Here is a 71881-nt window from a genome sequence, read left to right on the forward strand (position 1 = left end):
CGTTCGACACTTCACGTGGCCTCAAGGTGCACATGGCCTGGAACAAGCATCGTGGTGACGTCACCGCCACTTAGTGGCGAATGGCGGTTGTTGTTGTTGTTGTGTATGTGCGTGTGTAAAGTATGTGCGTGTGTATGTGTGTGTATGTGTGTGTAAGTGCGTGTGTGTATATGTGTGTATGTGTGTGTGTGTATGTATGTGTGTGTATGTGTGTGTGTATGTCTGTGTTAGTGCGTGTGTATGTGTGTGTATGTATGTGTGTGTGTCTGTATGTGTAAGTGCGTGTGTGTGTGTATGTGTGTGTACGTGTATGAGTATGTGTGTGTGAGTATGTGTTTGTGTGTGTATGTGTGTGTGTATGTGTGTATATATGTGTGTATGTATGTGTGTATTTGTGTGTGTGTGTATGTGTGTGTGTATGTGTGTGTAAGCGTGTGTAAGTACGTGTGTCTTCATTGTCCAGCAAAAACAACCCCCTACCTCCTCGGTGGTGCTGGACTGTGACGCCGCCCTCTCTCTCCCTCTCACTCCAATTTTTTTACGATCAGTGGAAGCAAGAAGATGCTCGGTGTATTCGGCACTTTGCTTCGTTCATCATTTCGTAATTTTTTTAATAACTTTGCTTTATGTAAATCCCCACCTCTCGATCACTCTCTCGCTCTCTCTCGTTCTGCACGCAGCCCTTCTCGCAGTCCAACGGCCTCCGACAGGTAGCTCATAACTGCATGCAGAGCTCCCCGTCATCTGCCACCGAGCATACGACCTCCTCCATCGCCCACTTTCTCCCCCCTTCCTTTCTCTCTCCACCCCCTCTCTCCGCTCCCTCCGCTCCCCCTCTCTCTACACCCTCTCATCTCTCCCCCTCACTCCCCTCCTCTGGTTGCACTCTCTCCCCCCCCCCCTCTCCCTCCCCTCTATTTCTCCCCCTCTCTCCTTTTTTTCAGATCTTTCAACGTTGATTGCTTCCACAACGTTCTGTGGTTTTACACGAGGAGCCTGGGCCCCAGCAGGACGGCAGCACTTGTCGTAGTTAAAAAAAAGAGCGAGAGAGCGACATAGAGTAGGAAGAGAGGGGGTAGAGAGAGAGGGGGGGGGCAGAGAGGGGGGTAGAGAGAGAGGGGGGGGGGGTAAGGAGAGTAGAGTGAGAAATAATTTGTTAAAGCTTTCATTTATAAAAAAATGTATCTCCTTATCCTTTGGGCATGTGTTGCACACTCGAAATGAAGGACGTGGGCAGGTGCTCCAAATCGAGGGCAAACACATTTATTGTGGTTAATAGCAATCTTGTGAAGAACAGCACCGTCACTCTGGAAAATGCAACAACACGTGTTACACGCAGAAATTCTTCCGAGTCGCCATTAAACATGTGGCTGGTTTACACGTGCGGTTATTCATTAACCCTTTCTCTTAAACCCAATTCTACTACTGATAAACCATCTTTGTCTTTGACAATCACATTTGCACAACACTATTCGAATATTCCTGTAATCCTAAGCTGTATGTCTATCTATACCATTCACTTATATCAGTATCTTACACCCATTATATGTACTGTATGTGTACAGTATACGTACTCTATATCAGCATTGTACAGCTTACTACTTTACATGTGTTCTATTCTCAATAGCATTGCAAGTAGTCATACTTTGGGTACATGGGCATGGTTATAGACTAAACAGTATTAGAGTTAGAGAATTACAATGATAGTAAGTAATTACAGTGCGTCATCCCTTTACAATGCACAGTGCTAAAACGCCTCTAATTGCATATATCACAAACGAACAATTTGTAATAAAGGACTCTCTCTCAGATGTCGATCTCCGTTGTCCTTTATTGGGTTCGTAGAATCTCGATACCACGGCGTCTCGCTCAGGCCCGCGTCCCTCTCAACGACCTCTCCACAGCCCTCGGCTGCTCCGATATGCAGTCTCCCTGCTGCTCTGTAAGGCAGTCTCCCTGCTGCTCCGCCTTGCAGCCCCACCGCTGCTCCGCTCTCTAGCTTCACTGCTGCCCCGTATACAGCTAGCCTCCCACAGCCGCTAGCTCTCTGCGTCTGACACCGATGGCTAACGATGTCGACGTCTCCCACCGCGTGGCGACCGCGCCACTCTCTCCGTCCTGCCCAGCGTGGCCTCCTCCTGTTTCACTCCGTCTCAACCCCCCTTTCCCCTTCCGGATCTCTCCCTAAATCTTCTCTCCCACGTGACCCTAACTCCACCCACTCCCCACGTGACCCAGACTCCGCCCCCCTCAATCCTTGCTCGCATTACAAATTCAAAGCCAAGCTTAACGTCTAGAACAAGTCTAGAAGAAGTCTAGAACATTTATATAACGATCAAAAACAACCTTTGGGTCCTTTACCTGTAAAATGCAACAGCACGTGTTACAAACAACATTCCTTCTGAGTCGCCATTAACCATGAGGCTGGTTTACATGTGCGGTTATTCATTAACCCTGCCAGCCACCTACAAGGCCCAACTCAGGCATCACATGCTGCTGTACACACATGCATTGATGCACTGCACAGCACATCAGGACTTTCACAGAAACACACTTTACTCCCTTGCTGCACAAGGATATAATTAAAAGAGTGATCCATTCCTAATGTGCCACAAATGCAGCGCGCACAATTCGTGCAGCGCACTGGCTGCACATGGCCACGGCCCTTATTCGCACGCCCGTTGTTCCTTCTCTTCTTAGTCATGTCGGCAGCGCAGACGGGGGAGAAAGGAGCGCGCCTCTCTCTCTCTTCCCTCTCTCTCTCTTCCCTCTTTATATCTCCTTCTTTCTCCCCTCTACCCCTCTCCCTCCCTCTCCACCCTCTCTCTGTCCACCCTCTGTATCTCCCTCTCTCGTCCCTCCCCCTCTCTCCACCATCTCTCTATTCTCTCTCTCTCCACCCTATCTTTTTTTACAATCAGAGGAAACAAGAAGATGCTCATTTAGTGTTTTAGTTTTTTTTTATGCTTTCCTTTATTTATTTTTGAGAGGCTTATGGTAAGGCCCCATTTCTTTGTAGAATGCTCCAGGTTCGGCAGAAGTGTCTCAAACTCCTTTTTAGAGTGGGCAGCCATTACCAGATCTGCATACGTGATGTGGTTCACCAACAAGGAGCGATACATATTGACTTAAAGCTTTCGTGACTGCAGGAGTTCATATTCTTTGGGTCTTTCGGTAAAGTCGTGTAGAACAAAAAAATACTAAAAACTTTCGTTTTTTGAAAAAAAAAAAAAATTTGTTCTACGTGCCTTTACCGAAAAACCCAAAGAATATAAAGGAGCAATACCTTTAGCTCCCTCAGGGATTCTTCAGTCTCCCATTGTATCTGGGCCGGTTGCGAGCTATGTGGGAGGGGGTGATGTAGGGGTGATACGCGCTGGCAGTAGGGATCGTGTGGCAGCGCGTGGTGATTGGCTGTTTAGTGGTTACGCGCGCTGACATGGCTAAGGAAAGAGTTAATAAAGTGTGCTACCTGTCAAGTGGTCTCCCGCCGTAATTTACAATATTACAACTGACGTCAGAAGTGAAACAATCTTCCAGCCATAGATACCAGGAAGACTCATCAGACTCACGAGCATGACCGGGAGGAAAACCACGACGACTCGGGCCAGCAGGCATCGGGGGGAGAAGAGGAGGAGATGCCGGCGCCACAGGACCCCTCATGGGCGCCCAACGAGCAGCTGGGGTCCGATCTTGGGCTCCGCGATGCGCACTCCCGCCTGGCAGAGCTGATACTCGCCGCGGAGATCACCACATCTGGAGGAGCGAGAACGTCGACGGACATTGAAAGGGGTCGCGTTGCAGATTCCCGGCAAAACGACTTTGAAAATGCCGCCATTTCTACGGAGCAGGCGTCTGTTGGCGGGAACCGCGAGCAACACGTGGCGGGGGTCCTCCAATCTCTGCCGCTCACGTCATCAGCGTGCGCTACGGGCCGCCATCAGCCACCCGTCATAGGGGCCGCCATTTCGCCTATCGACGGTGCGGCACGGGTCCCTGCGGAAAAGCGGCTTATTGCGCATGTTGATCCCGTCCCGGCGCAGAAAATTCAATTGGGTGAGGACCTTGAATGGGTCGATTCGCTGTGTGCAGGCTCCAGTGATTTGTCGAGGGTGCAATTGGGTGCGCTGCGCGCTCTGCTGATCGAATTCTCCGATGTGTTCAGCCAGCACAAATATGATATTGGGTGCACGGACCTGTTACGCCACCACATTGAAACAGGTGATGCGGCACCAGTCCGGCAGAATCCCTTCCGGCTGAGTCCTGCCGAGAAGGAACACATTCAATCGGCCGTCAATGACATGCTGACGGCCGACATCATTTCGCCCTCATCCAGTCCGTGGGGAGCACCCATCGTTCTGGTTAAGAAGCAAGACGGGTCCTTGCATTTTTGTGTAGATTTCCATCGCCTTAATAAGATCTCTGTGGCTGATGCGTATCCGCTCCCCAGAATGGATGAGTCTCTGGACGCATTATCCGGGGCGCGGTATTTTTCTACACTTGACTTACTGTCGGGGTTCTGGCAGCTGCCACTCGACGATGAGTCTAAACCTAAGACCGCATTCCGGACTCCTGGGGACCTGTTCCAGTTTAATCGCTTGCCCATGGGACTCCATTCCGCTCCCGCGACGTTTCAGCGCTTTATGGAATTGGTTTTGTCGGGTCTGCAATGGGATACTTGCTTGATTTACCTTGACGATGTCATTGCTTTCAGTAGAACTTTCGAGGAACACCTCCAGCGATTAAGGGGGGTGTTCTTGCGGATGCGATCGGCTAAGTTGAAGTTTAAACCGGCTAAATGCCACCTGCTTCGGAAATCCGTAAGGTACTTGGGCCACATTGTCGACTCTTCGGGGATCTCCACCGATCCCGCGAAGACGAACTGTGTCAGTTCAGGGCCGACGCCCACGTCGGTTTCTGAGGTCCGCAGTTTCATTGGATTTGCTTCCTACTACCGCCGATTCGTTGAGCATTTCGCCACCATTGCCAAACCCTTGCACGCTCTGACAGCCAAAGAGGTCAGGTTTTGATGGGGGCCAGAGGAGGAGGCCGCGTTTTGCTCCCTCCGGGACGCCTTGGTGGGTGCCCCGCCCTTATGTTACCCTGACTTTACGAGACCCTTCTTGCTGGATACTGATGCTAGTAACACGGGCATTGGGGGGGTGCTCTCACAGGTCGTTGGGGGAGTCGAACGGGTGGTCGCCTATGGTAGCAGGGTTTTATCGCCAGCGGAACAGCGCTACTGCGTGACCCGTCGCGAGTTGCTGGCTATTGTTTTTTTTGTACAGCAATTTAGACCTTATCTCTAAGGCCGTCATTTTACGGTCCGGACGGACCACGCGGCGCTTCAGTACGCATTAAGGGTCGCCCAACCCTCGGGCCAATTATCACGGTGGTTGGAGGTCCTCCAGGACTATCAATTTACGACCACTTACCATAAGGGGTTGCGCCACACCAACGCGGATGCCCTGTCGCGGTTGTCGCCTCGTCCCGAATGTGCGTGCTTGATGGGGTCGGCGCGCTGTAAACTGCCAGGTGCTGTACCCGAGGGTGAGTTGGTCGCGGCCGCGAATGCGCCGTTGATTGACATTCCCGCTACTCCTGCGGGCGGGGACTCGCTACTCTCACTGTTTCTCGTTGAGTGGGGCCGACTCCAGATGGCTGACAGCTCCCTGCTCGCGTTGCATCGCAGGGCAGGGGGTCCCGAGGAAGGTCAGAAGCGAGCCGGCTCCTGGCTGCTTTAGCAGGGCCTGCTAATGAGATGGGACAATATGTCCCAGCGGCACGCACTGGTCGTGCCTTCCGCTATGCGGGGAAAAGTTGTTCTGGCCACACACGAACGCCTCTTGCATCTGGGAGTAAACAAAACGCTCGCTCTGCTCCAGCGTGACTATTATTGGCCAGGGATGGGGAGCGATGTGGTCAATATACTGAAGGGGTGTGTGGATTGCGCCAAACGGAAACCACCGCTCGTTGCGCCAAATCCACCGCTGCAGTCCATACAGGTCTCGCGCACTAACGAGCTAGTTGCGCTGGATATTTTGGGGCCTTTTCCTGTCACGCCTAGGGGTAACAAGTACCTGTTGGTTGGTGTGGAAGTTGTCCACACGTGTTATTGTGGCCTATGGCGTGGCCACTCGCCAACCAGTCGGCGGCGGCCGTGGCGGACGCCTTTGTCCAGGGCTACGTCTTGGACAAGGGGGCTCCCGAACGCTTGCTGACCGACCAGGGAAGAATTTTTCGAGCAAATTGCTGCAGGAGGTGTGCGACCTTTTGGGTACAAAAAAGGTGCGTACCTCCCCATACCACCCACAGACTGACGGGATGGTGGAGTGACTCCACAGAACTTTAACTTCCATGTTGTGCCAGCAGGTGTGCGAGGCACAGGTTGACTGGGACTTGCAGGTCCCGGGGGTCCTCGCCGCGTACAGAATGGACACCCATGCAGCTACGGGATTTTCCCCATTTTATCTGATGTACGGTCGGGAGGCCGATCCGCCCATGGAGACTCAGCTGGGACTTTCCGTGCCACGGCCTAATTCCAAGTTGGACGACCATATTAAATTTAACATTGCAAAACTGGCCGAGGCACGGGAGGCCGCACGGCTTAATTGAAGGTCTCGCCAAATCGCCAACGAGCGCTTGCGTGCACGGAAGGTGTCCGTGCACGATTGGAAACCGGGCGATAGGGCCTGGCTGCACTGCCCTCATGCACCTTTAGCTACATCGCCTAAATTATTGAGGCCATGGCGGGGACCCGTGGAGGTCGTGCGGGTTGCACGCTCCCAGTGTGTTCAGATAAAATGGGGAAAGCGCCGTTGGTACGCTCACCCCTCCCGGCTGAAACCGTTCTCGCCACCATATGGCCTTCCGTAATGTCGTGAGGACCGAGCATGTGATGTGACCGACGACCCGGGGAGGGAAATGTCTCCGCCTGATCCTCACATATTGTCGCCTGATCCGCTCCCAGGTGTCTCGGAACTGACGGCTGCTGACCACCGGCGACCGGATCCCCGCGGCATGGGCGGTTCTTCCAGGCCCGAACCGTGCCTTCCTGGGCTGCTGGAGCCACCGGACGGTCGACAGCATCCTGTCCCGTACGACGGACCGGCCAGGCGGACTCACGCTAGATCGCGCAACTTTTCCTGACCCAATAAATGAGGTGGAGGTGCGGGACGAGGCGGCCGGATCGTCTCGTCACGGCGTTCCCCGTCCGTTCGACCGCTCTATCGTTCCGTTCAAGGAGCAAGCGGGAGGGGGATCGGTAGTTGATGAGACACTGGACACGTCGGTCTTTTCAAAATAACTTTGATTGTGTTACTCGTCGGTTTGTACATAGTTCGTTGTTGTTACTGGTTAACGTCGTTGTTGTGTTGTGTTGTTATGTTGCGTTGTGGTTATGTTACGGGGCACACTTGGGGAGTGGGGTTTTTTTGGCAGCCGGGCCGGCTGCGAACTATTTGGGAGGGGGTGATGTAGGGGTGATACGCGCTGGCAGTAGGGATCGTGTGGCAGCGCGTGGTGATTGGCTGTGTAGTGGTGATGCGCGCTGACAGTGATGGATCATGTGGCAGCGCGTGGTGATTGGTTATGTGGGGGTGACACGCGCTGGGAAAAGGGATCGTGTGGCAGCGCGTGGTGATTGGTCAACTAGGGTGGGTGCTCACATCGCGGTCCGCATAGGCTCCGTCTCCTCGGGATCGGTGGACTATAAAAGGGGATGCGCGCGGGCGCTCGGGGAGTTGGTAACCAGTGAAGACAGAAGACGGAGGAGGAGAGATAGGGCCCTGAGACCCCTAGTCCTGCTGTCCTTGTAAGGGCCGGGACCCTGTGTGGCTCAGTGGCGGGACCTTGGGACCCGCGGCCGGACGTCCCTGTGAGGGCCGGGTTGCGGGACCCAGTGGTCGTGATCCATACCCAAGCTGGGGTGGGTCTGTAGGTTCCCCTGGAAGCTACGGGGCTGGAGAGCCCGTGTGTGTGTAGCCGGGTTGAACGTGTAGCCTGAGCTGTAGTTGTCCACACGTGTTATTGTGGCTAGGGAAGAGCTGTAGTTGTCCACACGTGTTATTGTGGCTAAGGAAAGAGTTAATAAAGTGTGCTACAAGTCAAGTGGTCTCCCGCCGTAATTTACAATATTACATATCTATACCAGGTGGAAATTCCACCAGTACATCCATGGAAATGATGCTGATGATGGTAGTGTTAATGTTAGTGATAGTAAAAATTATGATAATGGCAGTAGTGGTGACGATGTTGAGTGTTGATGATGGTGGTGATGGGAAGTAGTAGTGAGCGGTTAGCACGCTGCACTACGATCCCGGCAAACCAAGTTCGATTCCTGCTCATGGCCAACAACACTGACCATTATTTGAAGCCGTCCTGGGCCTCCCCTATGTCGACTGAGCCTCAAATGAGTATCTGATGCGATGTGTAAACATCACCACTGGGCAGACAAAAGCGATCCGGCGTGGTGCTTGCCACCCACCGCCTCATGTGCCGTTCTACCCTTCACAGGTGCTACTCGCTAATAGCACTTGCCCCAACAGTCTGTCAAGGCTATATGGGGGATATTTGTATTTGTCTTTGTGGGTAATATTTTGAAGTCATCATCAAGTTTGATGATTTGCATCTCACTCAGTCTTCGTTGACTCAAAGCACTAATTAGTTGAATATTTGTATCACTAATTTTGCGATGAGATACATATTAATTAACAATTAAAACGCAGCTTTTTGTAGCCACGCAGAAGCGGTTTAATGCTAAAATTCGCGACGTCACCCCTGCACTACTTGATAGCGTCTTCTTGGTTCTTTAGGTAAAGTCACGTAGAATGGAAATATTAAAATAATAAAAATAAAACATAATAAAATAATATAATAATATAATAATAATAAAATGTATTTCCATTCTACTTGACTTTACCGAAAGAACCAAGAAGATGAATCCCTGCAGTCACGAAAGCTTTAAATCGAAATTTATACTTGATAGCGATTATTACCTTTATAGATGTTAATTGTACGTTCCAATCTGTTGATCCGATTATGACAAATAAAGCTTCTTATCCGATGACGTCAGACTTCGTGACTTATTTTACATGACCATGCAATGACTTGTCACTCAAACCACTTTTACGCTTCACCACCAAATAGTGAACTCGTGCTATCGGTGTATCGTGCCAACCAAAATGAGAATAGTCCGACTGTGATCCCTGCACCATTGAGTTGAGTAAAGTCACATTTATTTCAATCTGATCTATCAGATACAACCATGCCAGATACAAATGAACAAAGTTCAGATCATACCCAGATGAATCAAGAGTAGATTAGAAAAAGACAACTCAGACTACTCACAGATTAAAGCAGGTACAAACAAAATCAAAGAAAATCAAATCGATATAAAAATGCAAAAGTAGAACCCAATTGGATCCAATTCAGATTGTCCAATTCAAAACTAGAGTTGCCACCTGTCCTGACTTTGCCAGGATCGTCTTCTAGTTGAGGTATCTGCCCACAGAAATCCGTAACTCTTCCCCGGGGAAGATCACCAATTATTCGGGGCGCCGGATTTTCCAAACGCTAGATAATCACATCATGACATAAAAAGCTAATTTATGCACATTATTGCGTAACATACTGATTTTAGTTATTTTGCATGTAAAATTTACTGTATTTACTGTACCTTACCACTCCAATCTCGAAGACTGCATGGGGAGATGTACGTAGTACCATGTTTTTGTTTCAACAACATACATGTGTTTGACGATTGCCGGACTGGTACAGCCTTTGGAGCAGTTTTATCGGTTTCACCGTATTGGCCCCAGACCGCCAGATAATGTTTGAAACTGGATAATCGCGCGCTGGATAATCGATACTGTACTTTCGAGTCAATTGCATACTTATATTGTGCCTTTCAATAAAATATATTTACGTGAATGTCTCACTTCTTCTGGAATTGTGAGATTACCTTCTTTTTCCCTATGATGTCTCAATTTTTTGGTAACTCGGAGAGTGACAACCCTACTTTTTTATTACCTGGAGGTTTTCCTTTACTTAATAATTGTTTAAAATTGGATTCAGCTCTAAATGAAATTGTGGACATAATTATTGTACAGCGTTGTGGGATGCAATCAGCATGAATTACGCTATATATTACGTGAAATTAGAATTATTATATCATAACTTTAACCCAAATCAGTCAATGGATACAGTCAGGAGCAGAGGGAGAGATGCGGGCCTTCAGGGCAGGCTGTCCCTCAGGCGCAGGTCAGTGGCGGCCATTTTCTCTTTGTAGTGCTGCTCAAAGGCCTCCAGCTGAGCAGCAGAGAAGTGATTCCTCCAGTCACCCACCTCCCCTGCACAGACAAAACAAAGACACAGATGCCCCGTATAGCCTTAACAAACTGTGAGGTAAGTGTTGTTAGGCACCTATGAAGACACACGAGGGCATGGGTGGCCAGCACCACGCCCGACCGGCCTTTGTCTTCCTAGTGCCAATGTTTACGCATCGCACTAGGAACTCATTTAAGTCGACCTAGGGGAGGCCCATGGCCAGTTCAGATAATCATCACCGATTTAGGCCGTGAGCCGGAACTTAACTCGTGTCGCCGGGGCACGGTGCTTCATCATGGGGTTGTCTCAATGTCGTCACCATCAAAAAACGCCATTCACCACTAAGTTGGGTCACCGGCGATTGTGTAAGGCTTTGTGCTGGCAGGAGGTCGTGGGACAGACCCATGTGCCATAGGTTGATTGATTGAGGTTATTGGCAGATGCACCACCTGTGCACCCTGTGTTTTAGCTGCCTGGTGTTTCGCTCGTTGTTGTGAGCCTCAGACCTATGCCCTCCGTTGTTGCTAGAAGGCGACTTCCTCCAACTGCCCAGTAGCAGCCTTCACGAGCCTCCTGCTCCACACCTCTGGTATTAAGATCATCCCCATCACTACTACCACCTTCATCATTGTTACCGTGTCTCCCGATTGAGCCTCCAAAAAGGTTGGGATCTTTACCCTTGCGCATGAAGGGCGACACGGAGTGGTCCATGAAGTCGGTGGGCACGGTGCTGTAGTTCGTCATGGGGTTGTCACGCATCACGGGGAAGGAGGTGAGCTTCACCACCTCACGCAGCTGCTGCTCGGACAGTGGCCGCTCCAGGAAGCGAGCGATGCGGGACACCTCACGCATGGGGTCCTCAGCACACACAAGGGGGGAAAGAGGGGTGGGGGAGCTTTATGCTCACGATCAGTGACGAGGCTGTGGGATTTCGATTTAAAGCTTTCGTGACTGCAGGGATTCATCTTCTTGGTTCTTTCGGTAAAGTCACGTAGAAGGGAAATAATAAAATAATACAAATAAACAGTCCCCTCCGATAATAACATAATAAAAAATAAAACATAATAAAATACAATTGTAAAAACATAATAAATTGTATTTTATTATGTTTTTTATTATTTCCCTTCTACGTGACTTTACCGAAAGAACCAAGAAGAGACTGTGGGACTAAATAATTCGGGTCCCCAGGAATTTTATAAAGATACACAGCCTGTCCCAAAGTGTGCGATCGAAACGTCGTGGGTTTTTTGTTTAAAATTTGTATGTTTGTTTTAACTATCTACGTGACTTTACCGAAAGAACCAAGAACATGAATTTCTGCAGTCACGAAAGTTTTAAGCCTACATAAATACAGGAGTAAAAAAGGTCCTTGGAGACGTCCATTTTGTAGAAGTAGAAACTTTATTTCTATCGTAACGTATTTGCAGTTCCGAGTGTAACAACCGCCACACCTGTAATAACTACGACTCTCTGCAGTCCCGATGGTTTGTTCATGACCAGTCAGCGCCGATAGTGTCCACCAAGTTGTTCACGAACAGTCTTCCCCGATGTCGTCCACCTTGGTTATCGATTATTCCCCGAGCAAGTGCTCCGACGCGGGCCTCGCTCCCCCATATATACTTGCTTGCCCCCCCCCCCCTTATCGGACAGTCGCCCCCCCCCCCCCACTCTACTATACCACGCGTGTTCTTTATTGAATAATTACTACCGTGCATTTTGGCCATTTGTCTCTAGTTAGTGAGGGAAAAAAGTATTTGATCCGCTGCTGATTTTGTACGTTTGCCCACTGACAAAGAAATGATCAGTCAATAATTTTAATGGTAGGTTTATTTGAACAGTGAGAGACAGAATTACAACAACAAAATCCAGAAAAACGCATGTCAAAAATGTTATAAATTGATTTGTATTTTAATGAGGGAAATAAGTAATTGACCCCTCTGCAAAACATGACTTAGTACTTAATCTGTCTCTCACTGTTCAAATAAACCTACCATTAAAATTATAGTCTCATCATTTTCTTTGTCAGTGGGCAAACGTACAAAATCAGCAGGGGATCAAATATTTTTTTCCCTCACTGGACTTGCTTGTCCCCGCCCCTATTTGACAGTGCCCCCCCTCCCCCACTCTACTATAACACGTGTGTTCTTACACTATGAAACCTCCTTTACCAGTGGCAAAATATAGTAATAGGTTTTTACCCTTTCAACTGGTACAAAAACTGACACCTTTATACAAGGCATCATGTTTGCAATAACCACAACACAAGCAGTCAAAATGCAAACAAAAAGAAACAACTCTGATGATGATAATCATCAGTGCATATCATTATCATCATCAGAGTTGTTTCTTTTTGTTTGCATTTTGACTGCTTGTGTTGTGGTTATTGCAACCATGATGCCTTGTATAAAGGTGTCAGTTTTTGTACCAGTTGAAAGGGTAAAAACCTATAACAGGTGTGTTCTTTATTGAATAGTGAGTTGAGTGCCTTCTGGCTATCTGTTCCCATTTATATCAAGCCATGCCTTCTAGCACTTTATCTGTACAGTCCCCAACACATGCATCAACGCATGCTTGTGATGTCAACCATGTTCAGCCCACGCCACAATTCCCTCTATCCCAGACCTCTGAATGTGTATGTTTGATAATAATAACAAAAATAATGAGATATGGTGGCATTGGCTAAGATGACCACTTTGCCTTGGTTCTGACTCAGGCCATGTCCACCAAACATCAATATTGTAAATGTCGTAGGTTTACTATCCAACACACCTGTGTGCTGTGCTAGTAACTAGTTGGCACGTTTTGTTTAAGTGACAAACCTTACTAATTAAGTGCCAAACCTTACTAATTGGCTGCTGTTGTGGAGTGACTCATGCAGCCAGCTATGGCTGCAGGGTTTTGGTAGTACATGTTGTGTATGTCATTTATTGTGAAAATTCCATCACAGTTCTTATGATCACTGTTTCATTGCTTTATTTTTGTGATTTCGAAAAGTTTACTGGTTTGGCCATGTTTGTTTGTTGTAGTACGGAGTAAGACTGATGGCCTTAATCTAAGTTGTCTTGTGGTTGTTGTTGTTTGACTTGCATTCTGCTGGGATTTTTGCACACAGCGTTGGTGTACGGTATTTTTTCTGCAATATTTTGCTGTCTTTTCTTGGATTGTCTGTTTGCACTTAGTCACATATTCACTTTAAGATGTTTTCTTGTTCATGTTTAGTTTTTTGTTTGTTGTGGTTGCACCCGATTCAAGAGCCGAATGGCTCACAGGGCTATACCTAATGAATGAACTTGAACTTAATGACACATTTATATCTATGTTATCTAACCCCAAAAAAACTCATGGATTCATATTTTTAAAAGTGGTTTTGATGTCTGAGAGCCGTGCTACTTATGTCCTAGACTGCTCTGCGACCTTACTTCCTTCATGTCCTCGAAGAAGAGGTAGAGAATCCGGTGTCGCTCCCTCACGTTCCACCACCCGGTCACGTGATCATACCACGAGCCCCAGCACACTGTGGGAAGGAGGAGGTGGAGCGACCGTGTTGGCACGTTAAAAAGTCACGTCAGGGGGCAATAAATTGCATCACTCTAGGTCAGGTGGCTGGTAAGGACTCTAAAGTATTTGACTTGTCCAGTAATCCCTTGGTTAACAGTGTGACATCCGTTAACGGTTTCTGCGGTCAACGTTTCGCCCTTCCTAAGGAACCCCAATGGTTTCGGCTTTCAATCCAAAGGATATGCTCACATGTCCTTTGTATTGCACTCTCATACTCACATGCCCTTTGGATTGCACCTTTTCGGTTGCACTCATGCCTTTGGATTGCACCACTCTACGATGTTACATTAACATGCTAATTTCTCACGTTAACATCACTAATCCCGCCCACTTTTTTATGACCCTTGGGCTACACCCATTTTAAACCTTTTAAAACAGTCTGCTTCAGCAGCAGACCATGCTTTCCCACCTGATGACGGACGCTTGTTTATACCTACGTGACTTTACCAAAAGAACCAAAGAGTATGGATTCCTGCAGTCACGAAAGCTTCAAATCAAGAAAGTTACTCCAAGTTTACTCAGAACTGAATCTATCTGAAATGGTCTGGAAAATAGGTAAATTTCTAAATATCAATGTCCTGGTCAGAAAAGCAAAGTTTTTGGGGAATAAAGCCATTTTTGTACTTTTGAGGCATAAGCAATTAGGAAATAACACTTACTATCCAGGAACAATAAAATAAAAAAGTTAAACAGTGTTATCTGAACCAGTCTTGGGCCTCTCCTAGGTCGACTCAGCCACAAATGAGTAACTGGTGTGGTGTGTAAACATTTCCACTAATGAAATATTGGTGGTCGGGCGTGGTCCTGGCGACCCACCCATTCGTGTTCTGTGCCGGGCTTTATAGGTGCTGTTCGCTAACAGCACTTGCCCCAACAGTCTGTTAAGGCTACATTTTGAATCTTTGTACCTACATGTGTATGTGTGCGTGTTCATGGTGCAATTAAGTTGCAGGCCACGTGAAATGAATTCGGTTCCTCACTACCGGTATAGTAGTGGGGGACCAGCAGAGACTGTGGTTGCAATAACCCAGGTGCCTTCACCATTGCCGGTCATGAAACGATGCAGGTATTCCTCCCAGGTGCCGGGCTCCGGATGGTGCTTGTTCATTCGTGCGAAGTGGAAGGAGGATAGGGCGTTGTCCTTGGCATTACGTGCGACGTAGATCGCCTGCGGAGGAGATATCAAATATAGGAGTTGTGGAGAGTGACACAGGGAGACGCTAGACTAAAACTCCAATTTGTGGTGGCGTCGTTTGCGTGTTCCAATGACCCTCATAGCTACTTCGCCTGGAGTCTTGTACTCCTGGTAGTGTCTCGCTTGGCGAACATGTCTGGGGAGGGGGGAGGTTGCAGATAAATAGCTCTCCGAAAAAAAACCCTTTAGAATCGGTGAGAAATATACATATCTTGGGTACCTCACCGGACAAGGTATACATGGACAACCCTCTGGAACCAGGCCTGGCGATGGTGCTTGCCGGCAAGTGTCTGGTCGTGGCTAAGGGCGGAGCCAGCCAAGCCTCAGAGAGAAATTGTGCTGTGACTGTTCCACCTGAAGACGGAAGCTTGTGTTGCCTCTGAAACGTCGTGATTTTTTATTTCTATTATTTCTTATATTATTTGTATTATTTATTATTAATTGTTTACCTATGTGACTTTACCGAAAGACCTAAGAGTACGCCTCAGAGAATATAAGCCGGGTCCCGAGAGGGATCACGGTTGTTGTTGTTGTTCATCCTGGAAGAAACCTTCGCCTACGTTCTACGTTTTCCGTTCAACGAGTCTCCAACACGTGCACCTGGAACCGAGTTGTGGTCACGGTCCGTAGTAGCAAGTTACATTACAATTAGTGTAGTTAGCCTGGTGGTCACCACCATTTTGTGTTTCCATTAAGGGGAAGTTACCCCGTGTGTTGGAGTTAAATAAATGTGTTGCCTCCAAGTATACATCTGCGACTCAGTTGAACTCACTACAGATGTAACAAATACAGGGGCATCTCCCTTAGTGTGGTAGGAAATATCCTGGCAAGGATTATTCAACATCACCTTGCCAGGCACGCTGAGGAGAGGATTGTGGAGCCCCAATGCGGTTTCAGACCAGGGAGGTCCTGCACAGATGCCATATTCTCTGTCCGTCTGCTACAGCAGAGGTGTAGGGAATTCCAACAAGAACTACCTGGTCAAGGCCTATGATACCATCACCAGGACAGGCCTCTGGACCGTTAATGATTGCTTATAATAAATAAGGGTCTTCATAAATGTGGGTAGGCACGAGTGAAGCTACATGGCCAGGAGTCGGAGCCATTCCCTGTTTACCTTAGGGTGCAATAAGGATGTCCTCTGACTCCCACATTATTTAACATCATCTTTGACCACGTAGTTCAAGAATATTTCATGGCTATACCTGATGTTACAATTGGATGTTGATCGATGCCTGCGTGCGGTCTAGGGATGGCTCCCTATTGATGAACTATGTTACGTATGCTGATGATCTGGTGATTGTTGTTCACTCAGAGGAGGAGTTGGAGATACTCCTTTTGAACCTGGAGCATGCAACTAAAAAGTGGAACATTACCATCAGCCCAACCAAAACTAAGCACCTGCCTGGGTATTTTGTGCCATCAAACACTCCACCCCTCAGCACCCCATTGGTGATGGAACAGTTGTGGAGAGAGTGAAGAGTTTCCCATACCTGGAAATGTGTGCTAAAAGCCAGCTCTGGTTTGACAACAGGGTTCTCCCTCTGAATCAGTTGGGCGGCTTTATATTTTAATCGGCTGTGTAATGCTGTGTGGAAGCTACCTGGTCTGTCATTCCACACGAAGCTTCAGGTCTTCTCGGCCACAATCATGCCCTCCCTTCTATATGCATGTGAAACGTGGACCCCTCTAATGGAACATCTGTGCCAGTTAAAACCATTCAGGCTTACAAATCCTTGAACAATCTGGACACATTCCAATCAGTGAGCTCCTCTGGCAGGCAAGGTTGTGTTGGCTCGGTCATGTAGGCCACATGGCATGCTCCCACATGCCCGAGCAGCTTAGATGGGGCTAGACCAGCATGACAAGGGCTGGAGAAGAGATGAACTGCTGCGGTACTGGAGCATGTGGAGCTGAGTAGACTTGCAGAAAACTGGTACCAGCAGTGTCAAGATCCGCCTTTATGGAGCACTGAGGTCAGCAGAGCGACGCTCACAACAACGAGCGGCCCATTGGGCCGGTAAAACGCTGCAAGTTAGTACAGTAGCGGGCACAGGTGGTGCATTTGCCAGTCATCTCAGTCAGTCAACCCATGACACCTACTGGGTCTGTCCCGTGACCTCCGGTCAGCGAGCCTTTGACAAGTCACGTGGTCTCATAGTGCACCAGGTCTGGCACAGTCGCCGTGGTGACGTCACCGTGACTGAGTGGCGTTTGGCAGGTATTGGTGATGATGGTGATGATGATATTGGTGATGATGGTGTTGAAAGTGATGGCGGTGATGATGATGGTGTTGATGATGGTGGTTGTCACATAGTAGGAGGTTGTGGAAAATCCGTTTTCTGGGAGAAAGGGAGGAGAGATGGAACCACTTGCACGGAATAATTAAAAAGTATAAAAATGTGCAGCAAGTTGGGCTATTATATTTGGAACAGGTGGAAGACCAGATTCCATCAAAGTGTTAATCACTATTGAGCGACCCAACCTAGCCCAGCTTCCTATAAATAGGGACCCCCCCTCCAGCCCCTAACACACAATAGTGGTGGAGAGTCAATGCAGGATGAGCCCAGACGCATGCATTTCTGACTCGGGCTCTAGCCAGCAATGGAGAGAGGATCGGTCCAGTAAGAAGCAGCTCGGCAGTACTATGGACTGTGCCGTTAGAGCGCTGATCTGAAAATAAGTGTCTTTTTTATAATGAACCAAAGTCTATATTAGCATTCCCTGCGTGAATTTCAGTGGACGCCCGGTGGGGAGCAGGGACGGGCAAGGACATTCAGCAGAATGGGAGGGGAGAGGAGCGCAAGCAGGTTGCCTCTAGCGCTACCTTTTGGTGGGAAGGAGCGAGCAGGTGCCTGGCTGGCAGAGGTCGCAAACGGGTTTTGATTCCTTACCCGTACCCGTACCCGGCCGCACCAGGGTCGCAAATGGGTACCCGTACCCGGCCGGGTACAGGTAGCCGTATCCTACCCGTACCCTACCCGAAATGAGTGACAAACGGTTACTCACCAGTGACTAACGGCCTACCCGTACCCGTACCCGGCCGCACCAGGGTCGCAAATGGCTACCCGTACCCGTACCTGGCTGGGTACGGCTAGCCGGGTATTGGGTAGGGCACGGGTATCGGGTACCCGGTTGCGACCTCTGCTGGCTGGCTTCCCCTCTGCTATGGCGACGATGTCAGGCCTGTGGTGGCCCACAGACGCGCACCACAGCCCTAACAGGAGTCGGGGTTGTGATAGGATTTTACCCTTTCAACTGGTACAAAAACTGACACCTTTATACAAGGCATCATGTTTGCAATAAACACAAAGCTGTCTCGGGTGTGGACCAATCAACTTCAAGGACAGTGCATATCATTATCATTATCAGAGTTGTTTCTTTTTGTTTGAATTTTGACTGCTTGTGTTGTGGTTATTGCAAACATGATGCCTTGTATAAAGGTGTCAGTTTTTGTACCAGTTGAAAGGATAAAAACCTATCACTATATTTTGCCACTGGTAAAGGAGGTATCATAGTGAGGAGTTGGGGTTGCTTGTGAATGCAGCCCAAAGTGGGTAAATGCCATCTAAGACTTTAAGTGCCTTAAGGGTGTCTGAGTTTGGAAATGCGTAGGCTTAGGTGTGAGTGTCAGGATGAAGGGGTCCTCCTGAAACATGTTGTGAGTGCACCACCCAGGTGAAAACTTGTAGGGTGGCTTGTCTAAAATTAAAGGCAGACCAACCCTATTGTATCGCCTCAGGTGGATGGTCTCGATTTCTCTCGATAGACTCGAACCCACAATATACACGGACGTGACCTGGCTGACCAAAATATTATAGTGATGCCAATTAAGGTGAGACTGCAAAGGCAAGCAAGAGACTAAGTGTGGTGGTGATGGTGGTGGTGATGGTGGTGATGGTGGTTGTGGTGATGGTGGTGGTGATGGTGGTGGTGATGGTGGTGATGGTGGTGTAGGTGATGGTGGTGGTGGTGGTGATGGTGGTGATGGTGGTGGTGGTGATGATGGTGGTGATGGTGGTGATGGTGATGGTGGTGATGGTGGTGGTGATGGTGGTGATGGTGATGGTGGTGGTGGTGGTGGTGATGGTGGTGGTGGTGATGGTTGTGGTGATGGTGGTGGTGATGGTGGTGGTGGTGGTGGTGGTGATGGTGGTGATGGTGGTGGTGGTGATGGTGGTGGTGATGGTGGTGATGGTGGTGGTGATGGTGGTGATGGTGGTGGTGGTGGTGGTGGTGATGGTGGTGATGGTGATGGTGGTGGTGGTGGTGGTGATGGTGGTGGTGGTGATGGTTGTGGTGATGGTGGTGGTGATGGTGGTGGTGGTGGTGGTGATGGTGGTGATGGTGGTGGTGGTGATGGTGGTGATGGTGGTGATGGTGGTGATGGTTATGGTGGTGATGGTGGTGATGGTGGTGATGGTGGTGGTGATGGTGGTGGTAATGGTGATGGTGGTGGTGATGGTGGTGGTGATGGTGGTGGTGGTGGTGGTGATGGTGGTGGTGATGGTGATGGTGGTGGTGATGGTGGTGATGGTGGTGGTGGTGATGGTGGTGGTGATGGTGGTGATGGTGGTGATGGTGGTGATGGTGGGGGTGGTGATGGTGGTGGTGGTGGTGATGGTGATGGTGGTGATGGTGATGGTGGTGGTGGTGATGGTGGTGGTGGTGATGGTGATGGTGGTGATGGTGATGGTGGTGGTGATAGTGATGGTGGTGGTGATGGTGATGGTGGTGGTAATGGTGATGGTGGTGGTGGTGGTGATGGTGGTGATGGTGGTGGTGGTGATGGTGGTGATGGTGGTGATGGTGGTGGTGGTGGTGATGGTGGTGATGGTGGTGATGGTGATGGTGGTCCACCTTGCAATCGTTGTCCCAAAATGAGGAAGGCACCAGCTGGTAGGGCAGGTGAGTCTTAATTGTGCGAGGAGACGGCAAATCATTCAGCACCTCCACTCCTGGAGATACACGTGACCAGGAACATCACAATCACAATCAGAATATTTAAACTAAACTTTTTTTACTTTGCCAGTTCTAAGGATCTTCATTTCAAAGCGACCTGGTCATCATAGCTCAACAAAATGGCGGATTATCATCATCACGTGGAAATTCATAGCAGCAGCCAAATAACTCTAGACGCGTGATTTTCATTCTAAATGTGGAAAGGAAAAACTGGAGGACCCCTAGAAAAAACCTCGCGACTATGGCGAGAGAGAGAAAGAGACACATACTCCAAATATAAAGCAGACGTTTGGCTTGGAGTCGAACCTACGATCTCCTCTATACCAGGCGAGGTAGCTAAAATCTCCTAGCCAATGTGCCGATGAACTTCGCCACGGAATATGTATTCATAGTGGAGGAATCCGATGAGTTTTAAAGCTCTGTTTCAACGAATTGGCTTATATGGGATAATAAAAACTCCATATATAGAGCATGGCATTGTCAGGGTCGGGATCGAACCCACCAGCTCCAGTATACTTGGTGAGGTAGTTAACATCTCCTAACCATCGTGGCGCCCAAGATCATTCCTCATCAATAACGACACATGTACGTGATCTAACCCAAAGGCACCATTATTATGAATCAGTCATTCTAATTTATTTTGGATGCAATCATTTTTTTCAAAAAGAGCTGCATTGCTCAGTGGGGCCTTACCTGGTAAAATAAAAAAAGGAAATAGTTTAGTTTTAGTACGGGTCTCTATGAGTCACTATGAATATGGGCCTCGCAGTATGGGTCTCAGTATGGGACTGTGGGTGTCTGAGTGTTTCTCTATGAGATTGGGTATATGCGGATGAGTCTCTAAGCCTCTGTCATTCTTTGAGTACGTTTTTTTATTTTCTATGAGTATGGGTATCTATGGGTCTCTACAAATATAGGTCTCTATGGGCCAGGTCACATCTGAAATAGAGATGCGTAGCTCAATTCGGGACTTACACCTGGTAAAAGTAAAACATAAATAGTTGAGTTTGGTTCGCTGCTGCCATCACCCTTGCGAGGCGTCATGAAATTCAAGCCCGTCCACTCCATGAAGACGATCCTCTCGTACACGGGGCCGCGTTTGCAGTGTTCCACGTCCACTCCACTCTGAATCAGATCCACGATCTCCTGGGTCCACGTGGTGCCTAAGAGGGGTGGGGGGGGTGGGGGGTGGGCAAAGGGGTGGGGGCAAGATGAAGGTGGTGATGATTATGAATCTGGTAGTTGTGGTGTTGATTATGATGGTAGCTGTGGTGGTAACGGTGGTGGTGATGAAGATGGTGGTCATGATAATTAGGAATGTGGTAGTAGTGGTGATGATGTAGTAGTGATGATGGTACTAGCAGTGATCGTGATGAATGTGTTGATGATGGTGGTGATGATTATTATGAATGTGGTAGTAGTGCTTTTGATGATTGAAGCAGTGTTGGTGATGAAGGTGGTGGTAGTGGTGGTGGTGATGAAAATGCTGGTGATGATGACGATGGTGGTGGTGGTTACGATGATGAATGTGGTAGTCGTGGTGTTCTATGAATAGCTCCCAATTAGTTAACTATGTTCTATATGCTGATGATCTGGAGATTGCAGCTCACTAAGAGGAGGGTTTGGAAGTGCTGCTGTTCGAACTGGAACATGCCACTAAGAAGTAGGACATTACTATCAGCCCCACCGAAACTAAACACCTACCTGGGTATGTTGTGCGATCAAACACTCGACCGCCTCAGCTCCCGTTTGGTGATGGAGCACTTGTGGAAAAAGTGGAGATTTTTCCATTCCAGCTTATGACCAGCTCCAGTTTATATGCAGAGGTCTCAATCTGAATCAGTCAATCGACATATTATCATCGGCTGCGTAAAACTGCATGGAAGTTACCTGGTCTGGCACCCACATGAAGGTTTGGGTCTTCTCGGCTATGGTCATGTGCTCCTTTCTCTATGCTTATGAAACGTAGACCTCCTACTGGGACATCTTTGCTGGTTATAAACATTTAGCATGGCCTGCCTACGATCCATCCTGAGTTTAACCAGGCTGGATTGTCTGAGGAGCTCACAAATCCTTGAAAGATCTGGACACAGTCTCATCGGTGAGCTCCTCCGGCAGGCAAGGCTGCGTTGGCTGGTCATGTATCCCGCATGCCCAGTCATCGCACGCCTAACCAACCTTTTTTCAGCCGGAGATAGGAGGCTAAACGGGCGCGGCACGGGCTAGAGAAAAGATGGAGTGATGTGGTACAGCAGGACGTGGAGCTGAGTGGACTTGCCCGATGACTGGTACCAGCGGTGTCAAGCTACTGGACAGCTAGAGGCAGTCGTCAACAACGGAGGGCGGAAGAGCGACGCTCGCAACAACGAGCGGAGCGCCAGGTGGCTAAAGGACAGCAAGTTGGCACAGTAGGGGGCACAGGCGGTGCATCAGCCAGACGTATCAATCAGTCGACCAAGGCAACTGGGTCTGCCCCGTGACCTCCTGCTAGCGGGCACTGACACTTCACGTGGTCTCAAAGTGCACATAGCCTGCCACAAGCGTCGTAGTGACGTCACCGCCACTTCGTGGCGAATGGCGGTTGTTGGTGATGGTCGTGGTTAGGATTATTATGAATGTCGTAGTGGTGATAATGGTGAATGGTGGTAGCAGTGGTCGTGATGAAGATGGTCGTGGTGATGAAAGTGGTGGTGTGGATGATGATTACACTATGTAACACAAATTTTGTTCCTGGGTAGTGAGGGTTATTTCGTAATTGCTTATGCCTAAAAAGTATAGAAAATAGTTATTATTCCACACAAATTTAGCTTTTGTGACCAGATTTATAAGTGAGTAGCTTTTCGAGATGGTTCCTTTCCACAGAAACCTCGGTTCGCTGTGGTAGTGCACCTTGGTGTCTAAATCTTTTGTAGTAATTTTTGCATTACTTTAGTATAAATACAAGTTAATCTTGATTCATTTGTTGATTTTTTTCTGACGTCATGTGAACGACAAGACACAAATTAGCCCGTTTTCTCATTTAAAATATGTAATTTGCAAAATATAACTGTCTTGATCACTAAAAAAAAAAGGTTTGTGGGGAATAATAGCCATTTTCTGTACTTTTGAGGCATACACAATTAGGAAATAACACTTACTACTCAGGAATAAACATTTTTTTGTTACACAGTGTTATGAATGTGGTATTTGTGATGATGATGGTGGTGGTCGTGATGAAGGTGATGGTGATGATGTTGAAGGTGGTGGCGATTGTAATGATGACCGTATTAAGGTTGCAGTGGTCGTGATTATAATAATAATTGTGGTAATTTTTATGATGATTGTGATGATTATGATGATTACGAAGGTGGTGATTGTGGTGGCGGTGGCAGTGTTGGTTGTGATGATGATGAAGGTGGTGGTGATTATGAGTATCGTTTTAAGATAGTGGTGGTGGTGATTATAATAATGATAATCGTGGTAATTTTGATGATGGAGATGATGATGATGATGATGATGTAAATGATTATGATTGTCATCGCGATTGTGGTGATGATTCTGTTAATACTCACCCGCCTTGGGGTAAGTTGATATCAGGAGGTCTCCGGGCCTGGCTTTAAACGACTCCACCAGGTTCCAGTCCTTCGCTATGAAGTCCAGCATGGAGACTCCATGCACCGGCAACAGTTTGGGCCTCTCCATACCAGCAGCTCAGCAAGTAGGATGCTGGGAGAGATGGGAGCAGATGAGGAGGAAAGAAAACCGTTGGTTGAGTAGTCTGACCAGATATTGATCCGGAGGACTTCGTTGGGGACAGCACAGGAAACCTGGGTTCGAGTCAGAGTTTCGTTTACATTGGTGCTCATCATTGATATTCTGCCATGCTACACACTGCCAATGAAAGCCCCTTGTGCTGCACACAGTCCTCAACTTACGAACACCCAACTTACAAACACCTGCACTTACGTACCAGCTTTCTTTATTATATGTTTTACATTCACTTACAACGCGCACTTCCAGTTGCAATCTGGGCATGCTTGCCTGCACACTTGTTGAGTGTGTTTGTGTGAAGGTGAGTGTGTGCCTAGCCACCGCATGCCTAAACAGCTTTTGTTCGGCTGGATCGAGGGGGCTAAACGGGCGCGGCACGGGCTAGAGAAGAGATGGAGTGATGTGGTACAGGAGGACGTGGAGCTAAGTGGACTTGCCGATGACTGGTACCAGCGGTGTCAAGATCGGCCTCTGTGGAGGAGGCTCGTGAAGGATGCTACTGGGCAGTTGGAGGCAGTCGCCCTCCAACAACAACGGAGGGCGGAGGAGCGACGCTCACAACAACGAGCGGAGCGCCGGGTGGCTAAAGCACAGCAAGTTGGCACAGTAGGGGGCACAGGCGGTGCATCAGCCAATCATCTCGGTCAGTCGACCCGTGGCACCTGCTGGGTCTGCCCCGTGACCTCCTGCCAGCGGGCATTCGACACTTCACGTGGCCTCAAGGTGCACTTGGCCTGGCACAAGCGTCCTGGTGACGTCACTGCCACTTAGTGGCGAATGGCGGTTGTTGTTGTTGTATGGGGGAGTGGTAGTGCATCGGTTCAATTTATGCTCATGGTCAAAACTAATGACAGTCATCTTAAGCGGTCCTGGTGCCTCCACCTCAAATGATTAAATGGTGCGGTGTGCAAAAAAAATCTCAACTGGGGAGACAACAGCGGCCGTACGTGGTGCTGGCCACAAGCCTCCTCACGTGCTGTTACCGCCATTTCCCACGCGCGCGAATCAGCAGCGGCGAGGTCGTCTCTTCGTGGCTCCAACACGCCGACCTCTATCACCGGCTATCCCAGCTCCATCTCAGCAGCCAGTGCTGCCGCAGTGGCCAACAAGCTGGCATGACGGTTGCCACGCGATCGGCGCGCTTTCTCCGATGATAGCGGTGGTGCGAGTACGGGATCCTCGCGCTTATCCGCTGGCCGATCTCCCCTGCACTCAACCCCCGGGGCTGTCTGAGGAATCACCTCTTCATCGTCCTCCTCCATCAGAAGACGTCCTGGTGAGTTGTCTTCGTCTTGTAAACATTTTACCTACGCTAAGGCGGTAGCTTTGCTATTATTTTTCACTTCTGAAGCCAGATATAGTGGTTTCCACGGAGGCACACACTTGAACTTGGAGGAAACACGTTTATTACAACACCCCAACAGGGTACTACATAACACATAACGATATAAGTGGTAACTACCACAGTTAACTCAGACCCCAACGGGATAACTTCTCATCGGAGTCAGGTCCGTAAAGTACTGCCTGACTCACGATGCCAAACATGATGACTGAATATTCTTAGGTGTTTTCGGTAAAGTCACGTAGGTAAAACATTAAAATTTATAAAGTAAAATAAAATAAAAATCACGACGTTTCGGAGCCAACACAAGTCTCCGTCATCAGGTGGAACCGTCACAGCCAGATTTGCTGCATCAAGTGAGGCAATGATTCAAGATGTAATCCCTTAAAAGCAAGTTGAGGGGGAGGAGAGGGGGGGGGAGCTCATCAGAATGTGGTAGCCAATGAATGGAACGTATCAGGAGGGAGGGGGGCGGGACATGATGACTGAAAACTGAAGAGCGCGGAGACGTAGCACCATGAGTTGATTCCTGAAGACAGCCCGGATTGGCTCTCGGGACCTCCCTTATATGCCCCTTGGCGTAGCCCGGCTCCACCCCTGGCCACGCCCCCTTCTGGATCCTTCTAGAAGGTTCTGGGCTACATGTCACATGTCCCTCTCGCTACCCTCACATGGTCACGTGCCCTTTCAGGTTCACCCAGACTGTCATGTCTTCACTTTCCCTCTCTCTGACCGTCACACAGAGAGAGACTCAACAATGCAAAGTTCCACCCTTTCCTCAGTAGCTGGCGCTAGATGCCGTAGTGGCTCAATATACGCCACTACAGATATGTCAATGTCAGCACGGAGGAAGACGTCGGACGATGAAGACGGCGGGGAGGTGATTCCCCAGACAGCCCTGGGGACCGGGAGCCCGGAGACAATTCTCGTGGAAGTGCTCCCTGCGGTGCAGTGTGAAACAAACTGTACCTCGACGCTGCGGCCGCCGAGAGGGGGACACTGGATCAGGAGCATGTGCCTCACGGACCTGCTGTCTGCCGCGGCGGCGCTTGTGGCTTAAATCGAAATGGAGAAGCCGGATGAAGAAGCGCCAGGGCAAGAGAGACGTGAAGACAGTCCCGCCGCCGCCACCATTTCGCGAGTGTGGGAAGCGACGGAGCCGCAGCCCGCGCGGGTGGTCGCCATTTTGTCGGTGGGGCGGGAAAACGCTCCCGCCAAATTTGATAGCCCGCCAACTTCACGCTCCGAGGTGCCCACCCTGAGGAAGAAGCTGCCCTTCGTGAGGGAGTTCACGGCCACTGGGAGTTATTGGGCGACCTTCCAAAGGCGAGTCGTGGTGCATCACACACCCGGTCTACATAGTCACTTCAGGTATCTCCATCGCAGACCATGTCGGGTTCGCGAGTTGCTGGAGATAATGATGTCGCGGCGTGTGAGATGCGGGGTTTTGAGGGTGCCGGTTGGCCGTGGTGTCGAGGGCAGGGGACAGCGCTGGCGCATCAGGTTGTAGCAGCGGCAGCGGGATCGTCCACTGTTGTAGGGATGATGCAAGGTGTTGAAGTCCGGGAACTGATAGATACCGGCACATCCGCCGCCCTGATCTTTGAGTTGATTTATAGGTCGTTGCCACCGAAGTTGGCTTGTTTGGGATATGTTGATAGTTCTTGTGTCGCCGTTAATGGCGGGTGTTTTGGTATTGTTGGCCAAATTTAAGCGACGGTCTGGATTGGTGATATTGAGTTGACGGGACCAGTGTTGGTTCAAAGTCACTGCCTTGTCTGTTGGGGACTCATTTTTTTAAGAAAATGTCCCTTAAAATACTAATTAACCAGGGTTGTTTTGAACTGCCATCGGGGCATCGGTTGGCGTTTTTGTTGGCCCTGACTCGGTTGCGTATGGCGAATGCTACGGTGTGGTGTTAAGTGTAGAATAAACGTTGTTGCCTCTTAATAGTGTCTCTGAAATGATTCACTACACTAGTAAAGCACACTGGTGTGTTGGAGAGCCAAGCCACAACATTTACAATCTGAGTACGACGTTTCGCCAGTAATTACAACTGGCTTCATCAGGCGACAGTCAGATTTGTGGAGAAGTCCACCTGTTTCGTTCCTTATATAGAGGCGTAGATGTGGTGATCACACTTCTGCGCTCTTGCGCAAATTGGGGGGGGGAATTAATGAGCCAATGTACATTATGCATTTGCATTATGAGAGCTTTTTGATCCTGTCTTTCCTATACATTATGTGTATTAAAATAGCCGTACCAACGGTAATCCCTATTGAAGTATGGTGGCCTGTATAGACATGCATTTATACGATGTATAATTTGATGATTCGCTTCCACACAGCACTGAGTCTGTAGCTATCCGAATGGTTTAAATTATTTTTATTTATTTCAATTATGATATTGGTCGCGAAAGCCTACGTGTTAAACTGACTCACCTCCATGGGGAGGATACTTTTCTTCAAACTAGAAAGTAGGAGAAACTTCAAATTAAGCGGATGAAGTTGTTGTCTTCACTGGTGTTCCTCAAAAGATGCAGAGATTCAAAGGTAATACCACACGCAGTTAAATAAACTCATCAAATTGTCACTTAAAGACAATCAAATACTACATGAAGCTAGTGAATTGTTGCTAAAAGAGAGAATACAGCACAATATAAGTGAATTAAGTTACATTTCGAAATCACTAATGTCCTTACACGTAAAAATTAGTAAGAGTGTCTACAGATCACTGAAATATAATTGACACAATGACACAACAATCAGCTGATATGAACATGACTAACGTTGAATTATCCAGCGATATGGTTTCAGTCCTGTCTAAAGGTCTAAACTTTGCTGTTGCCCCACGTACAATCCCTGTCGATGAGATAATTGCTGAAGTGAAATTAGCAGTTAGACATCTCCCCCATAATCAATCTGAGATGACTAGGCATGAGGTTGCCAAAAAATTTGAGAACAGAAAATTGCCAAAAACAAATATTAACTTCAATGAAGCAAAAGCCTTAAGATAAATTTCGATTTAAAGCTTTCGTGACTGCAGGGATTCATCTTCTTGGTTCTTTCGGTAAAGTCACGTAGAAGGGAAGTAATAAAACAATAAAAATAAAACATATTTTATTTTATTATGTTTTATTTTTATTGTTTTATTACTTCCCTTCTACGTGACTTTACCGAAAGAACCAAGAAGCCTTAAGATAATTGAGAGCAAATAAAGATAATGGCCGATCGACTGTTGTGATGCCCCGTGAGGACTATGATAATAAAATCAAAGATTTACTCAATCAAGGTACCTACCTTAAAATTAAACGAGACCCAACCAGCACCTTGGAACGTAAAACAACGGCAATCATTGCCAAGTCATTAATTCCCAAGGAAGAGCAATCAATACCTTATCAAACCAAGGGCATAAAAACCACCAAGACTTTATGGGCTACCAAAAATTCACAAACCTGATGTCGTATTAAGACCCATAGTGCAATAGGCTCTGCCACATACAAATTTTCACAATACGTAATGAAACAAATACAGCCCTACATCGGTAGGACCTATTCGTTCATCAAGAACTCTAAACATCTCTTAAATATAATTAAATATATTAAGCTTAACCCTAATGATATTCTCTTAAGTTTTGATGTGACTTCTCTGTTCACGAGGGTTCCGGGCAACGAGTCAATTAAATTACTCGACGCTCTGGTAACAAACAAAGGTTTAGCCAGAGATATCCCAAGACGAGCTGAACACTATCTAAAGAACACCTGCTTTTTGTGGAAAGGTGACTTCTATAAACAAAAGGAAGGAGCAGCAATGGGCTCTCCATTGTCTCCAGTGATAGCGAATTTGTACATGGAAGATTTTGAAACAAGCGCAATAGCTTCAAGCACACTATAACCCTCTGATTTGTTTAGATATGTGGATGACACATTGGTGGCCTGGCCACACGGCAAAGATACACTTAAATAATTTCGAAATGATCTCAACTCGCAAAACCCATCCATCCAGTTCACCATGGAAGTGGAAGCTGACAGAACTCTACCATTTCTGGATATTCTGCTCGGACGGGATAGAAATGGTAAAAAACACAGTGCTTCCCGAAAGAAAACACATACTTACAACTATCTGAATGCAGTCACACCATCACCCCGCACAGAAATCTTCTCTTATCAAGACGCTCATTCATCGAGCTAAAAAAGTGTCAGATGGTGACAGTCTGAGAAATGAAATTAAACATGTTAAAGAAGCACTGCAAATGCACGGTTACAATGATGCACACATCAACAGGGCATTGAATGTCAAAACCAAATCAAATAACACGAGCATTGAAACTGCCCAAGTAATTAAAACGATCAAAATACCGTACATTGCGGGAGTGACTGATAAACTAGCCAGATGTTTGGAAAAACAAAATATCCGAATAAAATACAGAAATGAATACCTGGTACAAAGATGTATTACCGAAGCTATGAACAGAAGGTGCGTACAGGATTAACTGCAATGCTATGTTGGGCGAACAGGACGAATGATCAGCACGACACTAAAATAACATCAGAGAAATATTAAATACTCCCAAATACAACTGTCAGAACATGCGTGCCAACAAGGACATTCAATTGATTTTGATAACGTTAAAGTTCTGTGCAAAACTAGCTACTACTGGCCAAAATAATTAGAAAATGTATCGCAATTGAAGGAAATATGTTTTTTAACCGTTCGGATAGCTACCGACTTAGTGCTCTGTGGAAGCTAATCATTAAATAATACATTGGTTAAATGCATGCCTATACAGGCCACCATACTTCAATAGGGATTACCGTTGGTACGGCTATTTTAATACACACACTGGGCAGGAAGGACAAGATCATTGGGCTCGCATAATTTACGTTGACTCATTAACCCCCCCCCCCTCCCCACTTTGCACAAGAGTGCAGAAGTGTGGTCACCACATCTACGCCTCTATATAAGGAACTAAACAGGTGGACTTCTCCCCAAATCTGGCTGTCGCCTGAGGAAGCTAGTTGTAATTACTGGCGAAACGTCGTACTGAGATTGTAAATGTTGTGGCTTGGCTCTCCAACACACCGGTGTGCTGTACTAGTGACGAATTGGCACGTTCTGTTTACTTGACAATCCTTACTAGTGGGCTGTGTCGGGATGTTGACGAGTTTTAACGACACATTTATATATTTACGCGATCTAACCCCCAAAAAACACTCTATTATGCATGATATTGGTCATGAAAGCAGACGTGTAAAACTTTATGGTTCTCTGTGCGAGTCTGTGTGTCTCTGTGTGAGTTTATGGTTCTCTGTGCGATTCTGTGGGTCTCTGTGCAAGTCGGTGGGTCTCTGTGTGAGTCTGTGGGTCTCTGTGTGAGTCTGTGGGTCTCTGTGTGAGTCTGTGGGTCTCTGTGGTGAGTCAATGGGTCTCTGTGAGTCTATGGGTATCTTTGTGAGTCCAAACGTATGAACCACCGGACACGGATGAACACATGCACACTTTTGAGCATTTGAATGCAGATGAACACCTGGACACGCATGAACCACCTAAACCCGGATGAACAATTGACACAGATGAACACCCGACACGCATGAACATCTGAACAAGAATGAACCACCTTAACGCAGACGACGAACCAACCCCCACGCTTGAGATCCCACAGCTTTTGACTTGCGGCTCAACGGTGGCGCGATGCGATGCCAAACTCCCCCCGACGCCGGCAAACTGAGAGCCCAGAGCGGATGGGGACCTCGCCTACACGACACAAGCCACGGTGCCTCACAGGTAAAGGGGTTGTGTGGGGCTGTGGGTGAACTCCCGTTTGCGTTGCTGCTTAAGAATCAGAGTGGAAGGTGCAGGGGGTGTGGGGTGGCTGTGACTTCGCGCTGTGCTGACTGAGTACACTGCGTCCCCACTCAGACCCACTCTGACCCACTCTGACCCACTCACACACAAAGGCAGAGATCCCCCGTATAGCCTGCAACAGGCCGTTGGGGTAAGTGCTGTTAGCGAGGATCTCCTTTGCTTATAGATTTGAAGCTTTCGTGACTGCAAGGATTCATATTCTTAGGTTTTTTAGGTAAAGTCACGTAGGTAAACATTACAATTAAAATTAATAAAAGTAAAATAATAAAATAAAATAAAAAATCATTTTATTTTATTTGTATATTATTTACTTTTATTAATTTTAATTTTTTACCTACGTGACTTTACCGAAAAAACCTAAGAATATGAATCACCTTTACTGATACACAAAAGCGAAGATCCCCATATAGCCTTCGATAGACAGTTGGGGAAAGTGATGTTAGTAACGAGAAGCAGCACCTATGAAAATCGGCACTGTGGCACACGAAGGGGTGGGTGGTCAGCAACCACGCCCGGCCGCCTTTGTCTCCCCAGTGGTGATGTTTACTACACAGCACGGCAGTTACTCATTTGAGGCTGAGTAGACCTAGGGCAGGAGGTGTTAGTGGCCCTGAGTGAGAATCGAACTCGAATTGTAGCGGGGTTTGTAACGCAGCGTAGCGCTAACCGCTGCACCACCGCTCCCCATTTCCACACTTTTCAACCCCACCATCACGTGACCTGCTTTTCAGAGACTCAACTTGGATGAACCCATTCACACTGCGAGGGGTATAGAGATGGGGGGGGGGAGGTTATCGATTTTAACAACCCTACATTGAACCCAGAATCTCGGCGCAGACTACTAAGTGGGTGACCCGGTGGCTAGGAGATGTTAACTACCTCGCCTGGTTTACAGCAAGTTGTGGGTTTCACCATTGGAACCTCATTTGCCAGCAAAAAATATTATAGTTGGATTTTTACCCTTTTACCTGGCAACAAAACTGACACCTTTTTTACAAGGAGTCATGTTTGCATAGACCACAATACCTGCAGTCATAATGCGCGTCATCTGGTCCAACACCATGTGAGACTAGGCTCTAAGGAAAGCCGTCTCGGGTGTGGACCAACTTCAAGGACAGTGCATACATTATCAGAGTTATGTTTTTGTTTGCATTATGACTGCAGGTATTGTGGTCAATGCAAACATGACTCCTCGTAAAAAAGGTGTCAGTTTTTTGTGCCAGATAAAAGGGTAAAAAACCAATTATCAACCCTCGCCTGGTTTACAGCAAGTTGTGGGTTTCAATCACGACCTTGATATCGCGGTGGCTAGGAGACGTTAACTACTGCGCCTGGTATGCAGGAGGTCGTGGCTCCGATCCTGACCCTGACGACGCAGTGGCTGGGAGACGTTAACAACCCTCACCTGCTAAACAGAGAATCCTGAGTTCGATCCCGAACTTGTAGCCTGCCTGCTGATTATTTGGAGTTTGCGTGTCTCTCTCTCTCACTTTCCACGTGGTTGCGTGGATTTTTTTTCATGGTCCTGCAGTTTTTTGCTCCACATTCAGAATGAACATCACGGCATTTAGAATATTTGGTTGATTTAAAATTCCATGCGACGATGAAAAGCCAACGTCGTTGAGCTATCATCTGTGATGGCCAGGTCACTTCTGAAGACATTCCTGCGGAGGGAGCTGGTAGGAACGTTGGGTTGCTCGGTCAATGGCCAGGGTCAGCGTGGTGTATTCCGCAAATATGCCCGACTGTGAGGGCGGGCACAAGCCGGCGTGAGTAGGTTAAACGTTGAGTTTTATAAGGGCACCACGGGGTGAGCAGCCCCTCCCCACCCAGCCCCACCCCTCCCACCCCCCACCCAGCCCCACTCTCCCCACCCAGCCCCTCCCCACCCTCCCCACCCAGCCCCTCCCCACCCTCCCCTCCCTCACCACCCTCCCCACCCAGCCCCTCCCCACCCAGCCCCACCCTCCCCACCCAGCCCCTGCCCACCCTCCCCTCCCCACCTAGCCCCTCCCTCCCCACCCAGCCCCTCCCCACCCTCCCCTCTCCACCCAGCCCCACCCCTCCCATTTTTGGATGCACGACGGCCGGACGGACACAATAATCCCCTGTGGGCTGGTAAAACCAGGAGGTTCCTACCAGTAAAACAGAGCTACTATTTGGCTCAGCGGGGCATTTCCTAAAATAAAAAGAGTTTATTTCTGAGTGAACTACCGTGTTCTTGCTTTAAAAGAATGAGAGTGGGCTGGGGAGCTGTTTAAAAAGTAGGGAGGGTTGAAGTGTGCGTGTGTGTGTATGTGTGTGTATGTGTGTGTGTATGTGTGTGTATATGTGTGTGTGTATGTGTGTGTGTATGTGTGTGTATATGTGTGTGTGTATGTGTGTGTGTATGTGTGTTAAATCGTAGTTTAGTGGTAGTTAATTGAAGGTGGAGGGGTTACCAGCCCCTCGCACCCGTCCAGAGCCCCCGTTTAGCCACTGTGGTGGTCACAGACGCCATGAGGGGAGAGGCCATTGGCCCTCCCCCCACAGCACTGCCCACGACAGTGTTGCCCATCCGGCTCCGCGAGGAGGTAGGAGGTTCCCATAACGTGGACCCCCCTAGTGGAGCATCTTCGCCGGTTGGAAACATTCAGGCTGGCCTGCCTACGATCCATCCTGGGTTTAACCTGCAGGCTGGATTGTGTGAGGAGCTCACAAATCCTTGAAAGATCTGGGCACAGTCCCATCGGTGAGCTCCTCCGGCAGGCAAGGCTGCGTTGGCTGGTCATGTATCCCGCATGCCCAGCCACCGCACGCCTAACCAACCTTTTTTCAGCCGGAGAGAGGAGGCTAAACGGGCGCGGCACGGGCTAGAGAAAAGATGGAGTGATGTGGTACAGGAGGACGTGGAGCTGAGTGGACTTGCCGATGACTGGTACCAGCGGTGTCAAGATCGGCCTCAGTGGAGGAGGCTCATGAAGGACGCTACTGGGCAGTTGGAGGCAGTCGCCCTACAACAACAACGGAGGGCGGAGGAGCGACGCTCACAACAACGAGCGGAGCGCCGGGTGGCTAAAGCACAGCAAGTTGGCACAGTAGGGGGCACAGGTGGTGCATCAGCCAGTCATCTCGGTCATCTCGGTCAGTCGACCCGTGGCACCTGCTGGGTCTGCCCCGTGACCTCCTGCCAGCGGGCGTTCGATACTTCACGTAGCCTCAAGGTGCACTTGGCCTGGCACAAGCGTCGTGGTGACGTCTCCGCCACTTAGTGGCGAATGGCGGTTGTTGTTGTTGTATGTGTGTGTGTATGTGTGTGTGTGTATGTGTAGCGGTTAGCGTGCTGCACTATGGACCTGGCGACCCGGGTTCGGTTCCCGCTCACGGCAAACACCAGTCACGATTATCTGAACCGGTCCTGGGCCTCCCCTAGGTCGATTCAGCCTCAAATGAGTACCTGGTGCGGTGTGTAAACATCTAGACAAAGGCGGTCGGGCGTGGTGCTGGCCACCCACCCCCTCGTGTACCGTTCCGGCCTTCATAGGTGCTCGCTAACAGCACTTGCCCCTACAGTCTGTCAAGGCTATACGGGGGATCTTTGTCTTTGTGTGTGTGTGTATGTGTGTGTATGTGTGTGAGTGCATTTCCCAGCAAAAACAACCCCCTACCTCCTCGATGGTGCTGGTCTGTAACCCCCCCCCCCCCCTTCCTTTCTCTCTCCACCCCCACTCTCCGCTCTTTCTCCCTCTCTCTACACCCTCTCATCTCTCCCCCTCTCCCCCCTCCTCTATTTGCGCTCTCCCCCCCCTCTCTCTCCCCTCCTCTATTTCTCCCCATCCTCTCTATCTTCTTTTTTCTCCCCTCTCCCTCTCGCTATCCCTCTCCTCCCTCTCTTTTTTTACGATCAGTGGAAACAAGAAGATGTTCGGTATCGTCGGCACTTTGCTTCGTTCATCATTTCGTAATTTTTTAAAAATAACTTTGCTTTATGTAAACCCCCACCTCTCGGTCACTCTCTCGCTCACTCTCTCGGTCACTCTCTCGCTCACTCTCTCGCTCACTCTCTCGCTCTCTCTAAGTTCTGCACTCAGCCCTTCTCGCAGTCCAACGGCCTCTGACGGGTAGCTCATAACTGCATGCAGAGCTCCCCGTCATCTGCCACCGAGCACACGGCCTCCTCCCTCTCCCCCCCTCTCTCGGAGGCTCCGGGGGACGGTGGTTGCCTTCCCCCCTCTTCTCCTTCTTCCCAGAGTTGTGCTTTTCCTGCACGCAGCCCCCTGGCCACAGCGAGCTACTGAAGCTCCGAGGCTGCAGGAACGTGCCCCTGAAGAGCGCCCAAAAGAAAGCGCTCTACACGTAGCTGCGTCAAGGCGCTGCATTCCCGGGACCTCGCCGACCTACCGGACACAAAATGGAAAGACAATTTCTCCCCCCTCATTGTGGCCGACCCCCAGTGGAAATAGCCAAACGCTATGGTGACCTCCAGTGGAGATTGGCACACTGGACGTTGCCATCGGCCGTGTAACAGACTTGTGCATTTTCTGCGGTGCCAGGGAGGATCTTCCCCAACTTAATGTTCCGGCTTTTGGGGAACATCTTCAGTATCTGGGGGTGCCCTTTCTACAACAGCAGCTTTGTATACAGGATGCCTTACCTCAGCGGTCGGGAACCTGTGGCTCGCGAGCCATATATGGCTCTTCCGGTGACGGCATATGGCTCCCAGACAATTTTGAGTTGAAAAAAATAATAATAAAAAAATACAAATAAAATCAGTTTGGAACTGATTTTAAAATACTTGTGATATTGCTTAATAATACTGTGTCATTTTCAAGTAAACAGAAATTAGTTTTTGAAGATAAAATTTCTCGGGTCACGGGTCCCGTGACCAGCAGTCGCATTAAAAGTAAGACACATTGAATTTATCACACGTTAAAAAAATTACTATATGGCTCTCGATGAAATATATTTAGAAATATTTGGCGTTTATGGCTCTCCCAGTCAAAAAGGTTCCCGACCCCTGCCTTACCTGGCTAGCAAGCGCCATGACCTCGCCAACTTCGTCTGAACTCAAGCAAAGATGGCGGTGTACAGGACGAGAAAAAAGATGCTGCAAGGTGACACTGACGGCTGCTCTGTGCTTCCAGTGTTCAGGGGCCTGCTCAAGGCGCGGCTCCAGCTAGACCACGCATAGCCCACACATTCCGGTGACATGCGTGTCTTCGTCGAACGCTGGGGGGGGGGGGGGGTACGGAAAAGTCCTCTGTACCAGCGTGGACGGCACCCTCATGTTCATCTTCTGAAGTGCTCGCTCGTCGGCGTGACGTGCGCGATGACCACCACCACGTGACTTTTTGTGTTGTGCGCGGTGAATCCAGTGCCACAGCGCGTGTTTCTATTGTTTTTGTGTTATTTGTTCATAGCGACTGTGTATTTCGTATCGAAATCGCCCCCAGTGCTGTTGCTACTGGTGGCAAAATAAAAGTGATTTAAAAGTCAGTAACCACCATCTCTCTCTCATCCTCTATCTCTCTCTCCGCCCTCTCTCTCCACCCTCCCCCTCTATCCACCATCTCTCTATCCCCTCTCCACCCTCTCTCTAGAGAGCATTTCTTAACCTCCACCATACCCACCTCCTCCTTCTGCTGCTCCTCGTTCCACCACTATGAGCGGTCAGAGCACAGAGTCGCAGAGCAAGGAGTATTCAGAATGCCAAATGATATTCTGAAAATGGGAATTCTAACGCTAACGACTGACGACACAGGGAAGTTCTGCCACTAGTGGATTGGCTACACAGGAAAGTTCTAACGCCAGTGGTTTAACCACACACACCAGGTCTAATGCGAGTGTGATAATTCCACATGTCACCGCCAGTGACAAGAGGGAAGACGTCCGTTCTAACGCAACTGGCTCGGCTGAAAAGCGAGGTTCCAACGCTCACCATGTCTGGGTGGCCAGAAGCAATCTCACCAACGATCTGGGCTCTAACGCCACCAACTCTGTTGAACAGCGGAGTTCTAACGCCAATGATACTGTTGCGCAGGGCAGTTCTAATGCCCTGGGGATAAAATGCGTGCATATGAATGCCATCAGTGTATCTGCAGGCAGAAAATCTAACGCCAATGGCATCAATTATGACAGTCACAACGTAACACAGGGCAATTCTTACGCCCATAAAAAAGGGTGCTCAAACACCTTTATTGTAACTTGAATAAATGGTGGAATTCTAACGCCAGTGGTTTACCGACATATGCCAAAAATGAAAGACATCCATTCTAACGCAAGTGATCCATCTAAACAGATCAGTTCCAACACCCATAATGAAACGCCACATTGCGTTTCTAACACCAGTGATGGAACTCTGTGTCAATTCGACCGCTGATGACGTAAGGGAACGCATCCATTCAAACGTTATTGGCTCGGTGGGCAAACAGCAGGGAGTCACGTTTACGGTGACTTTCAGACCGCAGTCCACTCACTGGCATTGACTATATATCTTTTGTATTCTCCGCAGGGAATGGAGTCTTTGCTCTGCTGCAAGTCCCCTTTCACCACTCTCCCATTGACATATTTCGTTGCTTCCTCTTAGTACCTTTCACGCGACGGGCAATGGTTTAGGGTTTAGAAGATTGTATAATAATAAATAGTATAAAAGTGTAATGTTTAATATAATTAATAAGGTAATACATAGTATTGCAATTTTATAGTGAATATAAAGCAGTGTGGTATACAGGAGGGTGGGTAGAAAAATACATAGTCTAATATTACAATGTATAGTCTAAGGTATATAGTAATGCAGTATATAATTAAATTATGGGTTTGTCTATGACAGTATATAGTACGGGGTAGATCCGTGTGAATAAGGAAAAAGTTTAGCTGGAGGCATATTCTATTTTTTGCAACATGGAATTGTAATGTATGACTTACTGTTAGTAGCTCAGCTTATTGGAGAGTATATTTAGTATATTGATGATATTGATGTAGTTTATATTTTAGTTTTTTACGTGGTGGTTTGGCTGCTGCAGCTCCTTACTATTAAAATTCCTTTCCTTTATCACTGCTAACCCTACCTCCTCCCTTTGTTGCTGCTAATCCTACATAATGCGCGGGCGTAATATGACTTTGAGACCCCCCCACCTCCTACACATTCCACAAGTAGTGACTAATCCCATATCTGCATTCCATAAATATGCTAAATTCATCTGGTGATATGCAAATTCCTTTGTCAAGGCGCCCTTCCTCCCCTAACCCAGCTTAAATTTATGCTGCCAAGCATGGTGGTGTTCATTCAGACGCTGTCTTTCCGACAGACCTGTTCTTCACCTGAGGACGGCTGCTTGCGTTGTGGCCGAAACGTCGTGAGAATTGTATTTTATTATGTTTTATTTTTATTATCTTATTATTTCCCTTCTACGTGATGACTTTACCGAAAGAACCAAGAACATGTTACATATGTTAATGAATTGGTGATTGCTGCTCACTCAGAGGAGGAGTTGGATGTGTTGTTGGATCACTGCTGCTGGACCCACCAAAACTAAGCGCGTGTATGGGTCATTTTTTCCATCACATACTCCACCCCCTCAACTCCCCATTGGTGATGGGGCAGTTGTGGAGAGGGTGGAGAGTTTTCCATATCTGGGCAGTGTGGTCATGATCAGCTCTGGTTTGACAGCAGAGGTCTCTCTCCGAATCAGTCAAGTGGCATTATCTTTTCATCGCCTGCGTAACGCTGTGTAGAAACTACCTGTTCACCGGTCAGAAACATTTACGAATCATCCTGTGTTTAACTAGGCTGGATTGTGTGAGGAGCTCACAAATCCTTGAAAAATTTTGACAAAGTCCCATTGGTGATCTCCGGCAGGGAAGCCTGCGTTGGCTGGGTCATGTATCCCGCATGCCCAGCGACTGCATGCCGAAACAACTTTTATTTGGCTAGATAGTGGGGTTGCAGCACAGGCCAGAGAAGAGATGGAATGATGTGGTACAGGAGGATGTGGAGCTGAGTGGACTTCCCGATGACTGGTACCAGCGGTTTCTAGATCAGCTTCTGTGGAGGAGGCTCGAGAAGGACGCTACTGGGCAACAAGCGGGTGGATGACGCAATTAAAGAGAGGGGGGGGGGTGACCTCAGGTGTCGACGTCATCATGTCGCGACCGCTGGGACTGCGAGGGGGATGCCCCATTGGCTGTGGGGGTTTCCTCCTCCCTGTTGACTGCGTCCACCGTGAAGCCGCGTGACTCGTGTGCCATCCCATGCTCGCTCGTGAGTCGCACAGCCTTGTGAGGAGTTAAGCATCGGGCGATGGCCCTAGACAGTAGTTCATGACAAATGTGTTGAGTGTTTTTGTATATTCGTGCTCATGCACTCCTGCCAACTCGCTATAGCCAAACAATGCTGTTACAAAAACACACGCGCGCGCACTTGTCACAGCTGTTGACACAGTAGGGGGGCACAGTTGTTGCAGCGGCCATCTATCTCAGTCGGTCAACCCATGGAACCTGGGTCTATCCCGTGACCTCCTGTCGGCGGGCCTTTGATACATCACGTGGCCTTAACGTGTACAGTGAGGGAAATAAGTATTTGATCCCCTGCTGATTTTGTACGTTTGCCCACTGACAAAGAAATGATCAGTCTATAATTTTAATGGTAGGTTTATTTGAACAGTGAGAGACAGAATAACAACAACAAAATGCAGAAAAACGCATGTCAAAAATGTTATAAATTGATTTGCATTTTGATGAGGGATATAAGTATTTGACCCCTCTGCAAAACATGACTTAGTACTTGGTGGCAAAACCCTTGTTGGCAATCACAGAGGTCAGACATTTCTTGTAGTTGGCCACCAGGTTTGCACACATCTCAGGAAGGATTTTGTCCTACTCCTCTTTGCAGATCTTCTCCAAGTCATTAAGGTTTCGAGGCTGACGTTTGGCATCTCGAATCTTCAGCTCCCTCCACAGATTTTCTATGAGATTAAGGTCTGGAGACTGGCTAGGCCACTCCAGGACCTTAATGTGCTTCTTCTTGAGCCACTCCTCTGTTGCCTTGGCCGTGTGTTTTGGGTCATTGTCATGCTGGAATACCCATCCACGACCCTTTTTAAATGCCCTGGCTGAGGGAAGAAGGTTCTCACCCAAGATTTGACGGTACATGGCCCCGTCCACGTCCCTTTGATGCGGTGAAGTTGTCCTGTCCTCTTAGCAGAAAAACACCCCCAAAGCATTTTCACCTCCATGTTTGACGGTGGGGATGATGTTCTTGGGGTCATAGGCAGCATTCCTCCTCCTCCAAACACGGCGAATTGAGTTGATGCCAAAGAGCTCCATTTTGGTCTCATCTGACCACAGCACTTTCACTCAGTTGTCCTCTGAATCATTCAGATGTTCATTGGCAAACTTCAGACGGGCATGTATATGTGATTTCTTGAGCAGGGGGACCTTGTGGGCGCTGCAGGATTTCAGTCCTTTACGGCGTAGTGTGTTACCAACTGTTTTCTTGGTGACTATGGTCACAGCTGCCTTGAAATCATTGACAAGATCCTTCCGTGTAGTTCTGGGCTGATTCCTCACCGTTCTCATGATCATTGCAACTCCACGAGGTGAGATCTTGCATGAAGCCCCAGGCCGAGGGAGATTGACAGTTCTTGTGTTTCTTCCATTTGCGAATAATCGCACCAACTGTTGTCACCTTCTCACCAAGCTGCTTGGCGATGGTCTTGTGGCCCATTCCAGCCTTGTGCAGGTCTACAATCTTGTCCCTGACATCATTGGAGAGCTCTTTGGTCTTGGCCATGGTGGAGAAATTGGAATCTGATTGATTGATTGCTTCTGTGAACAGGTCTTTTATACAGGTAACAAGCTGAGATTAGGAGCACTTCCTTTAAGAGTGTGCTCCTAATCTCAGCTCGTTACCTGTATAAAAGACACCTGAGAGCCAGAAATCTTTCTGATTGAGAGAAGGTCAAATACTTATTTCCGTCATTAAAATGCAAATCAATTTATAACATTTTTGAGATGCTTTTTTCTGGATTTTTGTTGTTGTTATTCTGTCTCTCACTGTTCAAATAGTCCTATCATTAAGATTATAGACTGATCATTTCTTTGTCAGTGGGCAAACGTACAAAATCAGCAGGGGATCAAATACTTTTTTCCCTCACTGTATATAGCCTGGCACTTAGTGGCAAATGGCGGTTGTTGTTGTTGTTGAAGGTCGCACTTGTTACACACGCACAAAGTACTTGCCACAAATAAACCACAACACCTTGCTAATCTCGTCAAGGAGCATAAATCATTAAGCAAACTCTGGATATCCTTGCATAAGCAGCGGCTTTTGGCTAGTTATCGAACAAAGGTGGTCACTGCACCGAGCGTTTTCAGATGCACTCCTGTGACCGTCTAGAAACATATTCCTTCCGATATTAGAAATACATTTGAGCTATGCACTTAAATAATCTAGATTGACAAACTCATCTATTTATAACATCTTTTTGTGTTTAGTTTGTTGTCATTTGCCCCGCACCTTCGATAAGCACAGTTGTTTACGCACGGTGCAACAAAAGTTCAACATTCACAGAGACCCATAGAATCACACCAATGCGCATATTCTCACGCAGAGATCTATAGAATCAAATGGAATCCCATAAAATCAAACAGAAACCCATAGACTTACATAAAGACCCATACAGTTACACAGAGAACCATAGACTCACACAGAGACCCATAGACTCACACAGAGACCAATATACTCATGCAGAGGGATCCATGAGCCTCCCATTGTATCTATACCAGGTAAAAATTCCACCAGTACGTACATGGAAATGATGTTGGTGATGCTAGTGTTAATGTTAGTGATAGTAAAGATGATGATGGTAGGAGTGGTAGTGATATTGTAGTGGTGACGATGTTTTGATGATGATGGTGTTGGCAGTAGTAGTGGGGAGCGGTAGTGCAGTGGTTTGCATGCTGCGCTACGAACCTGGCGAACTGATTTTGATTCCTGCTCATGGAAAACAACATTATCTGAACCGGTTATAGGCCTCCCCTTTGTCGACTCAGCCCCAAATGAGTATCTGGTGCAATGTGTTAACATCGCCACTGGGGAGACCAAAGCAGCCGGGCGTGGTGCTTGCCACCCACCCACCCCCTCGTGTGCTGTTCCGGCCTTCATTGGTGCGACTCGCTAATGGTACTTGCCCCAACATTCTTTCAAGGCGATATGGAGGATCTTTGTATTTCTCTTTGTGGACAGTAGTCTTAGTCATCATCACGTTTGATGATTTGCGTCTCACTCAGTCTTTTTGACTAAAAGCACTACTTCGTTGAATATTTGTATCGCTAATTTCGTGGTTGGTGGTACATATTAATTAACCCTTAAAACGCAACTTTTTGTAGCCACGCACAACTTGATAGTGATTATCACCTTCTTGGTTCTTTCGGTAAAGTCACGTAGAAGGGAAATAATAAAATAATAAAAATAAAACATAATAAAATAATTCTCTTAAATCGAAAAGTGATTATCACGTTTATAAATTTATATTATTTGTACGCTCCAAACTGGTGATTTGATTATGACTAATAAAGCTTTTTACAAGAACAAATCAGAATTCGTGACTGAATTTGACATCACTATGCGATGACTTTTCACTCAATCAGCTTTTATGCTTCACCACCAGATAGTGAACTCGTGCTATCCTGTCTCGTAGCAACCAAAGTGAGTATCGTCTGAATATGAACGCTGCACAGGTGAGTTGAGTGAAGCCACATTATTTAAATCTGTGTGTTTTCCGAGATGTAACAGATACAAATGAACAAAGTCCAGATCATACCCAGATGAATCAAGAGTAGATGAAAAAAGCCAGCTCAAACGATCACAGATTAAACCAGGTGCACACCAAATCAAAGAAAATCAAATCAATATAAAAATGTAAACGTATGGATCAAATTCAGATTGTCCAGTGAAAAACTAGAGTTGCCACTCTAGTTTTGTTGAGGTATCTGTCCAAGGAAATCTGTAATTCTTCCCAGGGAAGTTAAAGGTCACATACAGCTTGGGGGGAAGGGGGCACCAGATTAAAAAATACGCCAAATAATCACTACTAATCATTACTTAAAATAGCGAATTTTTGCACATTCTTACATAACATGCTGTTTTCATCCAGATAATCGATGATCAAATTGGGAGTCAATTGCATGTTAATAATATTACGCTGCTCAAAAAAGGTATTTACTTGCATTTCTCACCCCTTTTGGAATTGTGAGATTGCCTTCTCCTTCCCCATGACGTGTTCTGATTTTATTAATGACTCAGAGAGCGGCAACCCTAATTATTTATTTTCTGAGTCTTTTTCCTTTACTTAATAATTAGTTTAAATAGGATTTAGCCATAAATGCGATTATGAATATAATTATTTTACAGCGTTGTGGGATGAAATCAACATGAACGATGCTATATATTACGTGAAATTAGTATTATTATATCATTACTTTAACCCAAATCAGTCAATGGATACATTCAGGAGCAGAGGGAGAGATGCGGGCCTTCAGGGCAGGCTGTCCCTCAGGCGCAGGTCAGTGGTGGCCATTTTCTTTTTGTAGTCCTGCTCAAAGGCCTCCAGCTGAGCAGCAGAGAAGTGATTCCTCCAGTCACCCACATCCCCTGCACAGACAAAACAAAGACCCCCCATATAGATTTCATAAAATGTTGGGGCAAGTTCTGTTAATGAGCACCTATGAAGGCGGACGAGGGCGTGGGTGGTCAGCACCATGATCGACTGCCTTTACCTCCCCATAGGCGATGTTTACACTGCACTCGGTAAATCAAGGCTAAGTCAACCTAGAGGAGGCCCTGGGCCGGTTCAGAGAATCATCACCGGTGTTGGCCGTGAGTGGGAATCGAACTCGGTTGGCCGAGGTATGGTGCTGTAATTTTTCGTTGGGGTTGTCTTAATATCATCATCAACTACCACCATTCTCTCCTAAATTATGGTGATGTCACTCAGATGCTTGTGTCAGGCTATGTGCACTTTAAATCCATGTGAAGTGTTGAAACTCAGCTTGGAAGAGGTCACGGGACAGACCCAGGTGCCATAAGTTGACTGACTGAAATGACTGGCAGATGCACCACCTGTGCCCCCTACGATGCCAATTTATCCCCCCGGTGCTCCGCTCCTTGCAATGAGCCACGCTACTCTGCCCTCCATTGTTGCTGGAGGGTGACTGCCTGCAACTACCCAGGAGTGGCCTTCACGAGCATCCTGCTCCACAGAGGCCGATCCTGACACCGCTGGTATGAAGATCATCCCCATCCTACCACCACCTTCATCAAAATCACCGTGTGTCCGACTGAACATTCAAAAACGTTAAGATTTTTACCCTTGCGCATGAAGGGCGACACGGAGTGGTTCAAGAAGTCGGTGGGCAAGGTGCTGTAATTCGTCATGGGGTTGTCACGCATCACAGGGAAGGAGGTGAGCTTCACCACCTCACGCAGCTGCTGCTCGGACAGTGGCCGCTCCAGAAAGCGAGCAATGCGGGACACCTCACGCATGGGGTCCTCAGCACACACAATGGAGGAAAGGGGGAGTGGGGGGAGAATTATTCTCACAATCAGTAACGAGGCTGTGGGACTAAACAAATCGGATTCTCAGGCTTTTTGTAAAGAAACACAGCAGGCCCCAAATTGTTCATGGCGATCCTCATTAGTACAATTTAAAAATGGGTCCAAAATAACTAATGGGTGGGGGCACCTGTGAGGAAAAGTAATTGTGGATGCCGAATACTACCGGGGTCTTACTCGCCAACTGAGAGCGTAAATAAACATTAGAGGTACTTAAAATATTTTCATAATATAGTTTTTTTTCCGGTTAGATCGTGTAAGTATAAATGTGTCTACAGCCTCCACCAACCGACATGGCCAATCAGTAAGGGATTTGTCACGTAAACAAAACGCCAAATAGTTACTACTTCAGCCCACTGGTGCGTTGAAGAGTGAATCCACAACATTTACGATTTGAGTACGGCGTTTTGCTGGTAATACCATCAACCAGCATCATCGGGTGATTTTCCAGAATAGTGAAGCCATCCACCTGCTTCTGGTCTTAGACAGAGCAGAACGACGTCATTACGCGATCTAACCCAAAAAAAACTCTATTATGATTATAATTGGTCGCGAAAGCCTATGTGTTAAACTTAAATATTTTAATAAGAAAATTTAATTGTTTTACTTTAATCATACTTGACCGGCCTCACCAGGGCATTTGCCCTATGGACTGCTGCCCTAACGCCAGTCCGGGCCTGCTCACAATACAAAAGCAAAGACAAACATCCCCTGTAGAGGGTTAACAGAATGTTGGGGCAATTGGCTGTTAGCGAGTAGCACCTATGAAGGCTGGTACGGCTCACGAGGGGGTGTGTGAACAGCACCACACCTGCCCGCCTTTGTCTCCCCAAGTAGCAATGTTTACTACACACTGCGCCAGGTACCCATTTTGAGGCCGAGTAGACATAGGGGTAGCCCAGAACCGGTTCAGCTAATCGTCACCGGTGTTGGCCATGAGCAGAAATCGAACTCGGTTGTGAGTATGAATTAATTATGTACTGTGTACATAATAAACACATGCATCAACTCATGCTTGTGATGTCAGCCAAGTTCAGCCCACGAAACAATTCCCTCCCGCTCAGACCTCTGAATGTTTTATTTGGATAAGAATCAATATTTCTAAAAGTCGTTTTATAGTTTGAGAGCCGTGCTACTTATGTCCTCGACTGCTCTGCGACCTTACTTCCTTCATGTCCTCGAAGAAGAGGTAGAGAATCCGGTGTCGCTCCCTCATGTTCCACCAATCGGTCACATGATCATACCACGAGCCCCAGCACACTGTGGGAAGGAGGAGGTGGAGCGACCGTGTTGGCACGTCTAGGTCACGTGGCTGGTCAGGACTCTAAAGCATTTGACTTGTCCAGTAGTCCCTCGGTTAATAGTGTGACATCCGTTAACGGTTTTTGAGATTAATGTATCGCCCTCGCATAGAACCCCCATGGTTTCTACCAACGTTAAAATGTTTATTGAAAGGTATATGTTTACGTTATGCAGTTGTGCAAGCGGGCGCCAATTTCGGCCAATCCAAGCGCTCGTAAGTGGAGACTGAGCCCTGCCCACAGAAAATGAGTGATGCCCATTTATGAGCGTTTAGACCTCCGCTGGGCTTTGTTTCCATTATGTTTTCTATATTAGCAGTGGAAACAGCTCTCTTGCAGACTAATTTTTCTTTTTTACTGAGTTTTCAACTTTTAAGCAAATTAATCGTGATTGCAATGTTTCTACTTCCCCTCACGGCCAACACCAGTAACGATTATCTGAACTGGTCTTGGGCCTCTCCGAGGTCAACTCAGCCTCAAATGAGTACCTGGTGCGGTATGTAATCTTCGTCACTAGGGAAACAAAGGCGGTCGGGCGTGGTGCTGGCCACCCACCCATTCTTGTGTTGTGCCGGCTTCTATAGGTGCTGCTCGCTAACAGCACTTGCCATAACGGTTTGTTAAGGCTAAACAGGGAATCTTTGTCTTTGTACCTATGTGTGTTCATGTTGAAATTAAGTTGCAGGCCACGTGAAATGAATTTGGTTCCTCACTACCGGTATAAAAGTGGTTGCAATAACCTAGGTGCCTTCACCATTGCCGGTCATGAAACGATGCAGGTATTCCTCCCAGGTGCCGGGCTCCGGATGCAACTTGTTCATTCGGTTAAAGTGGAAGGCGGATACGGCGTTGTCCTTGGCGTTACGTGCGATGTAGATCACCTGGGGAGGAGACAGCAGATGTAGGGGTTGGGGAGAGTGGCACAGGGAGACACTAAACTAAAACTGCATTTTCTTTTTTACCAGGCAAGCCCTCGCCCCGCCCCCAGTGAAGGATCGTGACCTCCTACTGCTGGTGGCGTTTGTGTGTTCCAATGACCCTCAGAGCGATGTCGCCTGGAGTCGTGTACTCCTGGTAAAGTTTCCCTTGGCGAAGAGATCTGGGGGGAGGTTTCAGACAAATATAGGTCCGAAAAAAACTCCTTTGAATGGTTCAGAAATAAAAAAAATTGGAGAACCTCGCCGGACAAGGTATACATGGACATTCCCCTAAAACCAGGCCTGGGGATGATGCTCACCAGCAAGTGCCTGGTGGCTGGGGGACCCACGTAACACTTTTCCGGAGTAACCCCTGGTGAGAGGCCCCGGGCAGGTATGGGGATACTCACAAGCCCCCGGCTGGGTGCCATTCAGTTGGAGTTCGTCCCAGTGGATGAGAGCGTCGCCTCAATGGGACTTCGGGTTAAAGAAATGAAAACTTTGACTGTTGTCTGTGCTTATTCACCAAACCGCAGTTCAGAGTATTCGGCCTTCTTGGAGATGGTGGGTGCAGTGCTCGACAGAGTGACACCTACCGACTCCATAGGCCTACTGGACGACTTCAATCCCCACGTGAGAAATGATGGAGATACCTAGAGAGGCATGATTGGGAGGAATGCCCCCCGTCCCTTGATCTGAACCCAAATGGTGAGATATTATTAGAATTCAGTGGAGGGATGCAGACAAGGCCGATGAGTCAAACGCCTTCTATAACCTCCTGTACCAGGAACGAGCTAGATTGGCCCCCTAGGATAGAGTCATCCTATTTGCTGACTTTAATGCCCGAGTGGGTCCTGGCGCAGACACCTGGGTTTAAGTGACCGGAAGGCATGAGCCAGATAACCTCAATAATAACGGTACTAGGCTGCTAGACTTTTGTGCAGCCCATGGGCTTGTAATTACGAACACGCTGTTCCGGCATCGGCACATCCACGCAACATTATGGATGCACGCTAGGTCCAAGCAAGTACATCTGCTGGACTATATAATTACTGCTCAGCAGATGCAGGTCCATGTCCTTGACACCAGGACCTATCGTGGAGCTGATCTGCTCATTGACCATCGTCTGCAACATCCAACATTGGAGAATGAGGAGGCTTACAACGGCCTTTACTTGAAGGTTTGGAAAACCGTGCAGCATTGTCAATATTAATGGTGGGTGTGGGTTGCTGAGGAAATTAAATCTGCCTCAGTATCCTGTAATTACAAATCGCTATATCATTACATCAATAAATTAACTTGCAGCACAGCATCTATAACCATCTTTAAGGGAAATAACTGTGATCTCACAGGCTTGCATATAATTTTTGTGAAGTCTTGGTGAAGAGTAATTCCCTCAGCCCAGACAACATCGTTGGGCAAGGTGGGGATGACCTTGCTAGGGTTGCAATGCCTCAAATATTGGCAGATGCAGCTACCCCTTCTGAATGGTTGGCTGAGGTGCCATCTGTGGAGAAAGTGCGAGGGGAGATCCGAAGTTTGATACCAGGAAACGCGTCATGCAGAAACGATCTCCCAAGAGAAATGCTAAGGGGGGGTGCCATTTTTGTGCAGACTGCCCTACATGACATCATCACAACTGTCTAGACCACAGGACGGGTTCTGCAGGATTGGATGGATGCCCTGGTGTAACAACTTTTGGGGCATCTCTCTTCTCAGTGTGCCGGGAAATGTCCTGGCAAGCATTATTCAACATCGCCTTGCCAGGCATTCTGAGGAGAGGCTTGCGGAGCCACAATGTGGATTCAGACCTGGGCGGTCCTGCACGGACGCCATATTCTCTGTCCGTCTGCTACAGCAGAGGTGTAGGAAATTGCAGCAAGACCTACATATCTGCTTTATTGACCTGGTCAAGGCCTATGATACCTTCACCAGGACAGGCCTCTGGGCTGTTAATGATTGCTCATGATAATTAAGGGTCTTCATAATGATGGACAGGCACGAGTGAAGCTACACGTAGATCGAGAAGATTTCCGTGGCTATACCTGAGGAATTTACATCTGGCACAGATACAACGGAATGTTGATCGATGCCTGCGTGCGGCCGAGGGATGGCTCCCTATTGGTTAATTATGTTACGTATGCTGATGATTTGGTGATTGTTGTTCACCCAGAGGAGGAGTTGGAGGTGCTCCTGCTGAACCTGAAGCGTGTCACTAAGTATAGCCTTTACCATCATCCCCACAAAAACATAGCACCAGCCTAGGTGTTTTGTGACATCAAATACTCCACCACCTCAACTCGCCATTGGTGATGGAGCAGTTGTGAAGAGAGTGAAACGTTTCCCATACCTGGGAATGTGTGCTATAGACCAGCTCCGGTTTGACAGCAGGGTTCTCCCTCTGAATAAGTTGGGTGGCTTTATATTTTAATCGGCTGTGTAATGCTGTGTAGAAGCTACCTGGTCTGTCATTCCACACGAAGGTTCAGGTCTTCTCGGCCACAATCATGTCCTCTCTTCTCTATGCATGTGAAACGTGGACCCCTTTAATGGAACATCTGTGCCAGTTAAAACCATTCAGGCTGTTCTACCTGCGATCCATCCTGGGTTTAATCAGGCTGGATTGTGTGAGAAGCTCACAAATCCTTGAAAGATCTGGACACATTCCCATCAGTGAGCTCCTCTGGCAGGCAAGGCTGCGTCGGCTGGGTTACGTAGCCCGCATGCCCAGATACCACAGGCCCAAGCAGCTTCTATTTGGATGCATAGAGGGTGAACAACGGGCATGACACGGGCTGGTGGAGAGATGGACTGATGCAAAACGGGAGGATATGGAGCCGAGTAGAATTACAGAAGACTGGTACCAGCAGTGTCAAGATCCGCCTCTATGGAGCAGACGCTCCGGGGTAGTTGGATGCAGTAATCCTCTAACAACAACTGAGGTCAGCAGAGCGACGCTCACAACAACGGGTGGAGCACCGAGCCGCTAAAACGCTGCAAGTTGACACAATAGGGTGCAAAGCTGATGCATTTGCTGGTCATCTCAGTCAGTCAACCCATGGCACCTACTGGGTCTGTCCCATCACCTCCGGTCAGCGAGCCTTCGACAAGTCACGTGGTCTCATAGTGCACCAGGTCTGGAACAGTCGCCGTGGTGACGTCACCGTCACTTAGTGGCGTTCGGCGGTTATTGCTATTGGTGATGGTGGTGATGATGGTGGTGATGATGGAAGTTGTCACGTGGTACAAATAACTCCCAAGAGAAAAATAATTGGGAGGCTATGGTCCACCTGTATAGGGGAAGGGGGTTGTGGAAAAGCAGTTTTCTGGGAGGCAGGGAGGAGAGATAAAACTACGTGCACAGAGTTATTACAATTATAAATATGTGCAGTAAGTTGGAATATTGTGTTTGGAACAGGTGGAAGACGAGATTCCATCAATGTGGTGGTCCACGACCCGCGGGTTCGAGTTTCACCCTGGATTCAGGTTGCTTGTGAATGCAGCCCAAAGCGGGTGGAAAACGCCATCAAAGACTTGAAGTGCCATAAGGGTGTTTGAATGTGTTCTAGAACACGTAGGCTTAGGTGTGAGTGTTCTGATGAAGGGGTCCTCCTGTAACACATTTTAAGTGCACCACCGAGGTGTTCTCGAGATCCACTACTGCGTGAAAACTGGCAGGGTGGCTTGTCTAAACATTAAAGAGAGACCAACCCTATTGAATCGCCTCGATTTATCTCGATAGACTTGAACCAACAATATACACGGAGGTGACCTGGCTAACCAAAAGCATAATAGTGATGCCAATGAAGGTGAGCCTGCAAAATCAAGCAAGAGACTAAGTGTGGTGGTGGTGATGGTGGTGATGGTGGTGATGGTGGTGATGATGGTGATGGTGGTGATGATGGTGATGGTGGTCCACCTTGCAATCGTTGTCCCAAAATGAGGAAGGCATCAGCTGGTAGGGCAGGTGAGTCTTAATCGTGCGAGGAGACGGCATATCATTCAGCACCTCCACTCCTGGAGCCACGCGATCAGTAACATCACAATCACAATCAGCATATTTAAACTAAACTTTTATTTATTTTACCAGATGTAAGGCCCCCACTGAGCTGCGATATAGTGGCTCTTTTAATTTCAAAAGCGACCTGGTCATCACAAATGATAGCTCAACAAAGTGGAGGACTATCATCATCATTATCACGTGGAAATTTATAGCAGCAGCCGAATAACTCTAAACGCGTGATGTTCATTCTAAATGTGGAGGGGTGAAACTGGAGGAAGAAGAATCCGATGAGTTCTAAAGCTCTGTTTCACAGATGTCCACTAGGGGCACGGGTTCAAAACGTTACAAGAACAAACACAATTCACAAACACTACATGAGTGTAATGTTTAAGAAAGGTAAACAAATCACCTAAAAATTAAACAAATACAAACTAAGTCTTTTTCATCTTACCGAAAACTCGCACAGAGACCCATATACAGAGGTCATTCTAAGATAAACCTTTTATTATATTACCAGGAAAGCCCCACTGAGCTGTATATTGTTATTTTTGAAAGCGGCACGGCTATCATTATTGTTAGCTCAACGAAGTGGGAAAATAAAAACTGCAAATATAGAGCAGGGCATTGTCAGGGTCGGGATCGAACCCACCAGCTCGTGTATACCAGGCGAGGTAGTTAACATCTCCTAACTATTGTGCCACCCAAGACCACGCATTATCAATAACGACAAATTTATGTGATCTACCCAAAAAGCACCATTATTATGAATCAGCAATTCTCTTTCTTTTGACTGCAATCATTTTCCACGTGGTAATGATGTAGTAGAAGTTTATTTTGAATAAATTGATGAAAATGAGCTGCATAGCTCAGTGGGGCCTTACCCAGTAAAGTAAAAAAGAGTTTAGTTTTAGTATGGGTCTCTATGATTATGGGTCTCTGTGGGTCTCTATGAGTATGGGTTTCTGTGGGTCGCTGTGGGTCTCAGATGAGCATGGGTCTCGCAGTATGGGTCTCTCAGTATGGGACTGTGGGTGTCTGAGTGCTTAGCTTTGACAGTGGGTCTTTGCGGATGAGTCTCTGAGCCTATGTGAGTCTATGAGTACGGTTTTCTATGAGTATGGGTCTCTGTGGGTCTCTATGAGTAGGGGTCTCTGTGGGTATCTATGAGTATGGGTCTCTCTGGGTCTCTATGAGTAGGGGTCTCGGTGGGTATCTATGAGTATGGGTCTCTGGGTCTCTATGATTATGGGTCTCTGTGGGTCTCTATGAGTATGGGTTTCTGTGGGTCGCTGTGGGTCTCCATGAGTATGGGTCAAGGAGTATGGGTCACTAAGTATGGATCTGTGGGTCTGAGTATGTTTTTTTTATGAGATTGTGTATATGAGAATGAGTCTTTAGGTCTCTGTGAGTCTCCGAGTACGGGTTTTCTATGAGTAGGGGTCTCTGTGGGTCTCTATGAGTATGGTCTCCGTGGGTCTCTATGAGCATGGGTCTCTGTGGGTCTGTATGAGTATGGGTCTCGCAGTATGGGTCTGTGGGTGTCTGAGTGTCTCTCTATGAGATTGGGTCTATGCGGATGAGTCTCTGAGCCTCTGTGAGTCTTTGAGTACAGTTATCTATGAATATGGGTCGCTGTGGGTCTCTATGAGTATGGGTCTCTGTGGGTCTCTATGAGTATAGGTCTCTGTGGGTCTCTATGAGTATGGGTCTCTGTGGGTCAGGTCGCAACTGAAAAAGAGATGCGTAGCTCAATTGGGGACTTACACCTGGTAAAAGTAAAACATTCAATAGTTGACTTGAGTCCACTGCTGCCATCACCTTTGCGATGCATCACGAAATTTATGCCCGTCCACTCCATGAAGACGATCCTCTCGTACACGGGGACACGTTTGCAGTGTTCCACGTCCACTCCGCTCTGAATCAGATCCACGATCTCCTGGGTCCACGTGGTGCCTCAGAGAGTTAGAGGGGTGGGGGGAGGGGGGCCAAGATGAAGGTGGTGATGAATACACTGTGTAATACATTTTTATCATTTTGTTCCTGGGTAGTAAGTATAATTTCGTAATTGCTTATGCCTTAAAAGTACAGAAAATGGCTATTATTTCCCACAAACTTTGCTTTTGTTACCAGGACAGTGATATTTTGAAATGTACCTATTTTCAATGAGTAAACGGGCAATTTTGTGTCTTTTCGTTCACATGAAGTCAGAAAAAAACAATATATGAATCAAAATTAACATGTATTATTACTAAAGTAATACAAAAATTACTACAAAGATTTAGACACCAAGGCGCACTACCACAGGCGGGACTGGCCACAGCGGACCGAGTTCTCTGTGGGGAGGAACAACATCAAGTGGAAGCCACTGGTGGACCACCGGAAGGTGCTGATATCACCACTGCACATCAAATTTGGACTTATGAAACAATGTGTCAGAGCTGTAGATAAGGAGTCGGCAGCCTTCAAGTACCTTCAAGACTTCTTCCCTAAATTGTCTGAGGCAAAGGTCAAAGCCAGTGTCTTCATCAGACCACAGATATAAAAGATCATGGAGTGCAATGAATTCCCCAAGAAGCTCACTAGTAAGAAGAAAGCGGCTTGGAACAGCTTTGTCGCAGTGCTTCGTGGTTTCCTGGGCAATCAAAAAGTAAAAAACTACGTGGAACTGGTTGAGACTGATGAAGAACTACGGCACAATGGGCTGTAGGATGTCTGTCAAAGTCCATATCCTTGATGCTCATCTTGATACATTCAAGGAGAACATGGGAGCGTACTCAGTCGAGCACTTCCACCAGGATATACTGGAATTTTGAACGCCGCTACCAAGGACAGTATAACAAGAACATGCTGGGAGACTATATTTGGGGGCTGATTCGTGAAAGTGATTTACAGTCTAATAATTAATCTCGAAAAACAACTCACTTCTAAATCTTTGTAGTAATTTTTGTGTTACTTTAGTATAAACACAAGTTAATTGTGATTTGTATGTTTTTTTTCTGACTTTATGTGAACGAAAAGACATACATTTGCCCGTTTTCCCATTGAAAATAGGTAAATTTCAAAATATCAATGTCCTGGTCACAAAAGCAAAGTTTGTGGGGAATAATAGCCATTTTCTATACTTTTTAGGCATAAGCAATTACGAAATAACACTTACTACCCATGAACAAAAATTGTGTTACATAGTGTTATGAATGTGGGAGTCGTGATGTTGATCATGATGGTAGCAGTGATGGTAATGAAGATGGTGGTAATGAAGATGTTGGTCATAATAATTATGAATTTGGTAGTAGTGCTGTTGATGATGATGATGAAAGCAATGTTGGTGATGAAGGTGGTGTGTAGTGGTGATGATGGTGGTGGTTTTGATCATTATGAATGTCGCAGTAGTAGTGATGATGGTGATGACGGTGTTAGCAGTGGTGGTGATTTAAGGTGGTGGTTGTTAGGGTGGGAGTTATGATGATGAATGTGGTAGTCTTGGTGATCAATGAATAGCTCCCTATTGATCAACCATGTTAAGTATGCCGATGATTTGGTGATTGCGGCTCACCAAGAGGAGGAGTTGTAGATGCTGCTGTTCGAATTGGAGCGTGCCACTAAGAAGTAGGACCTTACCATCAGCACCAACAAAAGTAATCACCTACCTGGGTATTTTGTGCCAGCAAATACTAAACCCTATCAACTTGGCACAGTAAGGGGCACAGGTGGTGCATCGGCCAGTCATCTCAGTCAGCCAACCCACGGCACCTGCTGGGTCTGTCCTGTAACCTCCTGCCAGTGGGCAATCGACACTTCACGTGGCCTTAACGTGCACATAGCCTGGCACAAGCGCCATGGTGACGTCACCTCCACTTCGTGGCGAATGGCAGTTGGTGTTGACGATGGTAGAAGTGGTGATGAAGGTGGTGGTGGTGGTGGTGTTGGTGATGAAGGTGGCGGTGATAATATTGTTGGTTATCATGGTTATGAGTGTCGAAGCAGTGGTAATGATGGTGATAAAGGTGGCGGTGGCGGTGGTGGTTAGGATGATTATATTATAAATGTCGTAGTGGTGATGATAGTGATGAAGATAATGGTGGTAGCAGTGGTCGTAATGAAGATGGTCATTATGATGAAGGTGGAGGTGGTGATGATGATTATGATGCAGGTGTTAGCAATTATAATGAGTACCGTATTAAGACAGTGGTGGTAATTATAATAATGATGATCGTATTAATTCTGATGATGGTGATGAAGATTATTACGATGGTCATCGCGATTGTGGTGATGATTATGAAGGTATTGAATATGGTGGCAGCAGGGGTGGTGATGATGATAATGGAGCTGGTGGTGATGCTGATGGTGGTGCTGCTGCTTCTGTTAATACTCACCCGCCTTGGGGTAAGTTGCTATCAGGACATCTCCGGGCCTGGCTTTAAATGACTCCACCAGGCTCCAGTCCCTCGCTATAAAGTCCAGCATGGGGACTCCATGCACCGGCAACAGTTTGGGCCTCTCCATCCCTGCAACACAGCAAGTAGGATGCTGGGAGAGATGGGAGCAGGTGAGGAGGAAAGAAAGCCATTGGTTGAGTCGTCTGCCCTGGTATTCATCTCAATGACTTTGTTGGTAAGCACAGGAGACCTGGGTTCGAGTCAGAGTTTCGTATAAATTGGTGCTCATCAGTGATATTCTGTAGAGCTACACACTGCTAATAGAAGCCCCTTGTGCGACAGACAGTCCTCGACTTACGAATATCCAACTTACAAACACCCGCACTTACGAACCAGCTTTCTTTGAAATATATTTTTTACATTAACTTAAAACGCGAACTCGCAGTTTCAATCTCGGCGTGCTTGCCCACACACTTGTGTGTGTATTTGTGTGTGGGGGAGCGGCAGTGCATGGCGCTACGAACCCAGGTTACATTTCCGCTCACGGTCAAAACCAATGACGGTCATCTGAACTGGTCCTGGAATCTGCTCCACTAGGTCCACGAAGCCGCAAATTATTACATGGTGTGGTGTGTAAAAACATTGCAACTGGGGAGACAGAAGCGGCCGTGCGTGGTACTGGTCACCACCCCGCTCGCATGCTATTCCCGCATCCATTGGTGCTGCTACTTTCTAGCAGCACTTGGCCAAGCAGTCTGTTAAGGCTACACGGGGGATCTTTGGCTTTGAAGTGTGGGTGATATCGTATGTTCAAGCTCACAGTAAGGGGCAGCACATTCTCACCCACTCGGCCACGTGAGAGGAACCTTTGTTAGCTGGCAGTCCAAACTGTTATTTAGCCAAATAAAAATCTTCCTGTTCGGATTACGTATACCTATGTGTACGTCTTCAGTTTTTCTTCTTGTTCCGTTCCGATGATGCACATGGTACATTCTTCTTCTTGGTTCTTTCGGTAAAGTCACGTAGAAGGGAAGTAATAAAATAATAAAAATAAAACATAATAAAATAATTCTCACAACGTTTCGGCCACAACGCAAGCAGCCGTCCTCAGGTGAAGAACAGGTCTGTCGAGAAGACAGCGTCTGAATGGTACATTCTGTTGACGCTACGTGTATACCACATACGAAACGGGAAACAAAGCTCAAATTAAAGAACTATCGGTACATTGGCTCCCACTGCCATGCTTATTTGGCAGAGTTTTTTGCGTCAACTATCGGAGAGTGGCGTGGTGAATAAAGACGTCTTCATGAAAAACAACGGCGCAGCTTTAACTACGCTTCTCTGTAAATAAAGTAAATGCTGAGCCACCCACGTGTGTTCCGAGTTTCGGCGGTGAATGGGACCCCATCATAGACTCGCACAGAGACCCGTAGACTCACACAGAGGCCCATAGACTCATCACACAGAGACCCATAGATTCGCACAGAGACCCACAGACTCATCACACAGAGACCCATATACTCATAGACACAGAGACCCATAGACTCGCACAGAGACCCATAGACTCACACAGAGGCCCATAGACTCATCACACAGAGACCCATAGATTCGCACAGAGACCCATAGACTCATCACACAGAGACCCGTAGACTCACATAGTTACCGTAGATTCATCACACAGAGACCCGTAGACTCACATAGATACCGTAGACTCATCACACAGAGACCCGTAGACTCATCACACAGAGACCCATAGACTCATCACACAGAGACCCATAGACTCACACAGAGGCCCATTGACTCATCACACAGAGACCCATAGATTCGCACAGAGACCCATAGACTCATCACACAGAGACCCGTAGACTCACATAATTACCGTAGATTCATCACACAGAGACCCGTAGACTCACATAGATACCGTAGACTCATCACACAGAGACCCGTAGACTCATCACACAGAGACCCATAGACTGATCACACAGAGACCCATAGACTCATCACACAGAGACCCATAGACTCATCACACAGAGACCCATAGACTCACATAGAGACCCATAGACTCATCACACAGAGACCCATAGACTCGCACAGAAACCCATAGACTCATCCCACAGAGACCCGTAGACTCACATAGAGACCCATAGACTCACCACACAGAGACCCATAGACTCATCACACAGAGACCCATAGACTCATCACACAGAAACCCATAGACTCATCACACAGAGACCCATAGACTCACATAGAGACCCATAGACTCATCACACAGAGACCCATAGACTCACATAGAGACCCATAGACTCATCCCACAGAGACCCGTAGACTCACATAGAGACCCATAGACTCATCACACAGGTGCTCGTAGATTCTCACAGTGACCCATAGACTCACACAGACACCTATAGTTTGTTGTACTTCCCCCTTACCTCCAATTAGTATTGTTGGCTACGTACAGTGTGAAAGAAGTTCAACATAAAGATCATATAGACTCGGACAGAGAACCATAGACTCACACAGAGACCCATAGACTCACATAGATACCGTATACTCATCACACAGAGACCCGTAGACTCATCACACAGAGACCCATAGACTCACATAGAGACCCATAGACTCATCACACAGAGACCCGTAAACTCATCACACAGAGACCCGTAGACTCACATAGAGACCCATAGACTCGTCACACAGAGACCCGTAGACTCACATAGAGACCCGTAGACTCGTCACACAGAGACCCGTAGACTCACATAGAGACCCGTAAACTCATCACACAGAGACCCGTAGACTCACACAGAGACCCGTAGACTCGTCACACAGAGACCCGTAGACTCACATAGAGACCCATAGACTCGTCACACAGAGACCCGTAGACTCGTCACACAGAGACCCGTAGACTCACATAGAGACCCATAGACTCGTCACACAGAGACCCATAGACTCACATAGAGACCCGTAGACTCATCACACAGAGACCCGTAGACTCGTCACACAAAGACCCTTAGACTCACATAGAGACCCATAGTTTCTCATCCTTCCACAACACCTCCGATGAGCACGGTAGGCCCAAGACCAGTGAAAATAATCGTCACTGGTGTCGGTGACCGTGAGTGGGAATTGAACTCGGGTCGCCGGCTTCGTAGAGCAGTGTGCGCTCTAATGCGTGCCCACTAGTCACTCTTGACACACTCACGCACATTCCACGCGTTTATTTTGAACTTCTTCCGCACCATACATAGCCAACCGTGCTTATAATCAAAGGTGCGGGTGAAACACAACCAACTGTGAGTCTCTATGTGAGTCTGTGGGTGTCTGTGGGGTCTCTGTGTGAGTCTGTGGGATCTCTGTGTGAGTCTGTGGGGTCTCTGTGTGAGTCTGAGGGGCCTCTGTGTGAGTCTGTGGGTCTCTGTATGAGTCTGTGGGATCTCTGTGTGAGTCTGTGGGGTCTCTGTGTGAGTCTGTGGGTCTATGTGTGAGTTTGTGGTTCTCTATGTGAGTCTGCGGGGTCTCTGCGTGAGTCTGTGGGTCTCTGTGTGAGTCTGTGGGTGTCTGTGTGGTCTCTGTGTGAGTCTGTGGTTCTCTATGTGAGTCTGCGGGGTCTCTGCGTGAGTCTGTGGGTCTCTGTGTGAGTCTGTGGGTCTCTATGTGAGTCTGCGGGGTCTCTGCGTGAGTTTGTGGTTCTCTATGTGAGTCTGTGGGTCTCTGTTAGTTTGTGGTTCTCTGTGTGAGTACAGGTCTCTGTGTGAGTCTATATATGCATTTATGTTGAACTTCTTTAGCACCATACATAGCAAACCGTGTCACTCACCTGATAAATACACTCACACTGACACACAAAGAGAAGTTATTTCGCTGTATGTCAAGTAAGTGACCCGTTCTGATCAACACAACCTAGATGCAGATAAATAGCTGGGCGTGGATGAACACCAGACCACAGATGAACACCTGACACGCATTAACAACCTAAACACGCATGAACCACCTTAACGCGGATGAACACCTCACACAGATGAACACCGGACACGAATGATGAATTGACACGGAAGAACAACCTGAACGCGGTTGAACAAACGGACGCTGGTGAACGCCCCGACACGGATGAACATCTGAACAAGAATGAACCCACCTTAACGCAGACGACGAACCAACCCCGACCCTTGAGATCCCACAGCCTCCGCCTTGTGGCTCAACGGTGGCGCGATGCGATGCCAAACTCCCCCCCACCACCGAGGTCGGCAAACTGAGAGCCCAGAGCGGATGGAGACCTCGCCGACGCGACACAGGCCACGGTGCCTCACAGCTCAGGGGTTGGGTGAGTCTGTGGGTGAACTCCCGTTTGCGTTGCTGCTTAAGAATCAGAGTGGGCGGTGCATGGGGTGGCGGTGGGGGGGTGGAGCTGTGGTTTCGCAGGGTTTGTAGCGCAGTGCAGAGTCCACTGACCCACTCTGACCCACTCACATACTAAGGCAAAGATCCCCCGTATAGCCTGTAACAGGCCGTTGGGATAAGTGCTGTTAGCGAGGAGCACCTCAACTGACACACAAAAGCGAAGATCCCCATATAGCCGAAAATAGACAGTTGTGGCAAGTGATGTTAGTAACGAGAAGCAGCACATATGAAGGTCAGTACTGTGGCACCCGAGGGGGTGGGTGGTCAGCAACCACGCCCGCCACCTTTGTCTCACCAGTGGTGATGTTTACTACACAACGTACCAGGTACTCATTTGAGGCTGAGTATATCTACGGGTTGAGGCTCAGGACCGGTTAGTGATAATTGTCACTGGTGTTAGTGGCCGTGAGCAGGAATCAAACTCGGGTTGTAGCCGGATTCCTAGCGCAGTGTAGTGCTAACCGCTGCAATACCGTTCCTCTTTTATCCACTTTTCGCCACTACCATCACGTGACCTGCTATTCAGAGACTCAACTGGGATGAACCCATTCGCATTGCCTTGGGTATAGAGGTTGGGGGAGGGAATTATGGATTTTAACAAACGTACTTTGAACCCATGACCTCAGCACTCTGACTTACACAGTGGGTGCCACGGTGGTTAGGAGATGTCAACTACCTCGCCTGGTATACAGGAGGTCGCGTGTCCGATAACAATCCTAACACAACGGTGGCTAGGAGATGTTAAATAACTCATCTGGTATACAGGAGGTCCTGAGTTCGATCCCCATCCTGTAGACGCCTGCTGAATATTTGGAGTTTGCGTGTCTCTGTATCTCTTTCCACGTGGTCGCGTGGATTTTTTTTCTGGTCCTGCGTTTTTTTTTCCCACATTCAGAATGAACATCGCGTTGTTTAGAGGATTTGGCTGCTTTAAAATTCCACGTGATGATAAGGATGATAATCCAATGTCGTTGAGCTATCATCTGTGATCGCCAGGTAGCTTCTGAAGTTAACAGTGAACTCCAGTTTTATTGCTTTAAAAGAATCACAGTGGGTTGGGGAGCTCTGTAAAAGGTAGGGAGGGTTGAAGTGCCTGTGTGTGTATGTCTGTGTGTATGTGTGTAAGTGTGCATGTGTATGTATTTGTGTGTATGTGTGTAAGTATGCATGTGTGTGTATGTGTTTATGTGCGTGTATGTGTGTGTATGTGTGTATGTGAGCGTGTATGTGTGTGTATGTGTGTAAGTATGTGTGTGTGTGTATGTGTGTATATGTGTGTGTAGTTGTGTGTGTGTGTGTATTTGTGTGTGTATGTGTGTATGTGTATGTATGTGTGTGTATGAATGTGTGTGTGTATGTGTGTGTATGTTAAGACAACTAGACACACTTCTCTTGAGATGACACTTCATTGAAGACATGTTCACTTTAAACAGGCGGAGACCCCCACCGCCACAGCCTCGAGTCTCCCGCACATCTCCCTCATATACGGACCGAAGCCATGCCCCCCTCCCCGAAACTTCTCGCCGACTCTGGACCCTCGCTCTACCAGCAGATTCTACAGTCCTCTTCCGTCCCCTGACCGCGCTCCCTTCTCGATTATGTATTCCCGGAGCCACTAGTCCCTTTGCACTCACAGCTGACACCCCTGTCATTACCTCCCGTGGCCACTAGTGTATTCGCACTGTAGGCTGATTCCCCTGTCAATACCTCCCGTGGTCACTAGTCCACTCACACCGCATGTAGACTCTACTGTCATTACAGGTATGTATATTTGTATTTTCTGGTAAAATCAACCCCTTACCTCCTCGGTGGTGCAGGATTGTAATGCCACCTTCTTTCTCGCTCCTTCTCTCTCCACTCTACCCCCTCCTTTCTCTCTCCACCCCCCTCTATCTCTACACCCTTTCATCTCTACCCCTGTGTCCCCTTCCTCTATTTGCACTCTATATCTCTCCCCTCTCTCTCCCCCCTCTCCTCCCCTCCTCTATTTCTCCCTCTCTCTCCCCTCTCTTCCCTCTATCTTTCCTTCTTTCTCCCCTACCCCTCTCCCCCTCTCCGTTCCTGTTTTTTTTAAACTTAGCTTTATGTAAAACCCCCACCTCCCGCTCACTCTCTCACTCACTCTCTTGTCTCGTTCTGCACGCAGCCCTTCTCGCAGTCCGACGGCCTCCAACGGGTAGCTCATATCAGCATGCAGAGCTCCCCGTCATCTGTCACCGAGCACACGGCCTCCTCCATCGCCCACTGCTCCTTGAAGGCTGGCACGGCGTGGGTCAGCCGCGCATGGCGGAACTCCAGCCACACCCTGGCTCCGACTAGAGCGCGGAAGATGCTCTCCACCTCTATCTCCACCCTCTCTCGGTCCATCATTTCTCTATTCCCTCTCTCTCCACCCTCTCTCTCTAGAAAGCATGTCTCACCTCCACCAGCTCCTCCTCCAACTCTTCCTGCTGCTGCTCCTCATTACAACACTAGGAGCAGTTAGAGCGTGGAGCCGCAGAACTGGGGGCATTCATAACTGAAAGTGATTGCCTGCAAAAGTGGAGGACTGACAATAAAGGGGAGTTCTAACACTGGTGGAGTGGCTACGAAAGGAAGTTCTAACGCTGGTGGATTGGCTACAAAGTGAAGTTCTAAACTCTTAGGTTTTTCGGTAAAGTCAAGTAGGTAAAAAATAAAAAATAATAGAAATAATAATAGAAATACAATAATAAATCACGACGTTTCAGAGGCAACACAAGTCTCCATCATCAGGTGGGACCGTCACAGCTAGATTTACTGTCCCAAGTGAGGCAAAAATTCCAAGAGTCAAGCTCTTAAATACAAGTTTAAGGGGGGAGGGAAGGGGAAGGGGATTATCTGAATGTGGACGCCAATGAGTGGAACGTGTTAGGGGGAGGTGGGCGGGGCTAAAAGAGAACAGTAGGTGCATCTTGTTGATGTTTTTACCCGATATTGGTTGACAATCCAAATTCAAAAAAGGAGAGGAGAGTGCTGTTAAACGCTGGGGATGTCAACACTCGGTAAAGTAGAATAGTACCTGTCAAATAAGATGGTCGAAATATGTGTAGTTACATTTTTTTTTGTATGGTTAATAACATCTTTCCAATAATTACTCAGTTTGTATCCATCATCACGGTTGAAGTTATGTCTGTGTTTGTATATCTGGATGGCTTCGTGTACAAACCTTTGATGGTAGCCAGAAGGTTTGCAGAGCACCTTGGTCTCGGAAAAAACAATCTCATAGGAACGCACAGCATTGTAGCAATGATCGGCAATGGCGGAAGACTCAATTTTGCCGTGTTTCAGATCTGACTTGTGCTCGCGGACACGATCAGAGATATGACGTTTCGTTTCCCCAATGTAACAATCATCACAGCTGCAACTCAGTTTATAGACTCCAGGGTATTAAAAGTCAGGAATGACATCCTTCACAGATGGAATTAAATCACGGATTATATGTACTGTACTAAATCGGACTTGGCTCTTACGTTTGTCTAGAATTTTGGAGATATTTTGGTCACGCCTGCTATGTATGGCAACGTGATAGTTTTGATCGGAGTTTCATGTGGCTGTTCCTGTATGGTGGGAGAAACAGCTTGGCGGATGGTGCGGTCAGAGTATCCGTTTATCCTGAGGGCCCGATGTACATGTCTTAATTCACTGGCCAGGTGGTGTTGGTCAGAAATGCCATGAGCTCTGTGGTATAGTTTTATGATGAGATCATTATGTTGAGACGGGTGGTGGTGGGAATCAGGATTCAAGTAGGAATCTGTGTGGGTGGCTTTCCTGTAGACAGAATGCTCCAAGGATCTATCAGGTCTCCTCTCAAACAGAATATCTAAGAATGGTAGTTTGCCATCTTTCTCCACTTCCATGGTGAATCTGATGGATGGGTGTCTGGATGGGTGTGAGACAAAAGCGGCCGGGCGTGGTGCTTGCCACCCACACCCCTCATGTGTCGTTCTGGCCGTCACAGGTGCTATTCGCTAATAGCACTCCCTCAACAGTCTCTCAAGCCTATATGGGGGATCTTTATGTTTATCTTTGTGGTCAGTAATCGTAGTCATTATCACGTTTGATGATTTGCATCTCACTCAGTCTTTTTGACTAAAAGCACTACTTAGTTGAATATTTGTATCGCTAATTTCGCGGTTAGTGATACATTTAAATTAACCCTTAAAACGCAACTTTTTGTAGCCACTCATTACTTGATAGCGATTATCACGTTTCCAAATTTAAGTTGTTTGTACGTTCCAATCTGGTGATCCGATTATGACTAATAAATCTTCTGATCAGATGACTTCAGATTTTGTGACTGAATTTGACATCACCATGCGATGACTTTTCACTCAATCTGCTTTTATGCTTCACCACTAGATAGTAAACTCGTGCTGTATCGTGGCAACCACAGTGATTATAGTCCGACTATAAACCCTGCACCAGCGAATTGAGTGAAGTCAAATTTATTTAAATCTGTATGTTTTCCGAGATGTATCAGATATAACAATGCCATATACAAATTAACAAAGTCCAGATGAATCAAGGGTGGATTAAAAACCCAGCATAAACAATCATAGATTAAACCAGGTACAAAACAAATGAAAGAAAAGAAAATCTATATCAAAATATAACCCAATAGGATCAAATCCAGATTGTCCAATTTAAAGCTAGAGTTGTCACCTTTCCTGCCTTTCGCAGGATCATCCTCTTGCTGAGGTGTCTGTCTGAGTAAATCTGTAATTCTTCCCGGGGAAGTTAAAGGTCACGTACAGTAGATCATCAAATATCCGATGGCTTTAGGGGAAGGGGGCGCCGAATTTTCCAAAACGCCGTATAATCACTACTAATCATTACTTCAAATAGCAAATTTTTGCACATTCTTCCAAATCATGCTGTTTTCTGCCAGATAATCGATGATCAAATGTATTGTGAGTCAATTGCATATTAATAATATTACGCTGCTCAAAAAGGTATTTACATGAATTCCTCACCTCTTTTGGAATTGTGAGATTGCCTTCTTCTTCCCCATGATGTGTCCTGATTTTGTTCATGAATCAGAGAGCGGCAACCCTAATTATTTATTTCCTGAGCCTTTTTCTTTTACTTAATAATTGGTTTAAATAGGATTTAGCCCTAAATGCAATTATGAATATAATTATTTTTCAGCATTGTGGGATGAAATCAGCATTAATTATGCTCCATATATCATGTGAAATTTGTATAATTATCATTACTTAAGGCCAAATAAGACAATGGATACATGCAGGAGCAGAGGGAGAGAAGCGGGCCTTCAGGGCAGGCTGTCCCTTAGGCACAGGTTAGTGGCGGCCATTTTCTCTTTGTAGTCCTGCTCAAAGGCCTCCAACTGAGCCGCAGAGAAGTGATTCCTCCAGTCACCCACCTCCCCTGCAAAGACAAAACAAAGACCCCCCATATAGATTTCATAAAATGTTGGGGCAAATTCTGTTAGCGAGCACCTATGAAGGCGGACGATTGCTTGGGTGGTCATCAACATGCTCGACAGACTTTATCTCCTCAGTGGTCATGTTTACACGAATCATTACCGGTGTTGGCCGTGAGTGGGAATCGAACTCGGTTGGCTCAGGTGTGGTGCTATAATTCTTCATGGGGGTTGTCTTAATATCACCATCAACAACAACCGCCAATCGCCATTAAGTAGTGGTGACGTCATCCAGGCACTTGTGTCAGGCTATGTGCACTTTAAGGCCATGTGAAGTGTTGAATGTCCGCTGGGAGGATGTCATGGGACAGACCCAGGTGCATAGGTTGACTGACTGAAATGACTGGCAGATGCACCACCTGTGCCCCCTACTATGCCAATTTACTGTGTTTTAGCCCCCCGATGCTCCGCTCCTTGCAATGAGCCTCGCTACTCTGCCCTCCATTGTTGCTGGAGGGCGACTGCCCCCAACTACCCAGGAGTGGCCTTCACGAGCATCCTGCTCCGCAGAGGCCGATCTTGAAACCGCTGGTATGAAGATCATTCCCATCCTACCACCACCTTCATCAAAATCACCGTGTGTCCGACTGAGCATCCCAAAACGTTAGGATCTTTACCCTTGCGCATGAATGGCGACACGAAGTGGTCCAAAAAGATGGTGGGCACGGTTCTGTAATTCGCTGCTCGGACAGTGGCCGCTCCAGAAAGCGAGCAATGCGGGACACCTCACGCATGGGGTCCTCAGCACACACAATGGAGGAAGAGGGGCATGGGGGGAGAATTATTCTCAGAATCAGTAACGAGGCTGTGGGACTAAACAAATCGGGTCCCCAGACGTTTTGTAAAGAAACACAGCAGGCCCCAATTTATCCATGGAAATCCTCATTGGTACCATTTCGGAATGGGTCCAAAATCACTAATGGGTGGGGCCGCCGGCGAGGAAAAGTGATTGGGGGCTGCCGAATTCTACTGGGGACTTACTGGCCAACAGAGAGCGTAAATAAGCAATGAAGCGTACACATTAGAGGTAATTAAAATATTTAAATAAAAATCAATTAATTGTTTTACTCTGATCTTACTTGACCGGCCCCACCGGGGCATTTGCCCTATGGACTGCTGCCCTAACGTCAGTCCGGGCCGGCTCACAATACAAAAATAAAGACAAAGATCCCCCTTAGAGCCTGAACAGAATGTTGGGGCAATTGGCTGTTAGCGAGTAGCACCTATGAAGGCTGGTGCGGCTCACGAGGGGGTGGGTGACCAGCACCACACCTGTGCGCTTTTGTCTCCCTGAGTAGCAATGTTTACTACACACTGCGCCAGGTACTCATTTTGAGGTTGAGTAGACCTATGTGCAGCCCAGAACCGGCTCAGCGAATCATCACCGGTGTTGGCCGTGAGCAGGAATCGAACTCGGTTGTGAGTATGAATTAATTATGTACCGTGTACATAATACATTCATAATGAATGCATTTACTGTGTACCGTGTACATAATACATTCATGCATTTATTATATACCGTGTACATAATAAAATCATACTCCAATACATAATTCTAATATAAAGGTGTCCATTTAATATAAATAGAAACTTTACTTCTATTTTAACGTATTTATAGTTCCCAGCGTAACAACTGCCACACCTGTAATTGCTACGGCTCTCTTCAGTCCAGATGGTTTCCACCAGGTTGTTCACGAATGGTTAGCCCCAATGTCGTCCACCGTGGTCGTCGATCAGCCCCAGAGCAAGCAATCCGACCACGTGGCTCACTCCCGCTTATATACTCGCTCTGCACCGCCCATATCAGACAATGACTGCCCCACTCTACTATAACACGTGTGTTCTTTATTTAATAATTATTCAATAATTAGTACAGTGCCTTCTGGCCACCTGTTCCTAGCACTTTCTCTGTCCATTCACTTACATCGCCCCTGCCCAATGAGAAACATAGCCATTCAGGCTACAACTAAAATTTTGGCAATAGGTGACTGAACACAAGTGGACTATGGGATCTCCCAAGGGAATTTTCCCTGGGAACATGGAATTTTTAACATTTAACTTCTAGGTCAACGCATAACATAGGCCCTTCATGCAAGGGAGGTGAGGGGTAATGACCAACAATGACCGCTGCGAACCGCAGATATGGTCAATGAAGCTAACCTTTATGTTAACTACTCTGTTAAGGGGAGAAATTTCAACACAAGGCAATAAGCAACCACAAGATACTCTCATATCCACTGAAAACCATCAATGTGTGTGTGGTTGAATGAAACGTCCTTCCAAGCGACGCTCCTCTCCGGCGCTTTCTTGGATGACTCTGTCGGCCTCCCCCTTCCTGCTGCTCTTCATTGGGGTCGTTCGTGATTCTTTCTTGTGAAGTCCCACGATGTTGCTCGGAGATGGCTTTGTTGTTTTGAGTCGACTTCACTATCAGCATCCTCTTGCGATGTGGCCCGACCTCCTGCAGTGGTAGCAGTTGATCTTCGCGTGATCCCGGGTCCCTCTGTGGGTCTGCCAGGGTCGCTGCTGTTGTCGATCACGCCTTGGCCTGTTGAATTACTGGATGTCCACTGCCATTTCCTCCTCCACGGTCGCTTGCTGTTGTCACTGCTCCTGTCGGTTCCGTTGGTCCTCTGGCTCCTCTGCTCTCCGTTGTATCTGTCACCTGTGTCACCACCTGAAATAGCGCTATTGCTTCTCCGTGTTCTCGGAGGCACTTCGCGAACCACATCGAAGTCTGGTCGCTCTCCGGCACAATCGGTTGCACAAGGCCACTCCCTTGGATGAGGTTTTGCATCCGCTCCATCACCATCGCGTGCCGGGCTGCCTCGTCCATCCACGGGAATGCCACATTTGCGAGTGCCAACAAGGCACTGATTATACCCGGGATGAAAATTGCTCATCAGACTCCTGTCATAGCATATCACGCTGCCTCTCTGGAATCGTGTAGAAGGCTGTTAACACTCCGTTGTCGAGCACCGTGGGCAGTGCTTGAAGGGCCTCCTCCTCACTCCATCTGCTGACTTTGGCAGTGGCCTCAAATCTTTTAACAAATGCTGCCCAGTCGCCTCCGGTAGCCGTGAATTATTTCAAGGGTCCCACCCTTCAAAGGCGCTGTGCTAGACCTCGGGATGTTTCAGTGGAGGTCCCTGGTAGTAGCTCGCGCGACTCATCTTCGGCTCGGATCACCGCTGGACGTAGCTCCTGCGTCGGTGAGGTGGCCGAGGTCCACGATGCAACTCGTGACATCGGCCGGACAGGTTGATTTGCTCTCGTCTGTTGTCTCATTCCACTGCGTTGCAAGGGGAGGTGGAGGCTTCATCCGTAGAGCTTTAGCTCGCCACATGGTGGGTGGCGGACATGGCTAAGTCTCTAGAATTGCAGCATGCTGCGTGGTAAGGGGAAGCGGTGGCTCCATCTCCAGGCTGACAATGTTGACTCGGTGGAAAATAGCTGCTGCTCCGGCTCAGTGACATGGAAGATTGGTGACTGCTCAGGCCATGCAGCATCGGCTGTATCCTCCTTTCTCTCCTCGATGATCGCCGTCAGCAACTGACCATTTGCAGAGGTAAGGCGGTCCACTCTTTCTGCTATCTGTTTCCAGCTCTCCTGCTCTCCTGCCTCAACGATTCTGATTCCCCAGTCTGTGGCGGGGCCTCCACCTCCTTTAGGAACTTAGCTGCCAGCAGTGTCCTCCTCCCGCAGAGTTCTGGGTCTTGGGGACCTAGGGCACTTAGGGACGACACCTTTTCTTCCAATAGAGCTCCTCTCTGGGTCTTCTTACGGGATACCATAAACTAAATTCCACTTCATTTTGTAGAATCAGAAACTTAATTTCTATCATAATGTATTTGCAGTTCCGAGTGTAACAACCACCACAACCGTAACAATTTGGTTTCCAACCAAATTGTTTCACGAACATTCAGTCCTGATGGTTTCCACCTTGGTCATCGATTAGTCCCGGAGCAAGCTCTCTGACTGCGGGCCTCGCTGCCCCTCATATACTATAACGAACAGTGCCCACCCACCACTCTACTATAACAGGTGTGTTCTTTATTGAATAGTGAGTTGAGTGCCGTCTGGCCATCTGTTCCTAAATATCTCAACCTATACCTTCTAGCACTTTCTCTGTACAGTCCCCTACACATCCATCAACTCATGCTTGCAATGTCAACCAAGTTAAGCCCACACGACAATTCCCTCCCACCCAGACCTCTGAATGTTTTATTTGGATAAGAATAAATATTTTTAAAATTCGTTTAAAAGTCTGAGAGCCGTGCTACTTATGTCCTAGACTGCTCTGCGACCTTACTTCCTTCATGTCCTGGAAGAAGAGGTAGAGAATCCAGTGCCGCTCCCTCATGTTCCACCACCCGGTCACGTGATCATGCCACGAGCCCCAGCACACTGTGGGAAGGAGGAGGTGGAGCGACCGTGTTGGCACGTTAAAAAGTCACGTCAGGGTGCAATAAATTGCATCACTCTAGGTCAGATGGCTGGTCAGGACTCTAAAGTATTTGACATGTCCAGTAGTCCGTCGGTTAACAGTGTAGCATCCGTTAACGGTTTTTAGATTAATGTTTCGCCCTCCCATAGAATTCCCCATGGTTTCTATTAACGTAAACATGTTGATATAATGGTACAGTATATGTTTACGTTGTGCAAGCGGGCGCCAATTTCGGCCAATCTGAGCGCTTGTAAGTGGAGGCTGAGACCTGCCCGCAGCCAATGAGTAATGCCCATTTATGAGCGTTTAGACCTCCGCTGGGCTTTGTTTCCATTATGTTTTCTGTATTAGCAGTGGAAACAGCTCTCTTGCAGACTGAGTGATGTTTTATTTAGTTTGCAACTCATAAGTGAATTAATCGTGATTGCAATGTTTGAATTTATGCTCACGGCCAACAACAGTGACGATTTATCTGAACCTGTCTTGGGCCTCTCCTAGGTCAACTCAGCCTCAAATGAGTACTGGTGTGGTGTGCAAACATCGTCACTATGGAAACAAAGGCGGTCGGGCGTGGTGCTGGCCACTCTCTCATTCGTGTTCTGTGCCGGCCTCTATAGGTGCTGCTCGCTAGCAGCACTTGCCCCAAGAGTCTGTTAAATCTAAATTAGGAATCTTTGTACCTACATGTGTATGTGTGCATGTTCATGTTGAAATTAAGTTGCACGCCCCGTGAAATGAATTCGGTTCCTCACTACCAGTATAGTAGTGGGGGACCAGCAGGGATTGTGGTTGCAATAACCCAGGTGCCGTCACCATTTCCGGTTATGAAACGATGCAGGTATTCCTCCCAGGTGCCGGGCTCCGGATGAAACCTGTTCATTCGGTTAAAGTGGAAGGCGGATACGGCGTTGTCTTTGGCGTTACGTGCGATGTAGATCACCTGGGGAGGAGACAGCAGATGTAGGGGTTGGGGAGAGTGGCACAGGGAGACACTAAACTAAAACTGCATTTTCTTTTTTACCAGACAAGGCCTCGCCTCCCCCCACCCCCCCACCCCCCCACCGAAGGATTGTGACCTCTTCGTGATGGTGGTGTTTGTGTGTTCCAATGACCCTCAGAGCTATGTCGCCTGGAGTCGTGGACTCATGGTAAGGTCTCCGTTGGCAAACAGATCTGGGGGAAGGTTTCAGACAAATATTGGTCCAAAAAGCCCCTTTTGAATGGTTTATAAATATAACAATCTGAGTACCACGCCGGTATATGTAGTGACATCACTGGATGTCAACATGCTGGGTGCAGTGCCGGTCATAGAGAGGCACGGCGTGCGGTGTAACAAGATCGCGGATACCACAGTTGTGTGGGTTTAGTACCGGCCCTAGAGGGGCCCGGTGAGCGCTGAATGATAGCGCTAGATGGCACCACGCTTGGCATGAAGTGCTGACCCTACAGGACAGGGTGTGTTGGTGCCGGCCGAAGGATGAGGTCATTCGAGGCCATGGCACTCTTTTTGACCCGAGAGGACACGTGGCCAGTTAAGTCTACAAAGGGGCCCTAAGAGGAGGCTAGGGCTGCTCAAGTGATTGGGACCCAGATCCTTCCCAAGGATTCTGGAAGGTGGACGTGGCCAAGGGCGGAGCCGGGCACGCCACAGATAATATAAGTCGGGTCCCGAGAGGGACCAGGGTTGTCGTTCATCCTGGAAGAAACCCTTCGTCTACGTTCTCCATTCAACAAGTCTCCAACACGTGCAAACCAGGCTGAAGCTGTTAGTCCCGGTCGTCATAGCAGTTACGTTGTAACTCGTGTAGTTAGTCTGGTGGTCACTACCGTAGGTTGTTATTCTGTTAAGGGGAAAGTTACCCCGTGTGTTGGAACTGAATAAATGTGTTGCCTCTAAGTCTACATCTGTGACTCAGAGGAACTGGTGTCAAAAGTGGCCAAACGTTTTATTGTCAGTAAGATAGGCCAAGTTAGGTTATGCTTGTGCGAAGCAGACTACATACCAGGACGTTGTCAGACGACGAGGACGAAGAAGGTATTATTCATCAGACAGCCCAGGGGATGGTGACCCTGTAGAAAGGGAGTGAGGCCCGTCGGTGGAGCATCGACGTGTGATGCCGTTATTGGCTTGTGATTCGGGCATGGTTATAGAATATCAACACTTGCATTCAATCCCGTCAGTACAGGGATTGAGCAGTGAGATGGTGTGAATTGGGATTGATTGCTGTGCATCTGGTTAAAATTACAGGTATGATAGGTTGATTTCTTTTGAGTTGTATGATTTATTTTGCCGTTCTAGCGCGGCAAATTTTAAAAACAACATGGCGGCGACACACTCGTGACAGTACTCAATTAATTTATACAAGTTGCAATAACTTGTTTAGTTTGATAAG

General features: G+C 47.7%; 2 protein-coding genes across 5 annotated transcripts; both read right to left on the minus strand.

The window, feature by feature from the left end:
- Positions 1-9219: 9219 nt before the first annotated feature.
- On the minus strand, positions 9220-30935 carry LOC133360824 (sulfotransferase 1C1-like). 3 transcript variants are annotated; one of them, XM_061579703.1, is made up of 9 exons: positions 30750-30935; positions 29249-29319; positions 23593-23746; positions 21070-21204; positions 19940-20037; positions 14926-15052; positions 13746-13840; positions 11004-11184; positions 9220-10349 (listed from the first exon to the last, which is right to left on the minus strand). In XM_061579703.1, the coding sequence occupies exons 3-9, from the start codon at positions 23720-23722 to the stop codon at positions 10234-10236; spliced, it is 882 nt and encodes a 293-aa protein (XP_061435687.1). In that variant the 5' UTR covers positions 23723-23746; positions 29249-29319; positions 30750-30935; the 3' UTR covers positions 9220-10233. The 3 variants fall into 3 exon arrangements, with proteins under 3 accessions (XP_061435687.1, XP_061435684.1, XP_061435685.1); XM_061579700.1 differs by having other exon boundaries at positions 29249-29345; XM_061579701.1 differs by lacking the exon at positions 29249-29319.
- Positions 30936-39609: 8674 nt separating this feature from the next.
- On the minus strand, positions 39610-59494 carry LOC133360823 (sulfotransferase 1 family member D1-like). 2 transcript variants are annotated; one of them, XR_009757307.1, is made up of 9 exons: positions 59315-59494; positions 55183-55336; positions 52628-52762; positions 50726-50823; positions 46644-46770; positions 45754-45848; positions 44345-44525; positions 40901-43628; positions 39610-40832 (listed from the first exon to the last, which is right to left on the minus strand). XR_009757307.1 is itself a non-coding variant. In XM_061579699.1 (8 exons), exons 2-8 carry the CDS (start codon positions 55310-55312, stop codon positions 43513-43515), a joined length of 882 nt encoding a protein of 293 aa, XP_061435683.1. In that variant the 5' UTR covers positions 55313-55336; positions 59315-59494; the 3' UTR covers positions 39610-43512. The 2 variants fall into 2 exon arrangements, 1 of the variants encoding a protein (XP_061435683.1); XM_061579699.1 differs by having other exon boundaries at positions 39610-43628.
- Positions 59495-71881: the final 12387 nt, after the last annotated feature.

Source organism: Lethenteron reissneri, chromosome 69, assembly GCF_015708825.2.
Source record: "Lethenteron reissneri isolate LAM-NWPU_2019-01 chromosome 69, ASM1570882v1, whole genome shotgun sequence".
NCBI lineage: Eukaryota > Metazoa > Chordata > Hyperoartia > Petromyzontiformes > Petromyzontidae > Lethenteron > Lethenteron reissneri.

Coding starts and splice junctions, on each gene's coding strand:
- LOC133360824 (XM_061579701.1), bottom strand. CDS start 23,722: ATGGAGAGGCCCAAACTGTTGCCGGTGCATGGAGTCTCCATGCTGGAC. Junction 20,038..21,069: donor TTTCATGACGCCTCGCAAGG/GTGATGGCAGCA, acceptor GTGTATCTCCAG/GAGTGGAGGTGCTGAATGAT. Junction 13,841..14,925: donor TCGTTTCATGACCGGCAATG/GTGAAGGCACCT, acceptor TCCTTCCCACAG/TGTGCTGGGGCTCGTGGTAT.
- LOC133360823 (XM_061579699.1), bottom strand. CDS start 55,312: ATGGAGAGGCCCAAACTGTTGCCGGTGCATGGAGTCCCCATGCTGGAC. Junction 50,824..52,627: donor TTTCGTGATGCATCGCAAAG/GTGATGGCAGCA, acceptor GCGTGGCTCCAG/GAGTGGAGGTGCTGAATGAT. Junction 43,629..44,344: donor GTCGCCCTTCATGCGCAAGG/GTAAAAATCTTA, acceptor TTGTCTGTGCAG/GGGATGTGGGTGACTGGAGG.